Source organism: Musca autumnalis, unplaced genomic scaffold, assembly GCF_047663935.1.
Source record: "Musca autumnalis isolate F117 unplaced genomic scaffold, ASM4766393v1 scaffold_5, whole genome shotgun sequence".
Lineage (NCBI taxonomy): Eukaryota > Metazoa > Arthropoda > Insecta > Diptera > Muscidae > Musca > Musca autumnalis.
Window position 1 is genome coordinate 128,828,942 of NW_027412088.1, and position 72,089 is coordinate 128,901,030.

General features: G+C 34.0%; 1 protein-coding gene across 6 annotated transcripts; it reads left to right on the forward strand.

Annotated features, from left to right (window-relative positions):
- Positions 1-600: 600 nt before the first annotated feature.
- On the forward strand, positions 601-51,290 carry bdg (sodium-dependent transporter bedraggled). Of its 6 annotated transcripts, none has more exons than XM_073955487.1 (8): positions 601-1,183; positions 46,757-47,571; positions 47,639-48,876; positions 48,945-49,112; positions 49,205-49,484; positions 49,554-50,335; positions 50,402-50,646; positions 50,710-51,290. In XM_073955487.1, exons 2-8 carry the CDS (start codon positions 46,767-46,769, stop codon positions 51,245-51,247), a joined length of 4,056 nt encoding a protein of 1,351 aa, XP_073811588.1. In that variant the 5' UTR covers positions 601-1,183; positions 46,757-46,766; the 3' UTR covers positions 51,248-51,290. The 6 variants fall into 6 exon arrangements, with proteins under 6 accessions (XP_073811588.1, XP_073811593.1, XP_073811591.1 ...); XM_073955492.1 differs by having other exon boundaries at positions 618-956; positions 48,948-49,112; XM_073955490.1 differs by having other exon boundaries at positions 624-1,183; positions 48,948-49,112.
- Positions 51,291-72,089: the final 20,799 nt, after the last annotated feature.

Sequence of the window (72,089 nt, forward strand, 5' to 3'; positions counted from 1 at the left end):
AGATAGGAAAACTTTATTTTTAATTTTTTTTTTACTTTTACTGCTAAAGCAATACCTAGCGGACTGGAGATCGCGATTATAAGTTCAAATATTTCCTTTTTTGATATTTTTCATCATGTTGTCCTTTTTATATTTATTTTCGATTTTTTATTTTAACATGTGTCTGCATTTGTAGGTCAAATGAATTTTTCCAGTATTTAACATTATACCTATTTGTTCTTTATACATTCACATAGATTTTCTTCAGTTTCCAATATCGTTTGTTGACCGCTCAAATTTTCAAAATCAAAACTATTCTATACTACAAATTATGTTCTATTACAAATTATATTCTATTACAAATTATGTCCTGCATGTCGTGCATACTGTACGGGACGAAAAAGGATTTTTAATAATAAAAACCCGAATATACGGGCAGGCAAATATTACCTACATATATAAATTTATATGGGAGTTGATCCGAATTTTATTGTTGGATGGGAACAACATTACCGCACTTACCTTACCTGAGTAGAAATTGCCTTTAATTACGAATTTCCCACAATGTGGCAACGATTTTCCAAAGAGAAGTGATTTTAAAATCTCTCGAATTGTATCTATGAGTTTCGTCGTCGTTCTGTAGTAGTGTTAGTGATGTTTTCAACTTCAAAATAACGCATTCAGTGCTGCTCAATCGTTCAGTATTCATTAGTTAGCTGTTGCGGTCGGAGATCGAAAATTTTTAACGCGTGTATAGTTTATCGCAGAGTTTACATTCGCCGTCACACATATACTTCCACTTTTACATATTCGCGCACTTGGATAACGACGGTTGAATATCAATCCAACAAATTTAGATTGTTTAACAAATTCTAAGCATTATTATTTAAAAAAATTAATTGAATTGTCTGGAAATGGAGAATTTTTTGAAAGTAATAGTGTGTATGTGAAAATACATCCGCCTCTAACAAAGTGACGTACGTACGTATATGTATATTACGATAGATTAAAGAGTGATAAACCCAAAAAGATGCACCTCACACATGTAGACTAAAAGTGCATAAATACACATACTGCTATGAAAGTATGCAAAATTAAATTCGAACTTGTGTTTCGGGGTGCGGGTTTGGAGTGCCCCCTTTGTTTCAAGCGAAAGAAATCAATTTTATTTTTGTGAACATTGAGGCTCCACTGATTTCGAGAGGTAGGTGAAAATGATCTACATTGCTTGCCATTGCTCGGAAATCTTTTTATTATAGAAAAATACATATACACATTTTCTTTTATGTTGTATTTTGAAATAATTCATGTAGGTATATCGCTAAGAAATTCATAAGAGCCGTCAAATATTCTTTTACCCTACATATTAGGATATTAGGGTTGGGTATTCGAATGTGGCTATTGCCATGGATACGATCCATTGGTGTGTGTTCATTCGTAGCATGTATGTGTGTGCAACCAATTTGGTTTTTTAACGATACAGACGAACAAGCAAATAATGAAATCCAAAACAGATGAACGCCGTAGAAGTCGCTGACGACAAACCAGAAAGTCTTAAACCAACCTGCCTTCCATTCAGATTATATTTATTAACGGGTTGTTGTTGCTTTAAGTGTATTCGAATTTGCTCAGTCTAAAGAAATCGATATACATATGTATGTATATGATGATGTACATACAAGATAAATACTTTCCAGGGCAAATTTTTCAAAAATAATATTTCTGTATGCATTTTGGAACAGAGGCCAGTCAAATTTCGCCAGCATTGGATATACAACCGAAAATTGTGACCATTCACTCGTAATGGATATTGAACGCCTCTGTCATTGCCATGCAACTTGACTTAGTAAAACTGGTTTAACCACATCCATCAGAGAAAGATCTTTATTGTATCTTAAGTGTCAAAACTATGCTCACTTCAAGCTCTCAATTACTCATACAAAACATAGATTTATATACGCAGTTTGGAAAGAGTGTGTTTTTGGAACTGAGTTTCGTTGTTCAGCATGTGTATATACATAGTATGTGTATGTATGTTCCTTTACCTGTTTCAACCTTGTTATAAGGTGGCATGTGAGAGAGAATTGTGCTAACCATGAATCAATAACCAGCAATAACGAAGTAAGACCAGCTGATGTATTCTCTGGCTGTCAAAACATATTTTTAATCACAAATTCTATCAAGAATTTGTGTGTGCAAGGTCTTAAATTGATATTATTATCTGGTCTGTTTCAGAACTGCAAAAATCTACTAATTTTTACTTTTTTGTTCGATATCATAAAAGTGTACATTTTTGCAGGTTCTTGAACAGGCATAATATTTTGTTTAATTCTCTTGGTGGATTTCTAAGAAATAACTTTTGAATTTTTGCCCATTGTGACTCTACTAAATGAACCTTTGTGTTAACGGTACGGCGCACAGTGGTTCAAAATCATGTTTACCTGGTCAAGGCTCTGTATCTTTTTCATATTTTTTCATTAGAGATCAAATTCACTCCAGTAGTTGCGGAGGAATTCAAGGACAAAGTTAAAATTTTGAGGTTTTTTATATTTTCCATCAAAATATGAGTGTTTTTGAGTTTTTATATGTTCCAATCAAATAAAAAGGTCCATACGCCCACCTCTCTCTCTATCAAACTGACAAACCGCAAGGAAAATTGCCTAATATAAATATGAACAAGCGTCAAACACCAATAAACAAGCCATAAAAATACAAAAAATTTAAAACAATTTAAAAAAAAATAAATTTTAATTTGTTCAAAAATTAAAACAAATACTCTTGGGTTTTCATGAAACTCATATAAAACTTCATATATTTAAAAAATGTTGATTTATACAAATGCTGTAATTAATATGGGAAACAAGGGTATGAAAAACACAAATTTTTATCCATGTCATTTCAATAAATTTAAAAAGTGTTTAATAGTACGTTTATATATAACAAACCCACTGGGTTTTAAATGTCAATTCCTTTGTGTATACGTCAAATAAATCCTCATTAAGAAGGTTAACCCTGCAAAAGGCTATAATATAAACATGGCCTAACGGGCGGAACGAGTACAAAAGTATATATGGGCTGAAAGAGGACACTCTCAGGCATCATTCTATGAAAAAGTTTGTTTAATGATGTTCCTTAAAAGCTCTAGTTTACTAAAATTGGAATTTCACTAAAATTTAGTACCTTAGGAAAAATAAAAGAGCGCGCTACAGCAATTTATAAAACGGTTCTTAAAGGCAACAATCCTACTTACATAACAAAAAAAAAACAGTGAACACAATATTTGTTATAGTTTCCGATAAATGCTATTTTTTTCTCCAGAAATTTGCCGTATTTGGCCAAAATTCCAATATTTAATCTAATTTTTTGGGTTCCTTTGTTTCAATATGTTTAGTATCGAATAGAAATGAACAATCGGTGAAGACCAAAATTTTTTTCCGTGTGACCAGGAAAATCGTTTTCTAAACCACTGTGCGGCGAAGGTATTAGGTCATGGGTACATAAGAATCTTCGTTGCCTGGCTTTCTTGTCTTGTTTTATTTCTGGCATAATAAAAATAAAAGAATAAAGGTTGCCCTTTTTATTCTTTTATTTTATTTATAGCTACACGCAGAGAAAAAAAATATGATTGATCCAACAATATTCGAAGAGCAAAATATGTATTGTAAAGATATTGTTAAATTCCAAATGTAGTATTGTGATTCCTACAATTGGGTTTTGTTAAATCCAAAAATAGTTTTTGTCAACTGGACAATAGTTCCCTCTTTTCTTCGACAATTTTTCTCTTCTCTCGCTATTCGATGCCGTATTGAAAAAAACAATTATGGTGAATTTTGTTTGTATGATATGATGCCTTAATCTTTGTTTTTGTGTGTATGTATACTAGTGATGCACAAAACAATATATGTGACAATATATGAAACGAAATGAAATTTACGCTAGAGTACTGTTTTGTGCATCTCTAATGTATACCAACAATGAGACTCTTGTTTTTATTTGTTTCTGTTTTGTTTCATTCTTCTATCTTCATTGTGCTTTGAGGTTTGGTGTTATACCGGAGTTTGTTATGGTGTTTAATTATTCCTTATGTTGTGGTGGGTGCCTGTGGCTTTTTGTTTGTCTTTGTTGTCAGCCAATGCAGCAAACCATGTATTGTGTTCATCAATGATTTCAATATTATACGCGACATTTATATCCAAGTTATGTGAAAAGTGTATATGAGAAGTATATACACTCAAATAAAAAAAACGGTTGACAATACTTTTTGTAAACAAAATTAGATTATGATAGTTCCTACAATCGGTATTGTTAACGATTTTTACAATATTGCGGAAATTCGAAAGTTGTTTTTATTTTCTATGTTTGGAACAAAAGATGGTATTTTTGGATTTGGATTACAATGTTTGAACAAAACAAATACATTTTTGGAACCAAAACAGATATTTTTGTTCCAACAAAAGCGAAAAATATTTTTTCTCTGCGTGTAGGCGACGAAGATTCTTAAGGCCGAGTTATATAAGAAGCCTCGCCTGCTTGCCTTGCTTACTTCTGATAAAAGAATAAAGAAGAAAAGAGCAACCTAATTCGGAATTAGCTCGGCCGAGCCAATTTCGAACTAGGTTATCCTTTTTTCTTTATTCTTTTATTTTTGTTATGTCAGAGATGAAGCATCAAAGCAAGACAACCAGGCGAGGCAGCTTATGTACCCAACTCCTACCTGCCTGACACATATAATGTAGATAAGAACGAGTATACTCGATGTTTGTTTTTCGATTATCACAAATAATTGTTTACCTCAAACTTAAATTGAATTATCATACAAACCAAATTTTGAAATTTTAAGTGGACAAAAAAGGTTTCTTGTTGTATCTTCATTGAGCCATGCTGGAAAGAAAAAATTGTGTTTTAATCAAATGTTAAATCATTTCACAACTACATTTTTTGTAATTGAGCCTGACACATTGCAGGGGTTGCATGCAAAAACTATCGCGGAAGTGTCGAAGAAGTGTCGCATAGACTGTAATCGTTTTTGTAACGCGGATGTTGTCTTATTCGTGTCTACTGCGTGGGATGTCACTCCCGAGTGTTATCTTGGAAGTCAATCCAGCGTGACATCTTACTATAATATATATAATTGTTCCACAAACATCCCACAAGGGACAAGGGAGACTTCTCTCATATCAATGAGTGCACCCCGATTCATATTAGCTCAATGATATGGGACCTACAGTTTATCGCCGAGTCCGAACGGCGTGTCTAAGACACCACTTTTGTAGAGAAGTTTTACATGGCTGAAATTCTCAGGAAATGTCGCCACCATTACTGAGGGGTATTTTGCTACCGTTGAAAAGTATTTTGGTGTTGCCTGGCCGGGGAATCGAACCCACGATCTTATGTGTGCAAGGCGGGTGTGCATACCATTGCACCACGGTGGCACCCAAACATCTTACTATACTTCATATTATTTTCTTAGCTTCAAAAACTTGAACATTTTTAAATCCATATTCTTTTTTATCGTTAATATTTTTTATTTCCAACTACATACAATCGAACTTCGATTACCAGTAAATCGATTAACCGGAAACCACCATCATCGGTGAAAGAAAAACTGAGAAGTTTTTGTTTCTTTTTCATCGATTAACCGTGAAAATCTCTATAATCCGGTATTATAATTTATTCGACCAATTTTCTAAAAAGCATTTCTACCAAAATGCTCGAAAACCTTCTAGCCTAGGCAACTTGCAGTGTCGCCAGGTGTCATTTGACATTTTTTTGGAAAGTTTAATGGGTACTTTACACGGTATGTTTTTTACATATGAGTTGTCACTTCTCCAATACAAAATGTTTATGCAAAGTGACAGCTCATATGTAAAAAACATACCGTGTAAAGTACCCATAACAGTTTTTAGCCATGGTAAAACAAACCAGGTAAAGTAAACACTACAACAAATACAACTCAACATCAACCACATAGAAATTTGTTTTTGTTTGTAAACGTTAGTGTCAACGTACATGTAAACAAAATAAGGAAATGTCTATAAATTATTGGAATTTAAAAACTAATAATTTTTCACATTCGATTGAATATTTTGATAAACCTGAATGAAAACTCGTTAGATTTGAATGTTTCCATATCATTCCACTAAATCAGTGATGGCCAAAATCACACATTTGCAGATTATAACTAGCGCTAGTGTGAGTGGAAACGTAAACAGTGCGTTAACCGAACGATGTGTTTACAGTGTACGTGTGTGTCGTATGCCCGCGGGCATAGGAAAGTTGTTGTTGGTGGCCATCACTGCACTAAATGCATAATTTCTCGCAGAAAGAAAATTCTTGCAAAAATGTTTGAGGTCGCTGGTAATTCATTGAAAAAAGAGAAGCTGTTTCAATCGTTTGCTTTTGAAAACAAACACACATGTTTATTAGGGCTTTATTCTTTTCAAGTATAACAAAATTCCACATACATATATTTACAAATATAGTACCGCCTCTATAAGCGGTGTGTTAGTGTGCGGCATGTCGTTCGGACCTGGAGGAGGTTACATGTCAATGATATGAAGGAGTTTTTATGGGAAATAGTTTTTTTTTCTGATGAATAAATTTCTTCTTTAGATTTAATTTGATCGATGCACTCTTGCCGTGATTATCCACGTCGAAAGTTATGAAAAATTTCCGGACGAAAATATTCACAAGTAAATTCCATTTTTTGCAAGCTGATTTTTTCAAGTCACTGTAAACAACCCAACACATGGTCATATGTCAAACTGACCTGAGTACGATTAGGCTAAGAACTGTCAAACTTTCCAAAAAATTTCAAATGACACCTGGCGACATTGCAAGTTGCCTAGGCCAGAGGGTTTTTGAGTGACCATCGTATAGATTCACGTTTTGGTATAGCCCCCATAACGCGTCACTTTAAGGAGTTTTGAAGCTAATACTTCCATCTGACCACCGAATTGGTTGTAATTTCATATTTTGAGTTTCCAAAGGCCAAAAACATTTATACCAAAAATCACATTAAGGAGTTTTGTAGATATTAGTATCATTTGGCTTCCCAATTTGTTGTAATTTGGGGTTTTGTGTTTCCAGAGGCTAGCAAACATTTCAAGCAAAAATTGTTTATATCGGTTCACGTTTTTATATAGCCCCATAAAACGGTACCGCGGGATTTTTGGTATTTTCAAGGGTTTTGTCGCATTATCTAACAGGAAATTATTTTGATATAGCCCTCATCGAAAATACATCCCAATTTTCGGTATTTAGAAAGTTTTAGCCATATTATCTAACCGAAATTTTTGAAATTTGGTATTTAGTATTCGATATGGTAAAAAACATGAATACAGATAATTGTGGGTATAAATGCACACTTTAATGTGACATACATAAAAGAGGTACGCCCCATTTTTTAAATTTTGAAACTTTTAGCCCTATTATTCATTTTTATACCCTGTAGGGTATGTTAAAATCGTCATTCCGTTTGCAACACCATTAAATATTTGTCTGAGAATTCAAAAAGTATATATGTAAGTATATTCACAATTCTAAATTGATTAAACTATGTCCGTGCTTCTGAGAAATTAATAAAGTTTTGTGCAGCAATTTGCAGTAGTCCTACACGCAGAGAAAAAAATATGTTTGATCCAACAATATTCCAAGAGCAAAATATGTATTGTTAACATATTGTTGGATTCCTTATGTGGTACTGTGAATCCAACAATAATTTTTGTTAAATCCAAAAATAGTTTGTGTCAACTGAACAATATTTCTCTCTTTTCTTTGAACATTTTTTCTCTTCTCTCGCTATTCGATGCCGTGTTGAAAAAACAATTTTGGTGAGTTGTGGTGTTTGTATGGTGTTTGCTGCCTTTATCTTTGTTTTTGTGTGTATGTATACCAACAATGAGACTCTTGTTTTTATTTGTTTCTGTTTTGGTTTCATTCTTTTTCTTTTTTCATTCTCCTTTCCTTTTCATGTTTGTTATGGTGTTTAATTATTACTTATGTTGTGGTGGCTGCTTGTGGCTTTTTGTTTGTCTTTGTTGTCAGCTAAAGTACCAAACCATGTATTGCGTTCATCAATGCTCGTAATATTATACGCGATATTTATATCAAAGTTGTGCGGAAAGTGTATATGAGAAGTATATACACTCAAATCAAAAAATTTAGTATCTGGTTTTCATGGCTGACAATATGTTTTGTAAAAAATTTAGATTATGTTTGTTCCTACAATCGGTATTGTTAACGATTTTTACAATATTGCGGAAATTCGAAAGTTGTTTTTGTTTTCTATGTTCGGAACAAAAGATGGTATTTTTGGGTTTGGATTACAATGTTTGCACAAAACAAACACATTTTTGGAACCAAAATAGATATTTTTGTTCCAACAAAACCGAAAAATATTTTTTCTCTGCGTGTATGATGATTGGTATTGAAAATGGTTCTAAATGTTGGTACTGCCCACATATAACGGTACCACATTTACAAATTGAATTAGCTGTAATTTCACAGTGGTCAGAAAACTCCACGGAAAATGACATACATAGGTTCAAATGTTGATAGTATATAACAGTAAATCTCGATTTTTGGTATTTGGAGAATTTTAGATAATTTTTTTTCACAAAATAATAGCAGTAATTCGGCATTTAAGGTTCCAACAGGTCAGAAAACTTATTACAGCGAGTATCTTTGGTATTTTCCTCGCTGACTTAAGTAACAGACTTTCATTAAAAAGGCTTCAAAAATACTTCATATCTGCAAATTTGCAATAATGTCCGTAAAAATAGAAGTTATAAGACTCCACCTTTGTATTCTATCCATTCATTTATTTTCAATTAAACCACCAGCGAACGATCATAGCATATTGGTTGGATGTGTGGGATTCGCTAGAATTCACTTTTTCAATATAAACTCCTTAGGTCATGTTACTTCGATTAATTCAAGTAAATAAAAAACTTTCATAAATAATGACCTTCGCCCAATTAAGGATAATGCTTCAATTATATTGGAATAAATTTATTATGTCTTTACGGAGTAGATGGTCTTAATTTCTGATTCCATAGTGGAGTAGGGCTGTAGGCGTACTATGAAGTAGGGGTCACAGTAAAAAGATATCCATGGAAGTACATACTGGTAGTGTCTGTGATATGGTAGGGAGGGCATAAAAGACGTGCAACACCTAAACGTCCCGCTGCTTTATAGTATATCCAGTAAAGGAGAACAAAGTTGCTAAACGTTTGTATATTTTACCTGTTTTTCTGTATTGTAGGAAGTGTCGAGCACGTAAAACTTAAATAATATGGTGTAGCAGAAGAAGAGGCCTAGAAGCATAGAACCCTTCCGGCGAGCTATAAGGTCGGCTCATAGCGTGGTCCTGCTTCGAATTAAAGCCCTTAAGTCCATCCTCTTCACTAAATCTACGTTATGTGCCACATAGAATATTATTTTTGGATTTGGATTTTTTGGTGGTGTGGAAATAATCTAATTTGATTTGATAAACTGTATACACGCAGAGAAAAAAATATGTTTCATCCAACAATATTCCAAGAGCAAAATATATATTGTTAACATATTGTTTGATTCCTTATGTAGTATTGTCAATCCAACAATCGTTATTGTCACTAGAGTTGGGCAATCTCGTTCTTTTTGCGGTTCGATCTTTTCCGTTCCGTTCCGCAAAAGGAACTAGGTCGTTCAGTTAGTTCCATAGTTCCTTTTAGTACCAACCTTTATATGTATACCCACACTCTTACTCCTTCACTCAGTTCATATCGTTCGTGCTTCTTCTTCATCAAAACAAAAGAAAAATAATTTTTTTCGGCTTTCTTCATGGTAGATTATAAATATTTAAAACAAATTTACAATCGTTTTGCTAATTAAAAATACTTCAATTGCTTTTTTTAATTCGGCAAAGGTCAGTTTAGCAAGAAATGAAAAACGAAATGACACTATGAAATTTTTTATTCACTAATAATAGACAGGAAGAGAGAGACAACTGATGTTAAATGAACTGATGGAACTAACTGAAAGATAAGAGAAAAAAGAATGGGAGAAAAACGAACGAGGGAGCAAAAGGAACTAGCTGAACCACATAGTCGGACCTAGTACCGGTCGGTTCTTTTGTGGAGTAGTTCCTTTGAACTAGTTCGTTCCGGAACGACGCAACTCTAATTGTCACACTGTACTATATTATGTGTTCTTAATATAAATATGCATTGTCACTTTGACAATATAACATTTTGGACCAAACATGTAATTACGATAGTTTTGGCTAGAGGTAACAATATTTGTTGTTGCAATTCACAATAGTTTTGGTCCAAATCTATATAAATAAAAATCAAATGTCGTTCGTTGGTAATGGCATCAGTTGAGAACGGCTGGATCGATTTCAATAATTCTTTCGGTAAAACGTGCGCCATAATTTTGACCACGCCCACTTTTACGCCCATTTTTTTCAATTTTCAATTTTTGTCATTTCTACAAAAACTACTGAACCTATTTTTCTGAAATTGCCAGGGAATGTACAGGGATGGCCCCCGGTTAAAATAGGCTACAAATTTTGTTGAATTTCGGAAGGGGCGGGGTACTTCCCCTATACCGTATCTCTTTAAAACTGCTATATCTATATAAATAAAAATCAAATGTCGTTGGTTGGTAATGTCATCAGTTGAGAACGGCTGGACCGATTTCGATAATTTTTTCTGTAAAATGTGCGCCATAACCCGACTTTTCTATGCAGGGAAATTTTGACCACACCCACTTTTACGCCCACTTTTTTCAATTTCCAATTTTTCTCATTTCTACAAAAACTACTGTACCGATTTTCCTGAAATTGCCAGGGAATGCACAGGGATGGCCCCGGTTAAAATAGGCTACACATTTTGTTGAATTTCAGAAGGGGCGGGGTACTTCCCCTATACTCTATTTCTTTAAAAATGATATATCTATGGTGAAAATAGGCTATATATTTTTTTAATTTCGGAGAGGGCGGGCTACCTCCTCTATGCCCTATTTTTATAAAAACCCTATTTTATCACGCCCACTTTTTAAATACGTTACATACCCAAAACTACTGAACCGATTTTCCTGAAAATTTCAGAGAATGTACAAGGAGGACTCGTGGTTCAGATAGGCTATACATTGTGTTGAATTTCGGAGGGGTTTCATACCTCCACTATGTATGATTTAATAAAACCGCTATTTTAGCAAAAATGAAACGAGTGATTGAATTAATTCTTGCGAACAACCACCCTCTGAACCACCCCGTTCCGAACAACCCTGCTCCGAACCACCCCGCCACCTTCCACCCTGCTGCGGATTTCCACCCTCGGAACCAACCCGCATTGAACTTCCACCCTCGGATCCACCCCGCTTGGAATTTCCATCCTCCGAACCACACCCTCCCATCCACTCCGCTACGAACTTCTACATATCGAACCACTCTGCAACGAACCACCCTGCTCCGAACATCCACCCTTCGATTCTCCGACCCTAGGTATTCATTTTGGGACCTTAAGACCCGACCACGCCCGAGGGACTTATTTGTGGCTATAAGACCCGGCCACGCCCACTTTTTTAAGTGTGTTATATCTTTAAAACTTCTAAACCGATTTCCATGTAATTTTCAGATGATGTACAGGGATGGTCCTTGGTGGAAAAATGCTATATATAATGCGTCCTATTTTTTTAAATGCGCTATATATGTAAAATGTACAAACCATAAGACCCGACCACTCCTACTTTCTTAAATATGTTACAAATCAATGGAAATACCAGATGTTATGCATAGCGAAGTTTTGGTCTTATTGGAAAGCAAGTATTTAAATTAGAAGGCAATATATCGATAGCTATAGCTTCATCAGGTATATAAGATGTACATTATAAGAAGGTGGAAGGACGACACAGTTGGCCCTTAAGCCACTGAACATTCATGTGAATGAAGGGCACATATGCAATATTAAATATAACTTATCACCTGGAACGAATTTACAATGGCACATAATAATTTAAGTAGCAATTCACCTTTAAATTTCAGACAAACACTTCCAGATGAAATAAATGCATGCCTCAAGTCATCAGCTTTTTGGCGTTATGTTAAAATTACATATCGACACAAACAAATCTGAAGATTTTTTTATTTATAATCACTTGCAGATCTCGACTAATTAGAGATGCAATAAAAATACAATCGCTGACTTATGGTAAAATAAAATTGCTTCAAGGGCCAGCAACGTGGACCGGGTCGGCTAGTGGAAAATAAATATTGTTAGAACTTACAATTGTTTTGGTCATAAGTAACAATATTTATTGTTGCAATTCACAATAATTTTGGTCAAAATAGACAATAAATATTGTTAGAACTTACAATAGTTTTGGTCAGAAGTAACAATATTTATTGTTGTAATTCACAATAGTTTTGGTCAAAATGGACAATAAATATTGTTAGAACTTACAATAGTTTCGGCCAGAAGTAACAATATTTATTTTTGCAATTCACAATAGTTTTGGTCAGAAGCATGGTGAAATAATAAGGTGTTTCATGTCAAACGTCAAATTTTCTCACAATAATGCATTACTGTGAATTGTTTGTTTACATTTTGTATGTGATTTTATTCACAATAACGCATTTTACAACTGGTATGAAGATCAGCTATTTTTGGCGTTACACCTTATTATTCCACCATGGTCAGAAGTAACAATATTTACTGTTGCAATGCGAAATGGTTGGAATAAAAATTGTATACCTACCTTTTTAATGTGTTACTTTCATATTTAATTTAAGATTCGTCTCTTGATGTGCAAATAAAGCATGTTGGTCAACTATTCTTTGTGATTTTTTCGGTCAGGTTAATTGTGAATACAAGTCGTTAGTAGAATTTCAAGCTAAATTAAAAAAAGAAAATGTGTTAAAAATATCGCTTAGTAAAAGTAAAAAAAGGAGATACCTACTAATTAATTTTATGCCCAAAACAAAATCGGTTGAAGAAATGTATTGTTGCACCAAATTAGAGTATTCTTAGAGAGTATTCTTATTAAAAATTTCCACTTCAGCTGTCAGTGATTAGTTTTATATTTTCTTAACTAAATTTAAAAAGTCTGCAGCAAAACAATCCTTAACCCGCTAAATTAAAAAAAAAATAGCATCATGAAGTTAGTTAAAAACAGATACACAAAAACAGAAAAAAAGTATCAGCAATAGTCGTTTCTTTGGTTTTTATTGAACATGCATTTTAAAAATTATTAGACTGTTGCAACTCGCTCTTTATATTTTAAATTAAAATAGAATTCCGATAATTCGTTCACAAAAACACCAATTTAACAGCCTGTTTCTGTATGTCGAAAGAAGAATGTGTGCGAAAGAAACACGTCCAAACTCTTGTGTGTTTTTCAATTTTGTTTTTTGTTTTGAAGCAAAAGCAAAGGTAAAATTATTTCGAAAACTAAAGTTCGGGCGTGTTTCATTCGCACACATTCTTCTGTCGACATACATAAACTGGCTGTAAAAAAAAAATATTTCTATTTTCTGTTCGTATAATAAGTTTCAACCACCTTTTTTGTTTTTAGCTTTCCACAAAACACACACACATAACAACTTACATACGATAGTAGAAGAAGAGATTCAAAAGAGGTGCTGTCAAACAACAAAAAAATAGTATTGGTCAAAATGGACAATAAATATTGTTAGAATTCATAAGAGTTTTTGTCAGAAGTAACAATATTTATTGTTAGAATTTATAATAGTTTTGGCCAAATGGATCATAAATATTGTTAGAATTTAGAACAGTTGAGGTAAAATTAACTATATTTACAATAGTTGTGGTCAAAACTACAAACGCGTGTTGTAAACATTATTCAGTATAAAAAGAATCCAAAAGGGTTCGACGTTTTCAAGAAAGTTTAATATATTGTGTCAAAGATGTATGAAATATCGGAATTCTTCTTTAATATCTCCTTGCAACGCCAATTCTGCTTCAACCACCACTTTTGTATTTAGCGCTTCGCAAAAACACATGATATAACCAAAAACAAAAAACTACATTGCATTTTAAAAGTAGATAACGCCATAAAAAAGAAAACACCGACAGTTTTAAAATAATAAAGAATTCAATAGATTTAATAATGTATGACACTTTTATTATTAGATTTTTTGCATTTTTGTCTTGGATTTTGTTTTTATAAGTTTAAAATCACTAATGTTTTACCTTTTTGATCCACTTTCTTTGACTGTCAAACAAAATTAAACACGTGCAATGGTATAACTGTTTATATCAACAAAACAGATATATCATATATAAAACAGATATATGATATAAATGTGGGAATGAGTGTAACAGTTTTGATATTGTTTGGGTTGTGTATACTCACAATAACATAACTGCTATGCCTAAATACGTCCGTATTCCCAGGGCGTGTGTGGTGAAAAAAGTGGAACACATGTATTCTTATGAGAACTTTTTTTTCTTTTATTACAAATGAGTTCAAGACTCATCAAGTAATATTACTATATTTACATGAATATTTAGCATATTTTGACATTTGTGGTGAGTAAATAATTCAATAATTATACTCTAAAGAATAAACGGTATATCTGGGCTAAATCCATTGGCCGTGTTCTTCTTAATCTTCTGATATTTCCTTCCACGTGTTCATTATAGATATTCCTCATGTCATTATTTTTATGATAGCGAATTTTTGTGGCATATGTCTGAGCTTGCTTAGGGGTAGTTTACACTATATGTAAATGTCATATGACACGAAATAAAAACATTCCATATCTACCCACGCAGGCAATGTGGAGACGTAATTTTATTACATTTTTGCTGGTGTGGACGCACAAAGTAAATGGCGTAAGGAAAATCCCCAATATTGCACATACTAGCGACTATATAATGATGGAAAATTTCATGTCATGCGACATTTACATATAGTGTAAACTACCCCTTACTTATTTCCTCTGTGACCAACTTTACACCAAGATCTCTGTGGAGATCACTATTGCGTATATACCAAGGAGCTTTTACAATAGATCGCAATATTTGCGATTATGAGAACTACCGAAATATGTCGAGCGTATACTTTTTATACCCTACACCACTATGTGGGGAGGGTATTATAAGTTGGTTTTGGCCAAAAAGTTTGTAACGCATCGAAGTAATGGTCGTAGACCCATACTTATATATATCAAAATGAATGTCTCGACGAGCTGAGTCGATCTGGCTATGTGTGTCCGTCCGTCAGTCCGTCCGTCCGTCCGTCTGTCCGTCTGTCCATCTAAACCTTGTAATCACGCTACAGGCCGCAATTTTGATCGGATCGTCACGAAATTTTGGATGTTGATGGGGGTCCCGGAGGGGAAGAAGCCTATTGATTTTGGTGATGGTCAGATAATATTTAGGGGTCGGAAAGGGCAAAAAACGTAGGTGGATAAAAAGACAACGTTTTTTTCCAAAGCCAATATCTCAGCTTCTATATGGGGTATACCAAAAGCAAAACCTGACAATGAAAGCAGAAAATATCACCTTTCTAATGATGTAAAGTAGGTGCTCGTAGGAGATCAAACAACGAAGATATCGCAATAGTAGCAAATAAAACCCCAATTTTAATTTTTGCGGTTTTAATTATATTGACAAATATCACAGCTTTGGTTAAAAAATTTCCAAATGCAAAGCCTGACTATAAAAGTAGAAGATCCCGTCTTTACAATGATGCAAACTAGGTCGGCGTAGGTAACCAAATAACGGAGATATCGCAATAGTCGGTAATACATCCCATTTTTCTATTTTTTTGGAAATCACGCTACAGGTCGCAATATTGATCGGATCGTCACGAAAATTTCAGGGTTAATGGGGGTCTCACAGATGAAGAAGCATATTGATTTTGGTGATGGTCGGATAATATTTATGGGTCGGAATGAGCAAACACTTATTTGGAGAAAAGTCAACATTTTATTTCAAAGCCAATATCTCTGTTTCTTTAAGAGGTATACCAAAAGCAGAACCTGGCCATGAAAGTAGAAAATATCACCTTTACAACGGTGTAAAGTAGGTTGTCATAGGTGGTCAAATAGCAAAGATATGGAAATAGTCAATAATGCATCCAATTTTCAGATTTTTTTGTAATCACGCTACAGGTCGCAATTTTGATCGGATGGTCAGGAAATTTTGGGGGTTAATGGGGGTCCCAAAAAGAAAGAAGCCTATTGATTTTGATGATGGTCGGATAATATTCAGGGCTCGGAATGGGCAAACACTTATTTTGAGAAAGGTCAACGTTTTATTTCAAAGCCAATATCTCTGTTTCTTTAACCCATATCGTACCGAGAAAAATTTTTTATTTATTTTTTTAAAAACAAAGCACTTTTTAGGGTAATTAGGACCCACTGATGTCAAAAATCAACTCAAAAAAATTTTCCGATTTTTCGTTTTCCCGGAAAGTGGTGTTCGAAATTTCGAACACTGGCACTTAAGCTATATGTTTAGAAGTAAAATAAAATTGATTTATTTTCCGTTTTATTAATTTATTTCACAATTTTTGTATGAAAATATGGTTGAAGATTGGTATTGAGACTTCTTTGGACCTACAATACTTTTCCCCGAAATGTGTCAGCACTGGTCCACGTTTTGGATTGCCCCCCATAGAACGGTACCGCCCGATTTTCGGGAGATCTTAAGGATTTAGCTGCATTATCCTACAGAAATAACCGTAAATTTATACATATTTAATCTTTTTTGAGGTTACTTAACTTTCCTCCAGAAATTTGTCAGCATAGGTCAACGTTTTATATAGCCTCCGTTGAATTGTACCTAACGATTTTAGGGTATTTCAGGCTTTTAGCCGCACTATCCTTTAGAAATGGCTGAAATTTAGTATTTAGTCTTATATGGTGCTATAATAACTTTTCCCCGCAATTTGTCAGTAAATTTTCACGTTTTGATATACCCATCGATATGTAGGTTAAGTACCAGCGTTCGAAATTTCGAACAGTCAACTTTGCACATCTGTAAAGTCGCGCTTGCGCATGTAAATCAAGTTCTCTATATTTTGTGAAACGGCTACATATATTGGCAATAATTCCCCATGATTACTTTGTTAATTTCATTTTTTTATAATTTTTAAAAATTAATTTAAAAAGGATCCAAAAATATAGGTTTTAAAAATCTACCCTTAAAATCGAGGGGGAGGTGGGGTTTTCAAGGGAACAATTTTTTTTTATTTGCTGACAGATTAGACTTTATACATATACCAAAACTTGTTTAAAATTTAAACTTTTTCATCCATAAATATTTTTTTGAAAAAAGGTGATTTTACTGTTCGAAAAATCAAACACCAAGTACGAAATGGGTTAAGAGGTATATCAAAAGCAAAACCTGGCAAGAAAAGTAGAAAATATCACCTTTACAACGATGTAAAGTAGGTTGTCGTATATAGTCGGTAATGCATCCCATTTTCCCGCTACAGGTCGCAATTTTAATCGGATCGTCACGAATTTTTTGGGAGTTGATGCGGGTCCCACATAGGAAGAAGCCTATTGATTTTGGTGATAGCCGGATAATATTTAGGGGTCGGAATGGGGAAAAACTCATTTTGAGACAAATTAAAAGTTTTATTCTTTGTGAATATATTGGCTTCTAGTAGGGGTATTCCAACGACAAAGCCTGTCAATGGAAGAAAAAAATATTACTTTTACATTGGTGTAAAGCAGGTTGGCGAAGGTGGTCAAACAAGGGAGATACCACAATAGTCGGTAATGCATCCAATTCTTCCATTTTTTTGCAATCAAGCTACAGGTCGTAATTTTGATCGGATGGTCACGAAATTTTGGTTGCTTATGGGGGTCCCAGAGACAAAGAGGCATATTATTTTTGGTGGTAGTCGGTTTATATTCCCTAAAAGAAATGTTTACCAGTGAAAAGCTTATGCACAGGGGTAGTGGTGTAGGGTATCACATGGTCGGCCCCGTCCCGACTATAGCCTTTGCTCACTTGTTGTAAGTTAAAAATTTTCAACTTTGACAGAACGTACGATATGTTATTGTATGTATGTATGTGTGTGATTTGTATTTTGAAAACAAAAGCCCAACAAAACATGAAATACAATTTATTGCAAAGGAAAAATGTTTGTTTTACGAATGAAAACGATTAATAAATAAAGAGCGTTGTTGTGGTAGGTAGGTGAATATATTTTGTACGTCACGACTTAAATTAGGTATAGCTGCAACTGTTAGAAAAAGTTCTGTGTTGTATATGAACGATTGAGAACTTTATTTGTTTTTTCGTTCTCAAGTATCTGTTGTACAACAGATATTTTTCAAATACTACAGATACCAACAGATACTATAGGTGTAACAGGCTTGTGTGAATAACTTCTAAGGGAAATTTCATAAAAAATACATTTTTAAACATTTTTATTATTTAGGGGATAAATAAATATTAAAGACATGAACTGTTACAACTGAACGCACCAATTTGAATGTTTTTCTGGGTTCAGTGAGTGGAATGTACGAGGGCTACTAGAAAAGTTACCAACCTAATAATGAAAACGCGAATATTTATCAAAAATAGTTTTATTATATTCCAAATATTTATCACAAATAGTTTTGTTACATTGAAGCACTTTTTGTGGTTATTTGAAAACTAGATTTAAGATACCTTTAAACCAATTTATTTCCCGCAGGGATATGTTACATTTTTAAATTGGTGTGGTGCTGATTAAAGAGAGAGGGAGATAGAGAGAGCAACATATTTGCTTTCCTATGGTTAGTTTAAACAAATACTTACATATTATATATCAGCAAAAATGTCTAAAATCGTCTTTTCCATTTCAAAAAAATCCAAAAAAAATTTTGATACTACATCTATAATTTTTGGTACATAGATTAAGAAAAAAATCGTCATTCCAAATCTGTTTTCGTTACCAACTTTGATTGTTGCGCGCAAAAGATATGACCGTTTTAATTATGCTAATTAGAAAAAATTCTAAACAAATCGCGGCTTAATATAGTAAGCTGTTATATCCAATTGTCGTTAACTGAATTCGCACCCTTTGAGAATATGCAAAAAAAATTCAAAAAGTTTCAATGGATTCGCGAAAAATTAAATTTGTTAAATAATTTCACGTATTTACAAACATATTTTTGAAACAATAGCGCTTATACTTTCAAAAAAATATATAAAAAAAATTATAGCAGCATCCAGACATTGTGAGGAATAAAATGAAACCTAAGTCGTGAAGTTTGGAGCTATAGTATTCGTGTTATTTGCAAAAATACAATGAAAATGTGACGAAAAAAATAAAAATTATGTTATTCTAATTTTATTTTTTTATGGTTTTATAGGAAATGTTGAAGAAAAAATGATTGAGTTCTTCGTCATTTTCGTCCAAATTTCACGCAATAATGAAGATATTCCGTTGCAACAACTTTTTCACTTATAGTTTTCCTATTGGCGAATATTTTTAGAACATTATATTAAATCACAAGGAATTCCAATTGTGGCATAACATTAAAACAATGTAATATTGAATATTACAACATTTGAAACGCATATAAACCGCGTAATAGTGAAAATGACATGATGCGCATCCGATTTTCCAAAACAGCGAATCAATCCCTCTTATTTGATATACACTTTGTGAAATTCCATTTGACGACCACGATGTAGCATCAGTTGCATGTTAGGGTGCAAAAAACAGTAAAATGCCCATAATTTCCACGAAGTACATTTGCATTTTATGCGCATCCGATTTCAATGATCACCATTAAAAAATACATCATCTTATGTCATTTCAATGCGATCCATCAAGAACCGTGGATGTAGCATCGCACTCAGTTTTTAGAAAAAATCTAGTATATCTCCAGATTCGCGAACGTTTTTCAATATTTGTTTTCGCACATTTTAAATATGCGTTTCGCTCTATTTATCTAAGTAGGAATCACACATCTAAAACGCGTCTAAATACACGATATTTTCAAAAATATTTTTTGCATATTTTCGAAATTTGAGGGGTATCATATCCGCCGATCTAGTGGATGGATTTAGACGCGCAAAGGCTTGTTAGATTCAGAACGTAAAAAAACTAAATTCACGCGGGTTTCCACTGAAATCGAAAGGCATTTGTAAGTTTTGAATCCAAAAACCTGGTTTTTTAAAAAAAAATTACGCACAAAAATTTCGACTTTAAGCTGAGATTGTTGTGAACCTTTGAAGGCTACACGCCCTAGTTATACATCAAAAAATGCGTAATCGCAAGTACTACAATCTCATAATCAGTTTTTAAACGAGTACAGTTGCGCGTTCCGATTAGAGCAAAAATTCAAAAAACCCAATTTTTCAGTCTTCAAAATGTCAGCATCCGTTTGAGATTGATACGGTGGTTGTATTAAAAAATCATACATTAGAAACTTCATCTCAGAAGTGTATTCTTTAACTTCTTCTTTGAACATTATACTCTACATTGTATTGTAAAGCCACTAATTGAAAATTGACTTAAAAAAACTCGTTTCCTTCAACGATTTTTTTCTATTTTTTTACATTAATATGACCACAGCTTCCGCTCAAATTATAATTTTAAGAAATCCATCGGTGAATCGTGCTAAAACAGTTTATTTTACCTAAATGCGTTCAAAAGTTATGGTATATTACAACAATTCGCGAGATACAATACCCCATACCTCAGTTTCAACAGAAGTAAATTTTCTACAAAAAGGCCGATATGTATACAACATCCTGGAAGGGAGAAGGCATACTTCTTCCATATCAATGAGTGCACAGCGATTCATACTGGCACAATGGTATGGGACCTACTTTTATCGCCGAGTCCGAAAGGAGTATCTTACGACACAACTTGTAAATAAGTTTTCATGGAAGGGATAAGGGATACTTCTACCATATCAAGTCCGAGCTCGAATGGAGTATCTTGCGACACAACTTGTTAATAAGTTTTCATGGCTGAAATAATCAGGCCACCACCGCCGAAAATTTTGGTGTTCTGGTCGGGGATTGACCTTAAGAGAATAATACCTTCAAAAACCCTTAAAACGACGCGTCACTCTGTAAGGTAGGGGTTGTTCCAAGCTGAATGGACCTACAATACATTTACCGAAGTATTATCCGCCTACATACTTCGGATATTAAAGTCATTTCCACAGAAGTACAGTCATGGGTTAACATATACACTTTATATTATCTTAAATTATTATTGCGAGGAGTTAAAAACAGAATGACAAACATAATATACCCTCCATTACAAATTAAACGATTGTGTTATTCATAATGGTTTTCATAATACAGAATTTGCTATTGGTCCATGGAATGATTCTGAAGAAATTCACATTTTTGATTTGATTTGTAGTACTCAGTCCAGTAGCACCAGGTCTAACCAGACTTTGTATCCTGACTTTCGGGTCAAATAAGTTATAGGTGCTTTATAAGTGCAAATCATTATTATGTGACTTTAGGAACGCGATATATTATAGAGAATTTTACGGTCGTTGTCTATTGATTTAGTCGCTTTTTGGTAAGGCTCACAGTCTTTGAGATATATAAAAAAACCAAAAATATGAATAAGTTTTTTTGCACGCATGGGATCGACAGAGATTTTTAGTACCTCATTTGTAATGACAAATTCTACATATTCACCAAAATTCAGCTCTGTAGGAATTTTTCTATTTCAATTCCTATTCTGTTTGGGCTACATACAATAAGTACTTATTGTATCACACCAATATCCATTTATATCAGTTTGTACAAACCATAAATATATACAAATATGTTCCTTTTTTTCTGTCCATACCAACTCATATCATACCTGTTTGAAAAAGTATCAGTATCAACTGGTAACTGAAACTACATTTTGTTTAAAACAAAAACTAATTAGGGACATAGAATGCACAAACACAAATAACTTCACCGGCTGCCACACATAAACTAAACTAAAGAGAGAAAATACTCAACAAGTTAACGGGAGAGAGTATGGTCAAAAATATGTATTTTTGAACTAATAATAGAAATTTTCAATCAAAAATTGTGTATCTACTGAACAAAAACAAAATAACAATACGTATTTAAAACTACAACAAAAGCCAATTTTTTAAATGACAATATTTTTTGTAAAAATTCTAGATTATTATAGTTCCTACCAATCGGTATTGTTAATGATTTTTACAATATTGCGGAATTTTGAAAGTTGTTTTTGTTTTTTTATTTTTGGAGCAAAAGATTGTATTTTTGGATTTGCAATACAATGCTTGAACAAAACAAATAAAATGTTGGAACAAAAATTGATATTTTTGTTCCAACAAAAGCGAAAAATATTTTTTTTCTGCGTGTATGCGGAAAAATGCAAAATTTTGTCAACAATTGCTTTTCCAGAAAATGGAAATGGCAAAAATTGCACGTTTCTACTCAGCCAAATTTGTATAGGAAAAAAATAGGAGATGATAGCGCCATTTATTTTTAAGGAGAATTGCACGTTTTTATAAGCACAGAGGCCCATTTCTACCACAAAATGAGAAAAAGAGACCTAGATAGGTAGTATTACCTCGCAAGTTCTGCAATACAACCATTATTGTGATTTGAGTTTATTTGTATTTCAAATTACTATAATTTATTTTACTTTATATCCTGTTTTTGTAACTAATTTTTGTTTGTTCGTCTATATACAAAATAATTTTGGCATCTTCATAGAAGCGTTCCATATATAGTTAAGAATAGCTGATGACCTTAGCTGCTAATGCTATAATTGTATTCCATATTTATTATATATTCAATATATGATAAATTCAATAAATAAATAAATAGTTAAGAATTCCTCACTTATAAATCAGCGCTCTACTTTTGCGCTAAGGCAAGTAACGAAAACAAGGCTTTAATAGTCAGTTGGGCTTACTGTCCGACCTTTGTAGGACACTTATATTTTTGTTTTATGTTAAATTTCATTTTTGAAATTGTGAGATATAGGTGGTTTCTAGGGGTTTCCCGTATGCTCTTTTTGAATTCGGCTTTTCGTATCGGCTCTAGTTTCCGAGAAGCTTAAGTTTTTTTTCACTGTTGAAAATAAGAACTGTTTTAAATTGATTGAGGCAAATATGGGAAATTGTTTCTATCACTTTGTTCCATATGTTATACAATATTTTACATTTGTGTCATAAGTTTGGATATGGAACAAAAAGACAAAAATTCTAATTTAAAAGAAAAACTCTAAAACTTGGATATTCGAACAGATATTCCTCTAAATGTTGTGCAAGGTTTTTCAATACAGTTTTATTAATAATTCAAGTTAAAAATATAATTTTTTTCAGTTAGCAGTTGTGACATGGATATTAAAATGCGATTATCTCAAAATGGGCAAATGGCGCATGGAACACTTAAGTATGGCACCGATGATATGTAATTGAAACAATATGATTAGACAACAAGAGAAAACATGAACTGGTCTTACTGTGTCATCTTGTTATTGCACCATTGTGTCATGTATCTACATTTGATCGTTTTGTCAAACCTGTGTGAAAATTTACATGGAAGTGAACAAAATATCAATATTTTAAAATTTCTTTAAATGAAGGTTAATTATGTTAGAATACGCCGAAGCAAAATTCACAAACAAGAAAATAAAATGATATATGAATGTATGTACATATGTATAGAGCCATTTTATACATTTTCTTTTAAATTTCAATTTTTAATTGCTCTGTTCCAGAACCTACAAGAGTCTACTATTTTCGAAATTTTGCCTATCTATATATATATAAAAATGGTGTAAAAAATGTATAGTAATTCATAAAATGAGAACGGCTAGGCCGATTTCTGTAAAATTTTTTGTCAGTTATTCGTATTTTCGAGGAGAAGGTCTTTACGGAAGAAAATTTTGGAAAATCCCTCTGGAAAAGTAGGAAAATTGGAAAAATCGAAAATTGAGTTTTTGTATGAAATTTTATTCCTTAATAGCGAGACGAAGTTCGCCGGGTCCGCTAGTTTATAATATAAATTTGTCAAAGATATTCAATTCGTGCATGTTATGGAACAAAGCAAATCTAAATATCTACCTAAAAAGCCAGATGATCGGACTTAACCACCTCTGAAACGTAGCACAATGGTTGAATGTGTCGAACTTGGGTAGACTTCTAGTTTTTCAATGTACCTCTTAGGTCATAACAGATAAACTCCAAAGAGAAATAATTAAAAATATCAAACAATTTTAATGAAAATGTTCATAGTCTGACAAAAGACTTATATTATTTAGCGATTGTTGGTTGATTTGAATTTACTGTTACGTTTACGTTACGATTTTTTTGTAGGCGATTTTAGCGAACTTTTAAAAATGTATTTATCATACAAATTTCTTCATACCCTCCACTACGAACTGCATTGAAGTGAATAGGAACAATTAGTATCCTTTCGTTTATTAAAGTACTAAGCTCTTCCTCTTATTCCTTGTAGGAGTAGTATATTTTAACTGATAACACTCCCTTTTAAAGAGCTCATATGTAGCGTCATCGTTGTTCTTTCGAAAACATGGACCAAAATTTACAATTTTTCGGATGGAACTTTTGTAGCCTTTGGCAACGCCCAGTACTAAATTACAGCAATATCTGTTCGAAACTTTGACAAAAAAACTCGAAATATATAAAATGGGGAAATACCGGTTTGACTAAAACTCCGATATATGGATAAATTTTGCGAGTAAGTTTTCTAACACAAAATTCCAATTAACATGCTGTTTATATTATAGCTTTTTACCGGGTTAACCTTCTTTATTAGGATTTATGCGTATGTGTCAAACGCAATGGAAGTGACATTTGAAACCCATTGGGTTTGTTAAATCCGGTCATATATAAACGTACCATAACAACCAAGTAGAAAAATGTGACTAAGATTTTCATAAAATCTTATATGGGGCACGCATATATGGGGGCTGTACCAAAACGTGGACCTATACTGTCTGATTTTTTGAATGTAAAAATGTTTTGACCCTTTATCTAAATAACAAATTTCCGGTTGAATAATGAGTCTAAAACTTTTAAAATACCGAAAATCGGTGGTTACCGTTCTATGGGAGCTATATGAAAACGTTGACCCATTGTATAACAAGAAGGTCTGACAGAGCTCCTAGCTGAGTACAATTTTTTTTCTAATTGTAACCGACTTTTGTCAATTCGAAGTTGGTACTTGTGTGTGCATGTGTATTGTTTTGAAATATGTGAAAAATATTCAAAATAAACTCAAAATGCATAAGAAGCATCGCCTGCTTGCCTTGCTTGGGTCTGATAAAACAATAAAGAAGGCCAACTTTCGAACTAGGTTGCTCTTTTCTTTTTTATTCATTTATCAGAAGCAAGCAAGACAAGCATGCGAGGCTTCTTACGTACCAAGGTCTTTACAGATCCTTTGTAGAAGATATGTATCAAACATAATTTGAAAATAAAGTTTTAACCATGTTCGGAGGTAAATGTGAAATAAAATCTTAATGTTTAATTCATTTTCGGGTCTTTTTAATTGATTTTATAAAATGATGGGAAATATCAAACAAACAAAAGCAACTTGTTGGATATGCCTTTATAACAATTCAGACAGGAAGCGGGCATACGTGTAGGGTTGATTTTCTATAGTTTTTTCGAACCGGCTCTACCTTTCTTATTGTACCATGCGTGCGCCTACACCGACAAATTTCTGGTGGAAAGTTTTATACCCTCAACGAAGACCAAGTACCAAATTTCAGCCATTTCGGTGTGATAATGAGGCTAATGTCTTCAAATTCCGAATATCGGGAGGTACCGTTCTGTGGGGGCTATAATATCATAACGTGAACCGATATTGCTCATTTTCAATACCTAACATCCTAGGAGTAATAAAACTTCTGTACCAAATTCCAAGGCTCTATCTTAAAATTTGCGAGCTGTATCTTCATTTCAACAGACAGACGGATGGACATGGTTATATCGACTTAGAATTTTATGCTGATCAAGAATATATATACTTTATAGGGTCTCCGAGGAATGTACCAAATTCCAAGGCTCTATCTTAAAAATTGCGAGCTGTATCTTGATTTCAACAGAGAGACGGATGGACATGGTTATATCGACTTAGAATTTTATGCTGATCAATAATATATATACTTTATAGGGTCTCGGAGGAATATTTCGATTTGTTACAAACGGAATGACAAATTTAATTATACCTTCTATTATAAAAACATTTAGAATCTTACAGGTTCTGTATCAGTGGTGGTGTAACCCCCAGTTGTTCGGGTAACTAGGGAATAACTAGCAATTTTGCTGGCTACTGGTAAACACCCCTAGTTACCACCCAATCTACTCGCAATGTTATAGACTGGTGAATTTAACACGGGGATGTCATAGGAAGGGGTCTATTGTCTCCTCACTGCATTACCAGTAACCACCCAATTCGATAGTCGTGTGAACGCAATTGTCTCTTCATTGTATTACCAGTAACCAGTCAATTCGATAGTCTTCGGAAAGCCACTTGTCCCTTCATTGCATTACCAGTAACCAGTCAATTCGGTAGTCAGAAATTATAGCCAAAATTACTAGTAGATAAATGGGTAAATGCATATATGTATGCATTAGCCACACTTTATTTTATTGCATGGGGTGCAAAAATTTTACAAATGACAATATAATCTTGTATACTTATGGATATGACAGTTCCATCTTGATCCTTGATATTGGAACTAGTGCGTTACTACTTGATACAGCGACTTATGTTTATTTGGTCCTTGGATCATGTGTCCTTCAGATCATTCAAAAGTTCCTGAAATAAAATGTATACAAGTTTAATGAAATGACGCGATAATGTATTCCGTCAAGATAGATATTAATACTTACCACAGATATATTATAAATATTCTTCTTAAATTGTTCATCCTTCCTATGATTTAGCTCGTAACACGTTCTTTTTTGGCATCTTAAATTTTTGCACAACAAACGCATCAAAATACGTTGTTTTTAATTATGAATAAACAATATGACAAAACATTTTTATATTTTGTATAAAAAACAGAAATACTGTTGAAAAGAGATTACAAGAGAGAAACATTGTCGATTACACTATAAATCGGTAGTCTATAAAATAGTCAATATATTACATACCGCATTACCTGTAACTAGTGAATTGACATGATAGGCAGGAAAGCCCATTTCCAGTGGCAAAAGCAGGTTATAGTCTATTTTGTGTGTATTTTTTGTTGTAAAGTAACTAGGATCAATGAGTAACTAGTTACATAACTATGCCAAAGTAGACAATTGCTATTTATTGAACAACTGGGTCATTTTTTGGTTACCGACAAATACATACACACGGTACGGTAATACATATTAAAATTATTACAACTTCGGTAATTAATGGTAATTTAGCAACCAAAATGAACTTATCGCTATGTTCTACCGATAGCAAATGTGTTGTCAGCTTTAATATTACTTGTCATTCATAATTTTGCGTTCTAATTTTACCGATTTTTGTCGGTAACCAAAAAATGCGTTATAGAATTACACTACAGATCAATCTTACATTTTGCTTCCACAGCACGTCTTTTGATTGAATGCTTTTAAATACATACTTAGGAATGTATTTTTAATCACTTTAAACATGCAATAAGAATTCAAGCCACTGCAAAATATCCCAAAATAAATAAAATGCATTTATTATATTGTGACATAACATTATTGTTCACATATTTTTAACTGATGGTCTGTTCCATTACTTTTAAAAATGGTAAAAGTGGAGAAATTAGTAAAAGTTGTGAACTGCTCTCATATCAATTGTATTTGTTTTGAAGTAACTGAACATTTTTCGAGTAAAAAGTAGTACAACTTTATTTTCTGAAATAGAGCACTGAATCCATATACAAATTTCATTCCTGATACTCCTCCTATGGGTCAATAGCAAAAATAAAGTGGGATATGCATTTTGTCCAGACTTTACTATTTGATGGTTTTTCTATCTTAACTCGTATAGTGCAAGCGCCCAAAAACATTTTTCAACTTTCAAGACTGTTTATAAATGTAAATTTAGCAATTTTTCGATATACAATGCCATAATGCATTTTACATGACCTAGGCCAAGAACAAATTTATGATGAATTGGGAATGATTAAAGAAAAAGTGTCTGGTGAAATATAATAAACTCGCTGTCTCGCAACTCGTACATCAGAAACTGAATAGTTTTATATTAATAATAGTTTGCACCATAAATAAGGAAGTATATTACAATTGTAATTCCGTTTGCAATACGTTCGATAAAGCAAAGTCATAAAGTATTGGGACAAACATACATATCTCATATATTTCTTATAATGTATCTACTACACTGTGCTACAGTGAAAATTTGCAGGGGTTCTGATGCATAAATTCGGTATTGTGGGAGTCCATGGAAGACGAAAATACCTTTGGTTTCTTTGGGTCACTTCGTTTTTTGATTTTATAACGGTAAATGTAGTGAAAAACGGGGTTTCTTGGATTTTCAACTTAAAACGGACATAACTTCTTTTTTCCACAACGGACATATACAGCTTATTTTTTATATAAAAGGTGAGAATCATGTCTTTCAAAAAAAACCATAATTTTTAAAAATCGTGTAACAAATGGTTGAGTTATAGTGATTTAAGTGTGACAAAAACGCATTAAAAAACAGGAAAATGGTTTTCCTGGTGCTCTAGGCTGCGTGGAAGACACCAAACGGCGTAATTATTTAATTTAACAAGGAGGAAATTTAGTTAGCTTTACAAAATGGGGAAAGCCAATGAAATCGGTTGAAAAATGAGTGAGTTATGCCATCTTTAGTGTGTTAACTTGTTGGGTTTTCCTTTATAAAAGATAATCGATTTTCCCGGATAATGGAGGCAATGTTTTTATGAGTTTTTCAACATAATTTCAAGTAAAAATGCCATAATATTCTATAATAATAAAATCCTGCAATTCTTATTATATTTGTTAAGGTAATCCACCAAATTTTAGAAACATACATAATGTTATCACCATCAGAACTATCTCAATTGATTTTGTCCCACGGTTTTTGTAATACCATAAGTACACAAATTGTGTAATACAGCAGAATTTCCAGTTTTCTTTTGTTTACTTAATCCACATAATTGGAAACCGTGCATTTACTCCCGGATAATGACGTTTATAACGAAAAATAGAGGAAATGGAAAAAAGACCAACATTTCTTTCCTATCCCGGATAATGGAGGTTCCCGGATAATCGTTTCACGGATAATCGAGGTTCAACTGTATTATGGTGACAAAGTCAACACTTTTAGTCCGGTCAAAATAGACATGCGTATAAGGGGGAAATAGCAAAAATTCCCACAAAGCTGAATTTTGGTGGAGAGCTAGGGTTGGCCATTAGAAGCAACGTCCTAAAAGTCCCCATCGATCCCATGTGTGCAAAACAAGTTATTCGGGGTCAAAGGTCATTTTTGGAGGCATTATTCAGTTTTTTTAGTTTTTCTCAAAAACGGTAATACTTAGCAAAAGCCCGCTAAAGTAAAAGTTGTAGATTCAATAATTGTCTACAAGATTGGTCTTTATGATTCTTAAAAAAGACTTACCATTTTCGAGATATCTCGATCTAAAGGTCAAATAAAAAATTAGCCGCGTAAGTACATTATGAGGCGAACCGGTTAAAGTAACGACACTACGTGTTAGATACTTCCGTAAGCTTTCAAACGATATCCACTTTGCAGTAATCGGTTCAGTAGAACCGGGTCTAACCAGGTTTTTAAATTTGCCCTTCGGGTCTAATAACCGGCGAACCGGATCCGCAACCGTTGAAAATTATACATTTCCGTAATCGCAACAAACCTTACCTTCGGACAAAACTTGAAAAAAATCGGAGAGTTTTCGTTGGGGTCGTTCCCGTAGGGCTTTCGATTATACATGTGGGTTAAATGAGCTATTTTTGCATAAAATGACTCTAACATTGAATAACTCTACTAAACACACTCCGATTTTGTTGGAATTTTTTTTAGAAGATAGCTATAATTTCGCTCTTCAAGAAAATATATATTTTTTGGGGGGACAGACCCGATTACTTCGCTTATTTTAGCCGGTTCGTCTGAATATGTGCACATTTCCCTTATAAGTGCATAAAAATCATGTGTTTTTTAGAACAGCTATATCTCAAGAATTTATAAGGGTCAAACTTGTAGATAATTTTTCTGTCTACAATATTTACTTTAGTCACTTTCTGATTCGATCAACCGTTTTCAAAAAATAAATCCGAAAACCTAAAAACCCTTAAATTTTGACCTTTGACCCCGAATAATTTTTTTTGCACACATGGGATCGATGGGGACTTTTAGGACGTTGCTTCTAATGGCAAACCCTAGCTCTCCACCAAAATTCAGCCTTGTGGGAATTTTTGCTATTTCAATGTCTATTTGGACCGGACTATTTGTCAACAATTGATACTTTTACCTTAATAAGAAGAAGCATTGTTTATATTGAAAACTGATAGCCCAACAAAGCATCTTCTTATATTTTCTTAATTGTTTGGCGTAAAATAATTTTGGCGGTTCGTTAAAAAGTGTTTTCATCAATACCCAGCAAAATTTGACGGAAGGGGTTGTTTGCGATGACGTGATTTCATGTCATCTTTTGCATTGGTTCAAAGGAAGTCGTGAAAGATCCGATCTTTTCATTAGGATGTGAACCACTGCAAAGGAAGTCGTGAAAGATCCGATCTTTTCATCGGCATTTGTACCCATTCCATCGATCCAATAGAGATGATGTTTGTGTTTTTATTTACACACCTGTTTATTTTCATTTTGGTATGTTCCAGTTCTGCAAAAATCTACTAATTTTTACTATTTTTTCCGATAACATAAAGGAAAAATTGTTATCGTAGTAAAAATAAGTAGATTCTTGCAGTTTCTGGTACAGACTAAAGTTGTTAGAACTGTCGTCGTGATGTTGTCTTACATTTCCTGCATATCAAACAACTAAAACTTCTAAACAATTGGTATTATATGAAGTCCCAACCATCGAGCTAAAAATAGAATCGGACTGCACACATTGCTATTTTAAAAGTTCCCTTGTCTTTTCTAAATCTGACATATGTAGAATGAATCAATCAAATCTCGCTTCTTGGAATTTGAAAAAAAGTCCGAAACGAAAAGGAACAAGAATCTGAAAATAAAGAAAAAACTACTTTTGGAAAGAAACAATTAAAAATAAATTAATTAAGCATAAATGGTATTTTCCATAAAAAAAGTCTCTCCTCCCCGTTCGTTAAATTTTGTTCTTAGAGATCCCTAAAGCAAGCCGGGTTGTAGATCCCTACATATTTCCGTCACTAAACAAAATAGTATAAATTACCAAAATGCTGTTATAAAATAACAAAATTATAAAATAAAAGTAATTTACGAAATAAAAATACTTAAAGGAGTGCATTTGGAATCCATGTTGGAATCTGAACTGGTGATGGGAAGATAATTGAAAAAACCTTTTGTAAGATGAAAGAATATCAGTTGCGGAGAACGGAGGAAGTAATCTTTTGCGTTGCAGCGGTGGTGATTACATTGCAATTTTGGATGTAAACTTTTGAAAAACTAAACTGATAAATTAATTGTAGTTATTTCATGAATTCGTTTGAATTAATAAAGGGTTTTGTTTTTCATGAAAACCATATTTCAATACAGCATTTCCATTTTCCAAACAATATGAAAATTTCATGCCAAGGGGTTGGTGAAAATGACATGCCAAAGCATTGGTTAAAATGACATGTCAAAAAATGGGTGAAAATGACGTGTCAAAGCATTGGTGAAAATGACATGTCAAATCATTGGTGGAAATGACATGCCAAAGCATTGGTGGAAATGACATGTCAACGCATTGGTAAAAATGACATGCTTAGGATCCAGAAAAGAACGTCATCTTTTGGGGTCCACGCTCATATAAAATTCATCGATGAAGATGCTAAAAAGATGACATGCTAGATCACTTGCACCCATGATTGAATGTCATCTTTGGCATCGAACATTTTGCTGGGTAGTTACCCAGCAAAATTTTACGGAAGGGGTTCTTTGCGATGACGTGATTTCATGTCATCTTTTGCATTGGTTCAAAGGAAGTCGTGAAAGATCCGATCTTTTCATTAGGATTTGAACCAATGCAAAGGAAGTCGTGAAAGATCCGATCTTTTCATCAGCATTTGTACCCATTCCATCGATCCAATAGAGATGATGTTTGTGTTTTTATTTACACACCTGTTTATTTTCATTTTGGTATGTTCCAGTACTGCAAAAATCTACTAATTTTTTCTATTTTTTCCGATAACATAAAGGAAAGATTGTTATCGTAGTAAAAATAAGTAGATTCTTGCAGTTTCTGGAACAGACCAAAGTTGTTAGAACTGTCGTCGTGATGTTGTCTTACATTTCCTGCATATCAAACAACTAAAACTTCTAAACAATTGGTATTATATGAAGTCCCAACCATCGAGCTAAAAATAGAATCGGACTGCACACATTGCTATTTTAAAAGTTCCCTTGTCTGTTCTAAATCTTACATAGAATGAAATCAATCAAATCTCGCTTCTTGGAATTTGAAAAAAAAGTCCGAAACGAAAAGGAACAAGAATCTGAAAATAAAGAAGAAACTACTTTTGGAATGAAACAATTAAAAAAAAATTAATTAAGCATAAATGGTATTTTCCATAAAAAGTCTCTCCTCCCCGTTCGTTACATTTTGTTCTTAGAGATCCCTAAAGCAAGCCGGGTTGTAGATCCCTACATATTTCCGTCACTAAACAAAATAGTATAAATTACCAAAATGTTGTTATAAAATAACAAAACTATAAAATAAAAGTAATTTACGAAATGAAAATACTTAAAGGAGTGCATTTGGAGTCCATGTTGAAATCTGAACTGGTGATGGGAAGATACTTGAAAAAACCTTTTGTAAGATGAAATAATATCAGTTGCGGAGAACGGAGGAAGTAATCTTTTAAAAAATAATTGTAGCTGTTTCATGAATTCGTTTGAATTAATAAAGAGTTTTGTTTTTCATGAAAACCATATTTCAATACAGCATTTCCATTTTCCAAACAAGACATGAAAATTTCATGCCAAGGGGTGACATGCCAAAGCATTGGTTAAAATGACATGTCAAAGCATGGGTGAAAATGACGTGTCAAAGCATTGGTGAAAATGACATGTCAAATCATTGGTGGAAATGACATGCCAAAGCATTGGTGGAAATGACATGTCAACGCATTGGTTAAAATGACATGCTTAGGATCCAGAAAAGAACGTCATCTTTTGGGGTCCACGCTCATATAAAATTCATCGATGAAGATGCTAAAAAGATGACATGCTAGATCACTTGCACCCATGATTGAATGTCATCTTTGGCATCGAACATTTTGCTGGGTAGTTAAGGCGCACTGAGCATGCTATTGTTTTATAAGGAGGCGATACAGTTAGTGCATTGTCTCAATTTTAACTTCTATATCTCAAAAACGATAAGATCTACGAAAATATCATAATGGTCAATCTTGTGGAGAATTTTCACAGCTACAACATTTTCTTTCGGCACATTTACATAGGACTCGCGGCTTCCAAGCAAAATCGTGAGACCGTAAAGAACCCCTAAAAATGTGAACTTAAATCGCGATTTATTTGAAAGTCCCTCAGGCGATATTTTTTGTTTCTTGATATTTGTCTTCTATGAGCATTGTAGTTTCAGAAGCACCTTCCATTTAAAATTAGTTAAGGCGCACCGTGAAATGTAATGTGTAAGCAAATTAAAGGACATTTTGTTTATTAATGCTTATTTATGTATATATGTTTATTCTTTTCAATTCCTTGATGTTATATCAATATTCAGCGAATCGCCTGATAAAACATTAAGTGCAGCAGAAGAAGAAATATTTTAAGCAGATAAATCACACCATTCCTTATGGTCAAGAAAATAAAAAGGCGATGATATTTCTGACAATGAAAACAATTTTTTTATTATTGGTTAGACAGCCTTGAAAACATTGGCTTTATTTACTAATTTTGTGCTTATGTGGAATCTTGGGCTAAGCCCTTTATAAAGATCAGAGTACGTAAAAATACTTTAAATAACATTTCCAATCGTTTCGTTTCGTATTTTCCATAGGAACAATACAAAACGAAACATAACCCTCGTTGGCCGAGCTCGCTGTTTAGTTTTGTTTTGTTTATATTCGTGAGTGCGAACAAAACGAAAAGCGAAAAGTACTCAACTCCACAAGAGCAGATAGAAAACGGAATAGTACTAAACACATGTGAATAAATCAAAAACGTTTGGTGGTTGATAAAATTCACTGTGGTATGCTGATGCTATCTTATAGGGTTGTTAAGCAATCACATGTGTGTGTGTCTGAGTGTGTCATTGACAATACGCACGGCAAACGTTTCCCAAAAATACTTCTTGTTTCGGTGGTGAATGAAACGACTCGGCAAAGCATAACCGAAGTTACATTTCCGCAATCGTACGGTTTCCATCTTTTTACATTGAAAAGTTTGTGTTTTTGTTTTGGTTGTGAGAATGAAACGATTCAGAGAAGCTGAAAAGTTTGTGGCTTTGTGTGATTGGTACGGGAATCGTTTTGTTTGTTTCCGTTCATTGATAAAGATAAAAAGACTGTAATACGCAATTTGTACTTTTTTAGTATTTTCATAATTATATGCTTTTCTTTAATAAAATATGCTGTTTAAACAAAAGTATAAGTTCATCGTCTTATTAATCACACTATATAGCTTTTTAATCTATAAAAATTTCCAAATAGGCCAAAAAACTTAATAGTGAAAAATTTGGTACCAATGTCTCCATATGACCATTTATGTACTATTGACTCACTACCTTCAATGTCTCTATTGACTCACTACTTCCAATGTCTCTACTCACTTTTTACCTCCAATGTCTATACTGACTCACTACCAGTGTTTGAATTTGCTACCAGCACAGCACTGAAATCACTAAAAATATGCTATTGCTATGCTGTGTTGTTTTTAAAAACAAAATCGAAAACTGTTGCTGTGCTATACTGCGAACATAAAAGTAGCACAGCACATGGTCTATGCTGTGCTTCTGAAATCTTCACAGCACATAGCATAGCATAGTCATCCAAAATAAAAACGAAAACTGTTGCTGTGCTATGCTGCGAACATAAAAGTAGCACAGCACATGGTCTACGCTGTGCTTCTGAAATCTGCGAAGCACAGAGCATAGCATAGTCGTCAAAAACGAATGCTATTGCTATGCTGTGCTGCAGACATTTTAACAGCATAGTAAACAGCCGCAGTCAGGAAAACAAAAACGAAAACTATTGCTGTACTGTGCTATGAACAAAATCAACAGCATAGCATCAAACATAACCCAGAAAAATGTTTGATGGCAAAGAAGTATGTATTTGAAATATAACAGAATTTGCTATTGAGCTGTGAATCCATGACTAATTGCACATTTCGATATTTTTAACACACTACTATTATTTTGACCGCAACTATTGATCGGTTCCAGAACCCGCAACAGTCTACTATTTTTGAAATGTTGACACTTTTCCTTTATAAAGCGAATTTCGAGTTTCTAAATGCATGTTATTGACACTTGTATATCACAAATGTTGTCAAATATTTCATATTCCATTTCAAAAAAAATGTTAAATTTTTTTTCGCGCTACATCAAAGATTTTTGGTACATAGGTTAAGAAACAAATTCCCAGTACGAATCCGCTCGCGAGCCAGTTTTTTGTTGATGCGGACAAAAATTATGGCGGTTTTATTTTCGTTTTTAAAAAAAAAATTATTATAAAAGCGCTAATTATTTTACCGCGAGCAATTGCTACTAAAAAGTTATGTGGAAGTGGCTTGAGTTAGTAGATTGCATAATATTTATTAAATGTTACTCAGTACTCGCGAAATGTATAATAAATTGATAAATTATTGAATGTAAGTCAACTTTTTTCAAAATAAAGTTCCATTTACCCGCTGTAAAATTACGAAAAAATTCGTATGGAAGCAAAACTTCACGGCGAATCAAATGAGACTAAAATCATACAGATTGGTATTATAGTTTCGACGTCACAGCCAAAATAAACACATATTTTGGTTAAAAAAAATAATTTTTTGTTTGAAACAATATTTTTTCACATTCATTATGTAGTACAAAATTTTGGAAACATCTATAGGAATGCTTCCTTCATTTTGCTTAAATCTCCCACTAAAATATACGGATTTTGCTTTATAGACATTCATATAAAAGCTTTCCTATTGAGGAAGATAATTGGGTTGCTGAGTATATATCTCAAGGCTTCTGAAATGGAAATAGAGGTCACATAACCCATTTTAATTTATATGCATTTGAAACTACGTGTAAATCGCGTAATTATCATAATCATTTTGTCCGCATGTGATTTTCATCTACAGCAAGACCATATCTTTTAATTTCTATATATTTTTCGAAATTTAATTTGGAGGCTAAGATGTAGCATCAGCTGCATCTTAGCACTAAAAAACATATAAAATATCGCTAACTTGCGCAAATTGAATACAATTTTTGTCCGCATCCGATTTCAATATCCACCATGAAACTCTACATCGATATATATCTATTTCAAGGCGATCAATCAAGAACCGTGGATGTAGCATCCCACACTATTTTTTGGGATAAAATGAAGGTAGCTCCTTTATCATTGAAGTTTTCAAATCTCTGTTTCCGCTAAAACGAAGATGCTGTACTAGTTGTTTCATTGCAGTGGCAACGAACCGCAGAAAACGCGATAAAATACGCGGTATTTTCAAAAACATTTTTAGGTGATTTTTCTACTTTGGAATTTCTCGTAACTCGCGTTTTTGTAGATGGATTTTCACGGGGAATGATTTATTGGATCCGGAACGTAAAAAACTCAAATGTGCAATCAAGTACGAGGAATTCGAATGACAATTGTAAAAATTAGGCCCGAAAAATATGATTTTTAGAAAAATGTTCGCACAAAATTTCCGTATTTGGATGCAGATTTCTATGAAGCTGTGTAGACTACATTCACGACACATATATCAAATAACTCAGAATCGCGAGTTCTACAATCCTATATGCGATTTTTTGAAAAACCTGTTTGCGGAATGAATTTAGAAGAAAATGTCAAAAAACACTGTAAATATGGCTTCAAAATGTCAGCATCATTTAATGGTAGAAGCAGATCAAATTTTGAAAAGTAATACATTAGGGAGATGATCCTTATTTAGTTTGCTTCTACTTTTACTTTGACAGGAAAATCGGGAAAAGTTTGGTTTATTCACAAATCAAGAGAAAACAAAAAAAGACACGTTGGCTTCAACCCATTTTTACCTATTTTTTAACATAAATATAGCCACAGCTTCCGTGCAAATTATATTTTAAGGCCAATATTTTTTGCCACGTCCAAAAACATTTCATTTTATCCAAAAATATTTAATTTGTATAATATACAATCACAAGTCGCGGGTTCTCAAAGGGTAAACCTTGGCTTCAGTTATGTTAAATTTTCAAAAATCTTGGTGATATATATATAATTGTTCCACAACATCCCATAGTGACAAGGGAGACTTCTCTCATATCAATGAGTGCACCCCGATTCATATTAGTTCAATGATATGGGACCTACAGTTTATCGCCGAGTCCGAACAGCGTGTCTAAGACACCACTTTTGTAGAGAAGTTTTACATGGCTGAAATACTCAGGAAATGTCGCCAACATTACTGAGGGGTATTTTGCCACCGTTGAAAAGTGTTTTGATGTTGCCTGGCCAGGGAATCGAAACCACGATCTTATGTGTGCAAGGCGGGTGTGCATACCATTGCACCACGGTGGCACCCACTTGTACCTTTTTTAATATATGTACTAGAGTGGTTTTAAAAATCGATATCGGATTTTTTATGCGGCACCCTCCTAAAACTTTTAGTTTTGTTAAAAATTAAGATTGTCAGAGTTTGAGCTCAATCGGAGTATGTTAACACGTGCCACTGGGGCCTCAAAGTCTCCATGGACCTTTATATAGCCAAAATTAAAATCTAACCCGATTTTCAAAAATGTTTGTGGGATTACTTGTTTAGCAACTTGTAAACTGTTTTCATCGATTGGACAATAAATGTGATCTGTAAAGTGATTTTGTGAAAATTCGCCAATAAAAATTAATATTAAAATTGGTCCCCATTTTATAGGACCAAAGGCGAATTTTCACAAAATCACTCTATAGACCACATTTATTATCCAATCGATAAAAAAAGTACCATGTATGTACCTTGTAAGCAATAAACAACACTGAACAACTCATAGGGCCATTATTATAAGTTTTCTTTTACTATTGGATGTATTTGAAAACGCAAAATAAACGAATTTGAAGACATTAAAAATATAATTTTCACATTTTAAGTTAATGCCAAGAAAGTTCTCCTTGAAATTGAATGATCCCTTTTAATATTATTTTAACCGGAACGCTAAAAAATCTGATCGAAAAATCCAAACTATAACCAAAGAAGGCTTTATAATAATGGGGGTTAGTGAGTATGCTGGGTTAACATTAATTATGCTATGCTATGTAGAAATGTTTACAGCATAGCAGAGCACAGCAATCGTTTTTCGATTTCATGACTATGCTATGTGCTATGCTACTTTTATTTTCGCAGCATAGCATAGCACAGCAACAGTTTTCGTTTTTGTTTTTGAAAACAGCACAGCATAGCAATAGCATTCGTTTTTGATTTTGATCACTATGCTATGCTATGTGCTGTGAAGATTTCAGAAGCACAGCATAGACCTTGTGCTATGCTACGGTTATGTTAGCAGCATAGCACAGCAACAGTTTTCGATTTTGTTTTTGAAAACAGCACAGCATAGCAATAGCACTCGTTTTTATTTTTGATGCTGTGGCTATGTGCTATGCTGCGTCACTTTCACAGCACCAGCATAGACCTTGTGCTATGCTGTGAAAAACTAGTAACAAATTCAAACACTGCTCACTACCTCCAATGTCAACACATGGTTCCTCAGCTACTACTGACTTACTACTGACATACTAGTTCCAATGTCAGTACTGACTTTCGAATGACATGTTCATACAAAATGTCTATAGGAAATTACGTGAGTTGTCTACCGTTTTGTCAGTAGTACTGTTGACAATGTCAGTAGTAAGTCAGTATAGATTCACTATTGACATTTCCTACAGGGCATAATCACGCTAGAAGTCGCAGTTAAATTTTAACATTGACAAAACTGACCATTGACCATTATGGGGAAAATATTAAAATTTATTTTTTTGTCCAAATTTTTAAATTCTGAGAGCATATTCCGACAAATTACGATAAACTATGCAAATATCAATTAACAAACAATAACATGACGTGTCGCAATCATATAAAATAAATTCTGTGGAAAACAGTGCCAAGAGAAAGTGGAGTGGGGTATCACATGATCGGCCCCGTCCGACTGTAGCCCTCTCTTACTTGTTTTACAAATACATAAGACATCCGAACATTAGGGTTATGACATTTTTACATCTTGTATCCATTTATAATATTTTGATGGGTTTTTACCTAAGATTACATAAAATCTTCGATAAAAAACCTCCTGCACAAAATGATTTTAAAATTTTTATTTTTCAGCTCTTTGGACAACTTTTTGAAGTCACTGTTAGTTAACAAGATCTAGAGCAACGCGACATAACCAATATATAATTTTATATCATATATAACTTTATTTCATATATCATATAAATTAATAGTGGTTTGTGTGATCTCTTTCAATATTTAAATAAAATAAAAAGTGTTATAATTGATTTTTGAAAAACCTTCCTTTTTGAGAAAATCATTTAAACACTTTTATTTTATTTAATATTGAAAGATATCACACACAAACCACTATTAATTTATATGATATATGAAATAAAGTTATATATGATATAAAATTATATATTGGTTATGTCGCGTTGCTCTAGATCTTGTTAACTAACAGTGACTTCAAAAAGTTGTCACAGAGCTGAAAAATAAAAATTTTAAAATCATTTTGTGCAGGAGGTTTTTTATCGAAGATTTTATGTAATCTTAGGTAAAAACCCATCAAAATATTATAAATGGATACAAGATGTAAAAATGTCATAACCCTAATGTTCGGATGTCTTATGTATTTGTAAAACAAGTAAGAGAGGGCTACAGTCGGACGGGGCCGATCATGTGATACCCCACTCCACTTTCTCTTGGCACTGTTTTCCACAGAATTTATTTTATATGATTGCGACACGTCATGTTATTGTTTGTTAATTGATATTTGCATAGTTTATCGTAATTTGTCGGAATATGCTCTCAGAATTTAAAAATTTTGACAAAAAAATAAATTTTAATATTTTCCCCATAATGGTCAATGGTCAGTTTTGTCAATGTTAAAATTTAACTGCGACTTCTAGCGTGATTATGCCCTGTAGGAAATGTCAATAGTGAATCTATACTGACTTACTACTGACATTGTCAACAGTACTACTGACAAAACGGTAGACAACTCACGTAATTTCCTATAGACATTTTGTATGAACATGTCATTCGAAAGTCAGTACTGACATTGGAACTAGTATGTCAGTAGTAAGTCAGTAGTTGCTGAGGAACCATGTGTTGACATTGGAGGTAGTGAGCAGTGTTTGAATTTGTTACTAGTTTTTCACAGCATAGCACAAGGTCTATGCTGGTGCTGTGAAAGTGACGCAGCATAGCACATAGCCACAGCATCAAAAATAAAAACGAGTGCTATTGCTATGCTGTGCTGTTTTCAAAAACAAAATCGAAAACTGTTGCTGTGCTATGCTGCTAACATAAACGTAGCATAGCACAAGGTCTATGCTGTGCTTCTGAAATCTTCACAGCACATAGCATAGCATAGTGATCAAAATCAAAAACGAATGCTATTGCTATGCTGTGCTGTTTTCAAAAACAAAAACGAAAACTGTTGCTGTGCTATGCTATGCTGCGAAAATAAAAGTAGCATAGCACATAGCATAGTCATGAAATCGAAAAACGATTGCTGTGCTCTGCTATGCTGTAAACATTTCTACATAGCATAGCATAATTAATGTTAACCCAGCATACTCACTAACCCCCATTATTATAAAGCCTTCTTTGGTTATAGTTTGGATTTTTCGATCAGATTTTTTAGCGTTCCGGTTAAAATAATATTAAAAGGGATCATTCAATTTCAAGGAGAACTTTCTTGGCATTAACTTAAAATGTGAAAATTATATTTTTAATGTCTTCAAATTCGTTTATTTTGCGTTTTCAAATACATCCAATAGTAAAAGAAAACTTATAATAATGGCCCTATGAGTTGTTCAGTGTTGTTTATTGCTTACAAGGTACATACATGGTACTTTTTTTATCGATTGGATAATAAATGTGGTCTATAGAGTGATTTTGTGAAAATTCGCCTTTGGTCCTATAAAATGGGGACCAATTTTAATATTAATTTGTATTGGCGAATTTTCACAAAATCACTTTACAGATCACATTTATTGTCCAATCGATGAAAACAGTTTACAAGTTGCTAAACAAGTAATCCCACAAACATTTTTGAAAATCGGGTTAGATTTTAATTTTGGCTATATAAAGGTCCATGGAGACTTTGAGGCCCCAGTGGCACGTGTTAACATACTCCGATTGAGCTCAAACTCTGACAATCTTAATTTTTAACAAAACTAAAAGTTTTAGGAGGGTGCCGCATAAAAAATCCGATATCGATTTTTAAAACCACTCTAGTACATATATTAAAAAAGGTACAAGTGGGTGCCACCGTGGTGCAATGGTATGCACACCCGCCTTGCACACATAAGGTCGTGGTTTCGATTCCCTGGCCAGGCAACATCAAAACACTTTTCAACGGTGGCAAAATACCCCTCAGTAATGTTGGCGACATTTCCTGAGTATTTCAGCCATGTAAAACTTCTCTACAAAAGTGGTGTCTTAGACACGCTGTTCGGACTCGGCGATAAACTGTAGGTCCCATATCATTGAACTAATATGAATCGGGATGCACTCATTGATATGAGAGAAGTCTCCCTTGTCCCTATGGGATGTTGTGGAACAATTATATATATCACCAATATTTTTGAAAATTTAACATAACTGAAGCCAAGGTTTACCCTTTGAGAACCCGCGACTTGTGATTGTATATTATACAAATTAAATATTTTTGGATAAAATGAAATGTTTTTGGACGTGGCAAAAAATATTGGCCTTAAAATATAATTTGCACGGAAGCTGTGGCTATATTTATGTTAAAAAATAGGTAAAAATGGGTTGAAGCCAACGTGTCTTTTTTTGTTTTCTCTTGATTTGTGAATAAACCAAACTTTTCCCGATTTTCCTGTCAAAGTAAAAGTAGAAGCAAACTAAATAAGGATCATCTCCCTAATGTATTACTCTTCAAAATTTGATCTGCTTCTACCATTAAATGATGCTGACATTTTGAAGCCATATTTACAGTGTTTTTTGACATTTTCTTCTAAATTCATTCCGCAAACAGGTTTTTCAAAAAATCGCATATAGGATTGTAGAACTCGCGATTCTGAGTTATTTGATATATGTGTCGTGAATGTAGTCTACACAGCTTCATAGAAATCTGCATCCAAATACGGAAATTTTGTGCGAACATTTTTCTAAAAATCATATTTTTCGGGCCTAATTTTTACAATTGTCATTCGAATTCCTCGTACTTGATTGCACATTTGAGTTTTTTACGTTCCGGATCCAATAAATCATTCCCCGTGAAAATCCATCTACAAAAACGCGAGTTACGAGAAATTCCAAAGTAGAAAAATCACCTAAAAATGTTTTTGAAAATACCGCGTATTTTATCGCGTTTTCTGCGGTTCGTTGCCACTGCAATGAAACAACTAGTACAGCATCTTCGTTTTAGCGGAAACAGAGATTTGAAAACTTCAATGATAAAGGAGCTACCTTCATTTTATCCCAAAAAATAGTGTGGGATGCTACATCCACGGTTCTTGATTGATCGCCTTGAAATAGATATATATCGATGTAGAGTTTCATGGTGGATATTGAAATCGGATGCGGACAAAAATTGTATTCAATTTGCGCAAGTTAGCGATATTTTATATGTTTTTTAGTGCTAAGATGCAGCTGATGCTACATCTTAGCCTCCAAATTAAATTTCGAAAAATATATAGAAATTAAAAGATATGGTCTTGCTGTAGATGAAAATCACATGCGGACAAAATGATTATGATAATTACGCGATTTACACGTAGTTTCAAATGCATATAAATTAAAATGGGTTATGTGACCTCTATTTCCATTTCAGAAGCCTTGAGATATATACTCAGCAACCCAATTATCTTCCTCAATAGGAAAGCTTTTATATGAATGTCTATAAAGCAAAATCCGTATATTTTAGTGGGAGATTTAAGCAAAATGAAGGAAGCATTCCTATAGATGTTTCCAAAATTTTGTACTACATAATGAATGTGAAAAAATATTGTTTCAAACAAAAAATTATTTTTTTTAACCAAAATATGTGTTTATTTTGGCTGTGACGTCGAAACTATAATACCAATCTGTATGATTTTAGTCTCATTTGATTCGCCGTGAAGTTTTGCTTCCATACGAAATTAATAGTGGTTTGTGTGATCTCTTTCAATATTTAAATAAAATAAAAAAGTGTTATAATTGATTTTTGAAAAATCTTCCTTTTTGAGAAAATCATTTAAACACTTTTATTTTATTTAATATTGAAAGATATCACACACAAACCACTATTAATTTATATGATAAAAGAAATAAGGTTTTTTTGTGTTTACCGATTTTTGTCGGTAAAATGAGTTACAGAATTCCACTACTGGTCTCGGTTTTTCTCCATCAGCTCTTGTTTTCGAGATATAGCTCAAAATCGTTTTTTACGATTTTTACCTAGAATTTCGTTATTCTCGGGTACAAATAAATATTTTTGTGGTTTTTCGACACGAATATATGTAGATGTTGTACGCTCGAAACAAAAAGTTTCTGCAATAATAATGGTGTATATACATATATCAAAAAATATAGAAAACATACAACTGACTTTGTAAAAACTGTGCATTTTGAGCACTTTAAGCAGTAATTACGTAATTAAGTCGTAGAATCTTCATATTGCATACCGGGTATGCTTAGGGTGTGAGCGATCAAGTCCAGTATACTAATATATAATATAAAGTTCATACACGCAGAAAAATTTATGTTAGAAATATGTTTGGATCCAAACAAATATATGTTTGGGACCGGTTGCAAACAAATATATGTTTGCAACATTTTGTAACATATCTCAATTTGATATGTTTGGGTAAAACATATTTTTTATGTTAGAACATTTTTTTCATGGGTGGAGAGAGGATGTTTGTCAACGAGAGTAATAACAGTGCTCTCGCGGCTGTGGAATGCTGTTTTATAAAAAGAGTTGTGTGTATTGTATAATAGAAGACGTAGAAGCGAAGGGGGCTTTGGTGGCGTGTATGCGACAAACTCGTGTGTTTCTTGTTTTGTTGTTGTTAACCAACGTGTTGTTAACCAACGCAGGCGAAAAAGAAAAGAAGAAATGATATGAATTATATTTTTTTCTTTCTTCAGTGTTTTAGTTGCCTTTGTAGATTCAAGACGGTAAAGTGAGTGAATAAATCAGTGTTTTGTGTTTTCTTAAAGAAATTGTGCTTTTTAGTAAATTAAATGCTCAATACATTTTATAATTGAATAGGAAAGTTGAATGGAATTATTTTATTGGACAAGGAAGAAATCGCATTTAATATTGGTAATTACATACATACTTATGTATATTTGAAATATGGCATATCCATATTTATTTATTACATTACATAATCATTTGATTCTAGATGCCGATTCCCCGCTGATGATTTCAACTATGAGGACAATTTGTTTTATTTCACAACTAAGGAGAAGCGTTCAACTACGTTTCTATATATTTTTCCTTTTTTAAAGTGTGACTATTTACAAATTATTTCAATCACTTTTTCTTTTATTAAAGTGTGTTATGTATTTCTTTGGAATTTTGTATGTACCTATGTGTTTGTTGTTCTTTTGCCTTTCAATAAAAAAAAAACCAGAACATTTGTGTGTATACTATAGAGATAGCCAGTGAGTTCTTACTGAGAGCAAGAGAGCACACATTTTAAAGTGTTTTACATTGAATTTTACGCTACCTTGCTCTCAGTAAGCGCCCACTGGTGCATGTGTTTGTTTTTTTGTGCCTTTTGGGTTTGTATTTTTTTGCACCCAAACATATAAAATGTTTGCACCCAAACATAAATATCTTTGCACCCAAACATATATATGTTTGCACACAAACATATATATCTTTGCACCCAAACATAAATAGCTTTGCACCCAAACATATATATGTTTGCACCCAAACATATATTTGTTTGCAGACCCAAACATATATTATGTTTGGGACTGTTGCAAACATATACATGTTTGCTGCAAAATATGTTTGGGACATATGTTAGAGAGGCCGTTTTTTTGCGTGTAGCGACCATGATTCGGCTATAACCTAAAAATCGTCATGAAGGTTGCTAACGAAAAGTTGCTTATGTGGTAATGACATCACTGGTAAATGATATCTCTTTAGCAGTCTTCATGACGATTTTTAGGTTATAGCCGAATCATGGGCTCTATGAACTTTATATTACATATTTATATACTGGACTATATAGTAGACACCCTATGCATACCCTGTATGAAATATGAAGATACCACGACTTCCCCCGATGACGTAATTACTGCTTAAATTGCTCAAAACACGCAATTTTTACAAGGTCCGTTGTATGTCTTCTATATTTTTTGATATAAAATCACCGTAATATTTGTATCGAGCGTACAACATCTCCTTGATATATTCGTGTCTAAAACCCCACAAAAAATATTATTTTATATCTGAGAATAACGAAATTCTAAATACAAATCGTAAAAAACGATTTTGAGCTATATCTTAAAAATAAGAGCTGATTGGGAATCAGCGAGAGTAGATTCGAAAATAACTCGCCGTTTTTAGTTAGAAACACAAAAAAATCGGATGAAACAAAATTCGTGTTGACCAGTGTAATCATATTTAAGTCATTAGTAGGCAAAAGATCAATCATTCAAGGTTCAAGGTGATAACCCTAAAGCACATTTTAAATCCGATATATGTTATGAATATGTTATGCTGGTTTGTACGCCCAGCTAAAATTCTGATCTGTTAGTCATTCACTACTTACCAAGTAATGAGTACGATGGCACAGAGCGTGTGTGTCCGACTACAAATCCAGGGTTGTGTGTTCAACGCTCACCGTCGGCACGCGAGTTTTTTTTGTTAACAATATACAAAACAGGTAGTTGGTGGTGCACATGTAAGCGTTTAAATAACCATTAAATTTCGTACGCGGGACGCAGTGTGTAGTGTGCTCGGCTAATCAGAAGTTCACATGATCAAATCTAGCAGAGAGCAAAATAAAATAAAAATATATAAACAAATTCCACCTCAACTTCTAGTGGCCATAGAATAACCACTTATTATAGTGGTTATAGAATAACTAGTCATTCAATGGGACATGCTCTTGTTAAAATAATGGGTTAGTAGGGGGTTTTGTAAGTAGTTAAGACTACCAAACTCATTATTTGGTAATGATTTTTTTGCTGGGCGGCGCCATAAATTCAGCCACGCCAGATCTATATTTAGGCCTTTATTTTTTTGTATAATCAAATGTGATTTAACAACGATTTTTTGATTATTTTTCCAGTTTTTCCAGAATGAGTTCTAAAATTTGCCCTTCAAATGATCGCCACATTGCTGCAAATCAACATGCTATTGGTCAAAGATCATATTCAACATTATCGATGGACGACGCTAGCAATAATAATAATTTAACAACTCAATTTCATTCAAATCAGTATCTGGATTCATCATCAGCTCTTAGCTATTGTACAGGCAGAAGGAAAAGAAAGCGAACAACTGAAAACTCTCCAGGTTCCAATAAAAGTGATGTTGTTCGAAATTCTTTCAGCGCTTCACCCTCCGATAATTTGTCAAGAGAATCCATTCAAAAGTCCTGCGAATATGTTGATGACTTAAGCGATAATGATCTAATCGAAGTTCAAAATACACCAGGGCATTTTCAAAAACGTACTTCAACTATTAGAAGATCCTTTTTAGATAGTAACTTATTTAATAGACGGAAAAAATCGGAAGAAAGTCCGCTCTACCTTGAGGACTATCAAACATGTGAAAACACAGTATTTCACAACGATGAAGCGTATGACGCCCTACGAGAGCTCGATGCCGTTCTCGATATACACGATGCCTCTCTTGTCGAATCGTATTGTTCCGCTAGTCAGACAGAATCCGAATCCGAGCAAGGCAACATAGAAGATTGTTTACTTGATTTGGACGACTATCTCAATAAAATGGACGAAGGCGTTTCACATGAAAACAGTGCGGAAACAAATACGGACCGTTACAAAGAGACTTCGAAGAAAAGCAGAACGTTGTCTGATTTCCACCGAGGCAGCAATATTAGAAAAACCATTGGGTATGGCCCTGAACCAAGTTCAACAGGTACGAAAACTATTTTGGGGTTTTTTATATATGAATAAAAATCATTTCTAAATCAATTTTGTTTCAGCTTCAATTATGAAAATATCGAAACAATCACTACCATATGCAACTTTAAGAAGAAGTAATCGGAATTCGTTTAATGTGGTATCGGACAGAACAAAGTACAACAGTCAAGAGAATCCACCTGAGATTTGTGGAGTTGGTGAACTAGAAACGCACAATATTGAAACTCTAGAGAGAAATGTTTTCGGTAATGCAAATAGAGTTTATGCGTCCCAACCCATCCATTATCCATCCCAGGAAAATTGTTCTACCGCGGAATCTTCGAATATGGCTCAAATTTTAACCGAAGAACAAATACTCCAAAATTTAATTGAGCAAAACCACAGGGAAGATTCAGAGTGCAGACCTCGCCAATATGGCAGACGAGCAGAACGAAATTCGCAAGCTTCCATGCCCGAATGCAATGTAGGTGGACATTTCTCCTTCATGACATCCAATGATTCTAGACCAATGAGTGCTCCAGCAACTGCTTCAACAGAATTAAATTCTTCACAACAATTATTACAAAATTCCACAGCATATGTTGGATCCGATGGCAGTACTGGACGTTCAACTCGTACAACAAGCCCAGAAACTATCGCCTCCAGTTCCGACTCCAGTGAATCTTCAACCACATCACATAATATAATACAATCGAATCTCGTTGTGAACGAGGATAATGCACAGCAGAGCTCAAACTCAACTCAAGATTCGGAAAATGTTGAAACGACTCAGAAGCCAGGCTTCAACACATATTGGCCACACAATTATAGTCGAACTTTGGCCCTAATATCGTGTACATTAGGTCTATTCAATGTATGCCGCTTCGCAGTTTTGACAATAAATTACGGACCTAATTTTCTTATCCAGTTTCTATTGCTTTCTATAATTTTTGGAATTCCATTCTTGTGGCTGCAGATGTGTTTGGGAGCCAAAATAAAAGCAGGACCGGTGTCCATGTGGAAAATCAGTCCTATTTGTAGTGGCATTGGTATTTCACTTGTACTTGTGCAATATTTCATAACAATATACTCATCGGTGGTTGTAGTGTGGCTATTGGTTTATTTGAGCGATACATTTCTGTACCAATCATCATATAGATGGGCTGAAACTACTCACATCCTAATACCTAGGAATTATTCCAATAACTACTTCAATCTAACTGAAAGTATTCCTGATTATTTTAATATAAATGTTCTTCAAAGACTGCAGATTTTTAAAATAGTTGATAATTCTGGCATTCGAGTGCATATCAGTGATCGTGTAAGTATATATGATGAGGCGTTTTGTATTGGCGTAACTTTTAATCTCATGGTCCTATGATATTTAAGCAGCTGGCGTTCTATTTGGCTATATTATGGGCAACAGTATTTTTAATTCTATGCAAGGGACTGAGGTCGTTTGGAAAGGTGATTTTCATAGTAGGAATGCTTCCTCTCCTTGCTATGGCGGTAGTCACGGGAAAGCTGCTATATGTCGTAGATTTAGTAAAATTGCAGGTACGTAATATTGAGGTTTTTGTCTCAAAAAATGGAACACAACCAAAAGTAAATATACAATGCAAAATTATTAATCTTATTTTTTAACTCAGAATGTATTCAGCTCTTCCGAGTTGGATGACTTCCTCATCAATTCGAAAACATGGGCTGCTGCCGCCCAGGAAACATTTCTGACGTGGGGCCTACTTGGAGCTTCTGTTATTTCAATATCCAGTCGAACACATAAATCTCAGTCCAAAAAGACTCTGCGAAGAGATGCGATCCTTGTCGTTTTGATGACACTTATTGGCCTTTGTTTATCGGCGTTAATGGGATTGTCTTGTAACCAAATATTGCATCAATCGGGATATGTATATGTTCCAGGTTCCTATGGTATGTATCACGTAAAAATAATTAGGAAATAAATGTTCTTACTGTGATTATTCAATTCAACTATTTCAGAGAAACCCGGCACATATTCATCGATTTATTCCTTAAAATCCTCCCCTCGTTCTGATATTATATCGTATCCGACAAAGCTGGTACCACACTATTCCAGTTTGCTCGGGGAAGCGTATAGACGCCACACTGATCTGAAGGTTTCAAGTGGTTATCAGGTGCTTCGTTTTGTTACCGAATTATTTCCTGCCGTGCTAGTTATTGCGGGGCATGATATATCATGGATTTGGGGATCTGTCGTGTTTACTATGCTTTTAGTTTTTGGAATTGCCCAGCTGTGTGTCATGTGGAAGCCCATATCAAGTGCATTAGGCAATTCTACTAGCGCTGTATTACTGAGTTGCGTTACCGGTCTCTTGTTAAGTATACCATTTGCTACTGAAGTCGGAATTACATTGTTACATTACATGGACAGTCTGCTAGGTGGGTCCTGGTTTATTCCAATATTGTGGGCAGCTGAGATTTTTGGGGTTTTTTTGATCAGAGGTCGACCATATAATGGAGACGACCTCGTAAATGATTTAAAAATGTCTGGTTCTATGTCCGCATTCTTGGCCCTATCGTGGAATGTGCTATTACCGATCAGTCTCATCACACTGGCAGTAATTGAATACAAAATATCTTTATCAAGTCAATTGTACTACTGGCGTGGACGATCGTACTACAACTACTGGACAAGGAAGGTTGGAGCTTTAACCCAAATTGGTTTTTTGCTCCTTGTGCCAATAACCGCTATCATACAGATATACCGTTATCTCACTTCTGGACCACCCGATATTTTAGATGTAAGCGAAATGACATATGAAAATAACGTTAAATGATATACTAATTTTAATCGGTTGATTTTATAGAGAATCCAAATGCTTTACCGACCTCTAGAAGGCACATCCGCAACACGACTGGTAAATATAAATCAGAGGGATAACTTAGAAACCCGATACAGGCCAGGTAGAAATTCAAGCAGTGCTGAAAATGGCATTAGCAATCTACACGACGATGCTCCACCAAAATATACACCACCACCATCATATACAACAGCAACCGGGGCGAGATTTGCCAAAATTTTGCGCCAAAGCATAAGACGGAGTGTTAGAAGGTACATTATCACTTCAGTCTGCCATGTAGATCTTATAATATTATTTAAATTTTATATTTGCAGATTGCTTGGAGATGCAGGACGGACGAGGCCAAATTTATCCATTCAAATAGAACAGAATGATGAGAATGCATCTTTTCCTCCAGATTATTCATCAGTTTTATCTAATCCGTCGGGTACGAATGAAGGTGCACCCAGTATAAGCGAAGCAATTGAGATTGGAAACCGACCACCAGCAAATTTGCTATATGGCCGAAGTTTATCATTAGGCCGTAAGCATATGTTGCAAAAGCATCGTTTGGCTCAAAAAACTAACTCAACTAGACCTTCCTCGGCGCCTCGTGAAGTCTTCGCTGATAACGAATACCGCAGGGATTCAACTCGAAGATTAAGAACGTATACTGCCGAAGATGTCATAACAGTTCTTAGGTCATCAACCAGAGTGCGAAACGATACATCACACGCTACACATCCACTAAACCAAATGGTATTTCGTTCCATTGAAAATTTGGTTCTCAATGCAGAGCCACCAGGTCTTAGCTCGTCAGTTGTGTCTCAGCAATTAGATGGGAATGAATATAATAATACATCTGTGATTTAATTTACTTGTAAGCGATAATAATAATAAATATGCTTCAAACGTACATACATATGGATCTTATTTTTGAAAATTAACATTATGTTGAAACTGAGGTATGGGGTATTGTAACTCGCGAACAATTGTACTATACCATAATTTTTTAACGCATTTCTGTAAAATCAACAGTTTTAACACGATTCACCGAGGGATTTTTTAATATAATAATTTGAGCGGTAGCTGTGGTCGTATTAATGTAAAAAAAGGAAAAATACGTTAAAAGAAACTAGTTTTTTATATTAAATTCCAATTAGTGGCTTTTCAATACAATGTAGAGCTTAATGCTCCAAGATGAACTTAAAGAATACACATAAGAGATGAAGTTCCTAATGTATGATTTTTTAAAAATATATCCACTACATAAGCCTCTATGGGATGCTGACATTTTGAAGACTGAACAACGTTATATGGGGCTATAAGAAAACGTGGGCCTATGTCCATAATTTTTGCTGGAGAAGTTTCTTGGTCACTGTGAACCCTAAAGGTCAAATTATAGCTAACTTGGTCTTAAAATGTGACTAAAAACTGAAATATCTGAAATCGGGCGGTACTGTTATATGGGGGCTATACCAAAACGTGGACCGATATAGCTTATCTTCGAACTTGATCTAAGTTCAGGCCAAAAACACATTTGTACAAAAATTCAGCACTATAGCTCGACTCGTTCGCAATCCCACGGCAGCGGGTTCTATCGTACCGGATTGACCCGAAACCACAGTGTTTCGGCCAGCGGCTGCCAACCCAGCATCAAACATATGATTGTACGTAGGTGTCCATGGTGCTACAATAACAACAACAACTCGTTCGGAAGATAGCGTGAGTACTACAGACGGGCGGACATAGCTAAAGCGACCTAGAATTTTGCGCTGATCAAGAATATGGGATCGCAAATGATTATTTCGATGAGTTACAAACGGAATGACAAACTTAATATACCCTCAATATTATGGTGGAGGGTATAAAAATGGGGTTTTTTGAAATTTGTCTCTATTTTTGATGCGCAACTGGAATTTTCTAAAAGTTTAGTATGTGATTGTAGTACTTGCGATTACGCATTTCTTCATCTATAGCTCGAGAGTGTACCCTTCACAGGATCCGAGCAATCCACTCTCAAAGTGCAAATTTTTGTGCGTAAATTTTTCAAAAAACCTATTTTTTGGTTAAATTTTTTGTATTTTTTAATAGTGATCACTGAAATCGGATGCGCATAAAATGTAAACGCACTTCCTGGAAATTATGGCCATTTTACTGTTTTTTGCACCCTAATATGCAACTGATGCTACATCGTGGTCGCCAAATAGAATTTCACAAAGTGTATATCAAATTAAAGGGATTCATTCGCTGTGTTGGAAAATCGGATGGGCATGATGTCATTTCCAATATTAAGCAGATTATATGCGTTTCAAGTGTTGTCATATTCAATATAGCTTTATTTTAATTTAATGTCATGATTGGAATACCTTGTGATTTAATATTATAATCTAAAAATGCTCAACAATGGGAATACTATAAAGCAAAAATTGGTTGCAACCGAGTATCTTCCTTATTGCACGAAATTTTGACCAAAAAGAGAAAAAACTCGAAATATTTTTTCTTCAACTTTTCTTCTTTAGCAAAATAAAAATAATATAATAATTTTTGCTATTAACATGAATATTATAGCTCGGACCTTCACTATATAGGCTCAACTTTATTTCTCACAATCTCTGGATGCTGTTTTAATATTTTTATATAGACTCTATAAGCATAGGCGCTACTATTTCACAAAATATGTTTGCAAATATGTACGTAAAATTTTGTAATTAATTTGATTTTTCGCGAATCCATTTAGACATTTCGGGTTTACTTTTGCATCATCGCAAAGAGTACGAATTCAGTTAACGGTAATGACTAGACATCGGATTTTGCATATTTGCATATTTTTTAATAATAAAGATACGAAGATTCTGATTGGACCAAAATTCGTTTCAGAGAAATCTAAGTTCACTGACAGGGTCATATTTTGTATTTTTTTTGCATATTTTTCATATACACAAAATATGCAAAAAATGCAAAAAAATATACAAAAAATATGCAAAATATGCAAACAGTTTTGGCCGAAAATCGTCATAAAAGTCGTAAAATTGACTATTAATGTTGGAAAAAATCGTAAAAAAAAACTTCAAAGTGTCCTAAATTAAGATTGTTGGCAGTTTAACGTCGCTTTTTAGCAGATTATTATGCTATTGAGACAGTGTGGATATAAAAATATGGTTATATGTATATTGTAATACCATTTTTTTATTATTAACCTATTAAAAAATATAAAATTTGTTAAATTGTCAAGCATTTTATGTAAAATTCAATATATTCTTTGTCTTAATTTGTTGCATTAGTCTGGTTTTAACTCAAAGGGAAAACATAGATGACGGATTTTTTTATGCGGCACTCCCATAAAGTGTTTAGTTTGGTTAGATTTTAAGATTGTTAAAGTTTGAGCACAATTGGAATATGTTAACACATGCCACTGGGGCCTTGTAATTATGACAATCTCGATTTTTTTGCTATTTGACGAATTCAACGACCCATATCTATGAAACGGTTAAAACTATTTGCCCGTGTTATGCATTAAATTAAATGACATAATATTCTTAAAATTTCTTGCCGAACAACAAGATACGCAATTAGTACTGAATTCAAGATAATAAAGCCAATGTCCTGAAAACGCCTTAGGGTGAAAAAGGAGTCTATTGTGAAAAAAAACCTTTTTACAGTGTTTTATTTAACTTGCTTTGGTGTCTGTTTACTTCAAATCTAGTAACTTATTTTCCACACAGTTGTAGTTGACCAATCGAACTAAAACGTTGCACACTTTTCAGACTTGTATGACAATATATGAATATGAAACCAAAACCAATATGGATCCATTTTTTCTTAGAGCCCCCATATAGCGGTACCACCCGATTTAAAGTATTTTAAGGATTCTGTTTTAATTTTTAGGCCGAATTGGCTATAACTTGGCATTTGAGGTTCCCAACGGTACAGAAACTTCCTCACCAAAAATGTTGTACTCAGGTCAAGGTTTTGGTATAGCCCCTATATAACGGTATAACACGATTTCAGGTATTTTAAAGTTTTTATTTACATTTTCGGCCTAAATTGAGTTTAATTTTGTTATGAGGTCAAAAAAATTAAATGCTGAAAAGTTAAAAATAAAAAATAGTTGAAAAATAAGTTACAGTGTTTTATTTATAAATGCACTTAAAACAAGAAAATAATTTTTAATGATTAAATCTTTCAAATAAAACACTTGCATTTGAATTAAAAATTGTGGCAATATTAAACGGCAATCGTTTTATTTGAGAGAATCCATCATTAAAAATTATTTTCTAGTTTTAAGTGCTTTTATAAATAAAACATTGTAACTTAATTTTTTAATTATTTTTTATTTTTTATATCTTTTGTTTTATTGATTTGGCTCGAGGTCAGGGAAAAAATTAAAACAATGTTTTGTTTTGATTTTTATATTTTTATGTTTGCCAATATTTCCATCATATTCTATGATCATCATCAGGGCATTTTCACTTTTAAAAAAGAAAACAACAGAAAATTTATATAAATATATAGCAAAAAACATTTTTCACATGTGAATAATTACATTGTTATTTCTTTCTTAGCACCACATATGTCTTGCTCTTGTTTGAGTTCAGAAATCAACTAACTTTTTTGGTGTTTTTCAATTGTGCTCCTGTATATTTGCGCACAGTGTTCGGTATCTGTTTTATAGTTTATACGTTTTTCTGCAGGAATGTTAATGATATGTAACATTTCCAACATATATCTCCGTCTGTAGTTATTTTCCTGCGCTAAGATTTGTACTTGTTTGAGGTTAGGCGTATGTCCGGTTTTGGAACAATGAGCTGCTAAAGCAGTCTTTTGTTCCAAGGGTTTATTGTTGTTTTTCTGGTCGGATTTGTGACCACTCATCCTAGTTTTGAGTTTGCTTTTTGTAGTGCCAACATATACCTTTTGGCATATGTTGGACTTGTCACCATTACAACTGATCTTATACACAACGTTTGATTTGTCGTCTAGGGGTATTTTTGATTTTGTCCTGCTGAAGAACGCATTGTTTGTATTACAGCTCTTTAAGGCTAATTGGTATTGGTCTGTATTATATAGATTTGATTTTGAAAAACGTTCGGAAAAACCAGGAACGTATGTAGATCTTTTATATGTTTTTTCTAATCTTGTTTCTGTATTTCTACTTTTGCTGACCTTCGTATATTTAATCAGTTCATTTATAGTTTTTATGGGGAAATCATTCATCATCAATATTCTTCTGACCTCTTTTGTATTTTTGGAATGAAACTTCTTGTCACTGATTTGAAACACTCTTCTTATAAAATTCGTTGCGGTATTGATTTTGATACGTCGAGGATGTTTGGAGTAATAATTGATGATACGTCCGGACGAAATAGGTTTTTGATACCAGTCTAAAAATAGAGAATTTCCCTGTCTATGTATTACTGAATCAAGGTATGGTAAGTGATTGTCAGATTCACATTCCATTGTAAACTTTAACTGATTGTTGTATGCGTTTAATGCTTTGAGCGTGTTTTCTATTTGGTCGTTTTTTACGATACAAAATATGTCGTCGACATATTTTGTCAATAATCGTGGTTTTATGAGTAAATTTTTCATTGTTTCGTATGTTTTTTATTTTTTCCCATATTATCAATTTTTGGGAATGAAAGCAAATGTATTTTACATTTTGTTCATATTTAAATTTATTTAAGGGACTGACATAATGTGATTTTGGAGCCATCTGGGTAAAGATGACTACTTGGTGATGAACTCGACTCCTTGCTCTGCTATGTCGTTCACAACTTTCGAGTTGTTTACCATCTTTTACCCTTCCTGGTAATTGATCAAGTTGCAGGATCTTTTTCAAGAAATTCGGAGTTAATGCTTAATCTCTTGAACAACAAGTAAGTATCCCCTGTAATTACGTCTGGTAGACTTTTTCTGGGAATTTCGGCAGTTGTTCTTTTGTTATTTTGGTTTTTTTCCATCTTCTTCTGCTTGCTTTGTTAAGATTTTTGTCGCATTTGCCAATTTACGGTGGTTTGAACTATCAGATCAAACAATCAAGTTCAGGACTAAGATACCACAGATGATTTATCATTTTGTTATTTCCTTTATCTGATATTTGTTTCGTGTTTCAATAAATCTTCAATGCGGCTTAGGTCTTATTTTGGACCTAAAAAATATTTCTGAATTTCGTTTTCACTATTTTTTGTATTAAACTCAATCTATTGTCTCTAATCCTTTTCAACCTCTTGATTATGTTTACCAAATACATCCTATATTATATCTATATAAACATTATCTTGTTCATTATACGTTTTGTAAAATCAATAACCCACACTCTCATTTATAACACTGAGTTGTTGTCGTTTAATACAAAATAAATAAACAAAATAAAAAAACCTTCTGGACGAGTCAAATCAGGCTGGAAAGTTAAAAACACAAAGTGCTTCTACGACCTCTTGTTCTTGGGAAGTTAGCTGAGAAGTAGTTTTAAAACATTCTCGCCTACATCGAACTTGCATTTGTCAATCGCAGAAAGAAATCGCGTGAATATGTTTGGTTGATGTCCGGACGTGCTGCCAAACTTGCAGTCAAAAATCCCTCTCAGCAATACTTCTAATAAGTCTTTACGCAGGTACAGAAGCTCTCGACCTAACATCTGCTCAAACTGGTAAGACCCCATTTTCCTAGGCATTCGTACACTGCTTGGTCTTATTTCTCCCCTGAGCTACTGTCAGTTTCAGGAACGCCCGGGAGTTGTTCTTTACCCCCATACCAGATGATACCAGAACAGCAACCCGTTCTTTCTGCTCTGTTTTGGGAATACCAGGTAATAGTTGTCCATGCCAGTGCACGCAAATAGACTTGTTTTGGGGTATCTTAACCCTTCCTTGAAGTTCTTGCAAGTATTTTTCACAGTTTATTCTCCGGAATAAACGGATAAAGCTTCTAAAGATCCTCTTCGAGAGCTTCTACTGTAGATAAAATGATAAAACAAGACCTCGACCTCATAGAAAATCTATTGAAATACGAAAACATAGACAGACAAACAAGTATCAGAAAAGGGAAATAACAAAATGATAAATCACCTGTGGTATCTTAGTCCTGAAATTGTTGGCTTGGCATTGTTTGATCCGACAGTGCAAAACACCGTAAAAAGTCAAATGGCGACTAAAATCTTAACAAAGCGAAGACGGAAACTTCTCCGGAAATATTCGACCCAAACTTACAAAAGAACAACTGTTCGAAATTCCTAAAAAAGGTCACATTAACTCCAAATCGAGCTCACCAGAGATTACAACCAATTAATTACAAAGGACGAACAACTAAAACAATGCGTTCTCCAAGTTGTCGGCTGTACCCCGATAGGCTCCATTTTCGCCCTAAGGCGTACGTAGTCACGTTAATCGGGACACTGGCTTTCTATCTCGAATTCAGTAATACTTACGCATTTTGTTTTTGAACATAAAATGAACAGAATGGCTTTTAATTTAGTGCATAATACGGGCAAATAGCTTTAACCGTTCCACAGATATGGGTCGCCGAGAGAGACGAGATTTTCATAACTTCGAGGCCCCAGGAGCACGTGTTAACTTATTCCAATTGTGCTCAATTGCTCAATCTTAATCTTAAATCTATCTAAAATCTAATCTAAGTAAACAGTTAATTCGGCACCCCCGCCTAAAAAAATCCGAAATGGATTTCTTCCCTTTGAGTTAAAACTAGCCTAAAGCTACAAATTAAGACAAAGAAAATTTTGAATTTACATAAAATGATTCATATTTTATCAAATTTTATATTTTTGCATAGTTTAGCAATAAAAAATAGTATTACAATACCATATACCCTACACCACACTGTGGTAAGAGGTATCAATAACATAATAATCTGCAAAAAAATCCACTTTAAATGGCCAATAGTCTTAATTTAGGACACTTTAAAGTTTTTTTTGATCATTTTTTCCAACTTTAATTGTAAATTTTATGACTTTTATGACGATTTTCGCCCAAAAACTGTTTGCATATTTTTTGCATATTCTGCATATTTTTTGCCGCGATTTTTTGGAATTTTTTCTAAACATTCAAATTAAAACGATCATTCTTTTTCGCGCAACAATCAATGCTGATTACAAAAACACATTTGGAACGACGTTTTTTTCTTAGTTCATGTACCAAAAATTATTGATGTAGCATCAATAATTTTTTTAAAATGGAAAACTCAGTTTTACAAATTTTTGCCCATATCTATATAAACTGTCGCTCACTTGAATAGAACCCCCCTGCAAAACTTTTTTCAACCCCCTTTTTTCCGAAATATACAAGAATACAGATAGATTGTATTAGAATATCGATGCATATTCACTCTATATTGAAAACGAAGTACTTTCAGTAATATTCAGTAAAAGTATAGCTCTCCTGATTAAGGATACACCCGTATATCCAGCTTTGGCAAGGATTCTTTAAATAATCAGGCGTAATGCTTAACAAAGTTTGTTTTTTTTTCTTTCAACAAGTTTATTTTTGGGAGCGTACTGTCTCCTTTAGTCGTATATTTTACGCATAAATCATTCCCATACATTTAAGAGAATATTTCCCACTGTAGAATATGACGGCCCCTCAAGGATATCCGCATTTCTTTTCAAAAATTTAAGTTTTGATGACTTGAAGTGTACAAAAGTTTATAAAATCGTGATGAAATTGCCACTCGGGATATCCGAGTGCTTCTCACTACTGGAAATGCCTGTTTTAGAACTCCTTTGTAAATTGTCGTGCGCATTTAGCGTGAAAGAAATTGGCTCATTACACCTGATTATTTAAAGAATCCTTGCCAAAGCAGGATATATGGGTGTATCCTTAATCAGGAGGGATACTCTTTTACTGAATATTACTGAAAGTACTTCGTTTTCAATATAGAGTGAATATGCATCGATATACTAATACAATCTTTCTGTATTCCCAAGTTTTGAAGGGGGCTTCTATTCAAGTGAGCGGCAGTGTATAAAAAAGAGCTTAGTGATGACTAGACAGCGGAATTTTATGCAACCCCTATTTTTGGTCCGATTCATGACAGATTTTGGGACTGGGCATATTTTTGGCTTCTGATTGCATTACAATCGAAACATATGACATATGCAAAATGCATAAATTTTTGCATATGCAAAATTTATGCATTTTACATATTTTCGTATGCAACAAATATTTCAATAATATGTACAAAAAAGTTTGTATGTAAAATTTTTCTGTTTAAAATTCTCTTCAGACAAGTCAATAAAATAGAGAAATGTATAACCACAGCCACAACCCTCAAAATACCGAAAATCGGGAAGTATCGTTCTATGGGGGCTATATGAAGGCTTGAACCTAAACCGACAAATTTTAGGTCGAAAGTTTTTTACCCCCAAGGAAGACTTAATACCAAATTTCAGCCATTTCGGAGGGATATTGAGGGCACAATCTTCAAAATACCAGAAATCCGGAGGTACCGTTCTAAGGGGGGCTATATGAAGACGTGGACCTATACCGACAAATTTCAGGTGGAAAGTGTTATACCCACAACGAAGACAAAATTCTAAATTTCAGTAATTTCGGTGGGATATTGAGGCCACAACCTTCAAAATACCGAAAATCGGGAGGTACCATTCTATGGAGGCTATATGAAGACGTTGACCTATACCGATAAATTTCAGGTGGAAAGTTTTATATCCCCAACGAAGACTTAATACCAAATTTCAGCCATTTCGGAGGGATATTGAGGGCACAATCTTCAAAATACCAGAAATCCGGAGGAACCGTTCTATGGGGACTATATGAAGACGTGGACCTATACCGAAAAATTTCAGGTGGAAAGTTTTATACCCACAACGAAGACAAAATGCCAAATTTATTCATTTCGGTGGGATATTGAGGCTACAACCTTCTAAGTACCGAAAATTGGGAGGTACCATTCTATGGGGGCTATATGAAGACGTGGACCTACGCCCACAAATTTCAGGTGGAATGTTTTATACCCCCAACGAAGACTAAATACCAATTTTCAGTCATTTCGGTGGGACATTGAGGCTACTACTTTTAAAATACCGAATACCGGTAGGTACAGTTCTATTGGGGGTAAATGAAGACGTGGACCTATGCGGACAGATTTCAGTTGTAAAGTTGCATACCCCTGACGAAGACTTACCGGATATTTCTACAATAAAACCGATTTTTGATTTATATGTATACCATTAAAAAGCTTATAGAATTGTCAATCAAATGAAATTAATTCGCTTATTCGCCATAACCCAGAAATTTGACCTATGACATAACTGTCCTTCCGGGTTCGTAATATAATCTTCGTCGATTGTCATCGCCAAAAGGAATTTTTCGCCACCCAGCCGTTGATCTCCATATTTGCGCGTACTGATATTATTGATATTATTCCTTAAAAACGGTTTAAGAAAACGGTTTTTAAACCCTCCACCATAAGATGGGGGTATATTAAGTTTGTCATTCCGTTTGTAACTACTCGAAATAATCATTGTAGACCCCACAAACTGTATATATTCTTGATCAGCGTGCAATTCTACATCGATATAGCCATGTCCGTCCGTCTGTGGAAATCACTCTAGCGTCCGAACGGATTGAAGTAGGTAGATGAAATTTTGGTAGAATCTATTATATGTACGTAGGACTTTTGGTATTAAAAGCGGGCTGTGTAGGTCCACGTTTTTGTATACCCCCCATACAAAGTGACGCGTCGTCGTTTTAAGGAATTTTTAAGATATTTGTTCCATTTTACCACCGAATTGGTTGTAATTTGGTATTTTGTGTCTCCAGAGACCTAAAAAAACATTTCTCCCAAAGTTTGTTTATATATGTCCACATTTTGGTATAGCCCCCATATAACGCCCCATATAGTATAGTACGCGTCACTTTAAGATATTTTGAATGTATTAGTCCCATTTGACCTCAGAATCGGTTGTAACTTTGTGTTTTGTGTTTCCAGAGGCTAAGAAACATTTCTACCATAACATGTTTATATAGGCCCACGTTTTGATATAGCCCCCATACGACCATATCTCCCGATTTTCGGTATTTTGAAGGTTTTAGCCTCATTATTACACCGAAATGGCTGAAATTTGGTATTTAGTCTTCTTTGGGGTTATAAAACTTTCCCCAAGAAATTTGTAGGTATAGGTCCACGCCTTCATATAGCCCCCATAGAACGGTTCTTCCGGATTTTCGGTATTTTGAAGGTTGTGGCCACATTAATCCACCGAAATGGCTGAAATTTGGTATTTGGTCTTCATTTAGGGTATTAAACGTTCCATATAAAATTTGTTATCGGTCTACGCCTTTATATAGCCCCCCCATAGAATGATACCTCCTGATTTTCGGTGGTTTGAAGGTAGTGGCCTCAATATCCCACCGAAATGACTGATATTTGTTAGTTAGTCTTAGTTAAGAATATACAACTTTCCACCTAAAATTTGTCGGTATAGTTCCACGCCTTAGTATAGCCCCCATAGAATGGTAATTCCCGATTTTCGGCATTTTGAAGGTTGTGACCTTAATATCCCACCGAAATTACTGAAATTTGGTAGTTAGCCTCTGTTATATACCGAATTTTCGGTATTTTGAAAGTTGTGGCCCCATTAATCCACCGAAATGGCTGAAATTTGGTATTTGGTCTTCATTTGGGGTATTAAACATTCCATATAAAATTTGTTATAGGTCTACGCCTTTATGTAGCCCCCATAGAACGATACCTCCAGATTTTCGGTATTTTGAAGGTTGTGACCTTAATATCCCACCGAAATTACTGAAATTTGGTAGTTAGTCTCTGTTGGGGTATACAACTTTCGAGGTGAAATTTGTCGGTAAAGGTCTATGTCTTCATATAGCCCCCATAGAACGGTATCTCCCGATTTTCGGTATTTTGAAGGTCGTGTCCTCAATATTCCACCGAAATTTGTGAAATTTGGTATTCAGTGTTAGCTGGGGGTGCAAAATTTTCCACCTTAAATTGCCGGTATAGGTCCATGTCTACATGTAGCCCCCATATAACGACACCTCCCGATTTTCGGTATGTTGAAGGTTGCTGCTCAAAATCCCATCGAAATGACTGACATTTGGTAGTTAGTCTTCGTTCCCCACCGAAATAGCTGATATTTGGTATTAAGTTTTTGATAGGAGTATGAAACATTCCACCCGAAATGTGCCGGTATATGTAGACGTCCTCAAATAGCCCCCACAGGACCGTACCTCCCGATTTATGGTATTTTGAAAGTTGTGGCCTAAATATTCCACCGATATGACTGAAATTTAGTATTTAAACTGACATGGGTGTATAAAATTTTGCAGAAGAGAATTATCAGTATAAGCCCTTTTCTGCAAATAACCCCCATAGAAGCGTACTTCCCTATTTTCGGTATTTTAAAGGTTGTGCCTGTCATCAATATCTTATCGAAACGGATGAAATTTGATATTTAGTCTCCGTGGGTGGTATAAAACTTTCCACCTGAAATTTTCCGGTATTGTTCCATGTTATTATACAGCCGCCAAAGAAAGGTCTCTCCCAATTTTCGGTATTTTGAAAGTTTTAGCCACATTATTCAACGGGAATAAGTGAAATTCGGTATTTAGTCTTCGCTGAAGTTACAAAACTTTCCTCCAGAAATTTGTGCTCCCGATGCAAAGTGGTCCCACTTGTATGGGAAGGTGCGACAAAAATATTTATAATCGTCGGATCAATCTGATTTTTTCAGTATATGCTTAAAATAAGTACAAAATACTTTAGCCAAAAAATCATCAATATGGATCCAGTTTTTCCTATAGCCCCCATGTAGCAGTACCACCCGATTTCAGGTATTTTGAAGCTTTTATCTACATTTTCGGCCGTAAATGACTGTACTTTGGTATTTGTGGTTCCCAATGGTCAAAATCCTTCTGCGCCAAAAAAAGTGGTCTTAGGTCCAGGTTTCGGTATAGCTCTCATATTACGATACCTCCCGATTTCAGATATTTTGAAGATTTTATCAACATTTTCGGCCCGAATTGGTTGTAATTTGCCATTTGGAGTTCTCAATGATCAAGAACCTTCTGCGCCAAAAATTGTGGTCTTAGGTCCAGGTTTCGGTATAGGCCTCATATTACGGTACCTCCCGATTTCAGGTATTTTGAAGATTTTATCAACATTTTCGACCCGAATTGGTTGTAATTTGCCATTTGGAGTTTTCAAGGATCAAAAACCTTGTATGGGAAGGTGCGACAAAAATATTTATAATCGTCGGATCAATCTGATTTTTTCAGTATATGCTTAAAATAAGTACAAAATACTTTAGCCAAAAAATCATCAATATGGATCCAGTTTTTCCTATAGCCCCCATGTAGCAGTACCACCCGATTTCAGGTATTTTGAAGCTTTTATCTACATTTTCGGCCGTAAATGACTGTACTTTGGTATTTGTGGTTCCCAATGGTCAAAATCCTTCTGCGCCAAAAAAAGTGGTCTTAGGTCCAGGTTTCGGTATAGCTCTCATATTACGATACCTCCCGATTTCAGATATTTTGAAGATTTTATCAACATTTTCGGCCCGAATTGGTTGTAATTTGCCATTTGGAGTTCTCAATGATCAAGAACCTTCTGCGCCAAAAATTGTGGTCTTAGGTCCAGGTTTCGGTATAGGCCTCATATTACGGTACCTCCCGATTTCAGGTATTTTGAAGATTTTATCAACATTTTCGACCCGAATTGGTTGTAATTTGCCATTTGGAGTTTTCAAGGATCAAAAACCTTGTATGGGAAGGTGCGACAAAAATATTTATAATCGTCGGATCAATCTGATTTTTTCAGTATATGCTTAAAATAAGTACAAAATACTTTAGCCAAAAAATCATCAATATGGATCCAGTTTTTCCTATAGCCCCCATGTAGCAGTACCACCCGATTTCAGGTATTTTGAAGCTTTTATCTACATTTTCGGCCGTAAATGACTGTACTTTGGTATTTGTGGTTCCCAATGGTCAAAATCCTTCTGCGCCAAAAAAAGTGGTCTTAGGTCCAGGTTTCGGTATAGCTCTCATATTACGATACCTCCCGATTTCAGATATTTTGAAGATTTTATCAACATTTTCGGCCCGAATTGGTTGTAATTTGCCATTTGGAGTTCTCAATGATCAAGAACCTTCTGCGCCAAAAATTGTGGTCTTAGGTCCAGGTTTCGGTATAGGCCTCATATTACGGTACCTCCCGATTTCAGGTATTTTGAAGATTTTATCAACATTTTCGACCCGAATTGGTTGTAATTTGCCATTTGGAGTTTTCAAGGATCAAAAACCTTCTGCGCCAAAAATTGTGGTCTTAGGTCCAGGTTTCGGTATAGCCCTCATATTACGGTACCTCCCTATTTCAGTTATTTTGAGGTTTTATCTACATTTTCGGTTCGAATTGGTTGTAATTTGTTATTTGGAGTTCTTAGTTGTCAAAAAACGTCTCTGACTGGTATCGTGGACAGAAAAGGAAACAAATTATTCCATTTGAGCTCAGAATATTTCATGGTAGGGGATATAATAAAGTTCGGTGCGACCGAACTTTACATTTTTACTTGTTTTTCATATTATATGTAGCATCATACATATATCAAAAATATGCAAATGTAAAAAAAAATACACTCATAAGTAGATCCCAAAACAAAAATGTCTAAATCTGTAAAGAAAAAACCAAAACAAGCAATTAAAACACAAAACAAAGAAGAAACTGAGAATATTATTAAAACTTTGCTAGTTGCCGTTCTAGAACAAAACAAGTAAGAAAAGCGTTAAGTTCGGCCGGGCCGAACTTTTTATACCCTCCACCACGAATTGTATTGAAGTGAATAGGAACAATTAGTTTAATTTCGTTTATGAAAGTACTAAACCCTTCCTTTTTTGCAGAAGTAGTACATATATCTCAACTGATAATTCTCCCTTCAAAACAGCTTATGTGGGGCGTCATTTTTCTTCTTTCTAAAACATGGACAAATATTTACAAGTTTCCGAATTGAGCGAAATACATAAAATTGGGCAATACCGACATCGCACACTGGCCCCAACCTGCGACAAAAGTCGAAAAATCGATATCAGCAAATCACTGCGACAATTCAGCAAATTGTCTCTAAACATATCATATTTCAATATTCCAGCACTGTTTTTGTAATTTATAACGGTATGTAACAAAACAAAACAGAAGAAGTTGACATTTACGTATGATCTCTTAAAAACGTCTGTAAGGCTGTGACTTCTTACAAGGCAAGTAACTTAAAATTGAAAGGATAAAATTATTTTTCGAAATGGAAATTTTAGTACAAGATTTTCTAATTACTTTTACATAAACATTTGTACACATAAATCGCATAAAATGTACTGGAAATCACATTTTTTATAATACTTTTTTGTGAAGTTTTTTTCCAAGTCCTAAAAATTGAAGTTAAGTTTTACTAACTTCGCCATCCTTCGCCACTCTCCAAATTTTTTGAAGAATGTTCGAAATAGTGTCAAGTGTACCAAAATTTTGGTTCCAGCTGCATATATTTGCATTTCCGTGTGTGACATTAAAAATACTGACGATACCTCTGGTCGTTTCAATTAATGTGCCGTATTACTGTATTCTCAGTTTCTTCTTTGTTTTGTGTTTTAATTGCTTGTTTTGGTTTTTTCTTTACAGATTTAGACATTTTTGTTTTGGGATCTACTTATGAGTGTATTTTTTTTTTTTACATTTGCATATTAATTTCATTTGATTGAGAATTTTATAAGCTTTTTAATAGTATACATATAAGATAAACCGGTTTCTTAAAACCCGTTCAAAAATCTTTTTAATGTCGAAATATCCGGTTGAAAAATTGAGATTACCGGATCTATCCTCCAATAATACCACAAGGGCTATTTGTGGTAAATATTTCAGAAGCTCCCCAGTTGTCTACATAAGCAATGCCAATGGGTATGGCTACATAACAATAAATAGTTTATTTCTGAACCAAAACCGATTAAATATCAAAAAGGACAATGAAAACGGGACAATATTGATTTGATGCCAATGAGAACCGTACATAAGATCTTGCGAGCAACATTTTTGTGGAATATTTGGATGCTGAAAAATTTCATCTTATGGTAATTTTACTACGGTTCAAGAAATAAAAGATCAAAAAGACATGAAAATAATTGAGTTACAAGGATGAAATGAAAACAGAGATATAAAGCTCTTTTCTCAGGCATTATATGGGGAAAATCAAAAAGTTCATCACGCGATATCTCAGAAACTTGACCTTGGGTTCTTAATATACTCACCAAGGGCTTTCATCTCCATAAGGAATTTTTCACCCCCCCAAAAATTATGCTGCACAGTGTAAGCAAGGACCTCTACTCATGTTTGGGTTAGAGTTGATGCAAAAACCAAATCATTAGGACAGAAATACACCGGCCGTTATGAAATCTTTAAAAGAAATCCGAAATATTTCCAAGTCAAGATAAACGGCAAATTGCAAAACGTTTCCATAAACAGACTTAACCCTTTGATCCCGCATTTTTTCCGTAGGGATAAAAATATTTTTCTTATTTATTATGATTAGTAGTCGCAAATATAAGTATCTTGCGAAAAAATCTTAAAATTTCCTCGTTGGGCCATTGTGGTTTTAACAAGTGAGCCAAGGCTATAGTCGGGTCGGGCCGACTATGTGATACCCTACCCCTGTGCATAAGTTTTTGACTGGTAAAATTCAAAATATTAAAATTGGAATAGCTTAGCGTCTTTGCTCTGAATGTCTTTATTAATGCAGGTCAATTTTGTTGAAACGCATTTAAGTACATCGTCAGTACAACTCAACTAAAAAAATGGAAAAGTGGGATGTACGACAACCATCAAAATTTCGTGAGGATCCGATTAAAATTCCGACCTGTAGTGTGATTGCACAAAAAATGGTCAAAGGGATGCATTGCCGACTATTGCGATATTGCTATTGGTATACCCCTTATAGAAGCTGAGATATTCGCTTTTGACCCCTAAATACTATCCGACCATCACCAAAATCAAAAGGCTTCTTCCCCTCCGGTACCCCCATCAACACCCAAAATTTGGTGACGATCCGATTAGGACAAGGGATGCATTGCCGACTATTGCGATATTGCTATTGGTATACCCCTTATAGAAGCTGAGATATTCGCTTTTGACCCCTAAATACTATCCGACCATCACCAAAATCAAAAGGCTTCTTCCCCTCCGGGACCCCCATCAACACCCAAAATTTGGTGACGATCCGATTAAAGCGCGATTACAAAGTTTAGATGGACATACGGACGTTCGGACACACATAGCCAGATCGACTCAGCTCGTCGAGACATCCATTTTGGTATATATAAGTATGGGTCTACGACCAGTATTTCGATGCGTTACAAACTTTAATACCCTCCTTATAATACCCTCCCCACATAGTGGAAATGGAAAAGTGGGATGTACGCCAACAATCAATAGGCTTCTTTCTCTGTGAGACCTCCATCAACCTCCCAAATTTCGTGAGGATCCGATCAAAATTCCGTCCTGTAGTGTGATTGCACAAAAAATGGAAAAAGGGATGTATTACCGCCTATTGCGATATCTCTGTTGTGTGACCACCTATGACAACCTACTTCACATCGTTGTAAAGGTGATATTTTCTACTTTCCTTGCCAGGTTTTGCTTTCGATATACCTCTTACAGAAGAGAGATATTCTCTTTGAAATAAAACGTTGGCCTTTTCTCCAAATAAGTTTTTTCACATTCCGACCCCTGAATAATATACGACCATTACCAAAATCAATAAATGTTTTCCTCTGTGGGACCCCCATTAATGCCCAAAATTTCGTGACGATCCAATTAAAATTGCGACGTGTAGCGTGATTACAAAAAAATTAAAAGATGGGATGTATTACCGACTATTGCGATAACTCCGTTATTTGGCCACCTACGCCAACCTGCTTTACATCATTTCTACTTTCATAGTCAGACTTAGTTTTCGGAAGGTCCCCAACCAAAGCTGTGATATTCGTCATTATTATTAAAATCGCAAAAATGAAAAGTTGGGCTCCATTAGCGGATATTGCGATATTTACGACAACCTACGTTACATCGTTGCAAAGGTGATATTTTCTACTTTCGTTAGTAGGTTTTGCTTTTCATATACCCCTTATAGAAGAGGAGACATTCGCTTTGAAATAAAATGTTGACTTTTTCTCCAAATAAGTTTTTTGCCCATTCCGACCACTGAATATTATCCGACCATCACCAAAATCAATAGGCTTTTTCTCCTCCGGGACCTTCATCAACAACCAAAATTTGGTGACGATCGGATTAAAATTGCGGCCTGTAGCGTGATTACAAGATTTAGATGGACAGACGGACGGACGGACGAACACACATAGCCAGATCGACTCAGCTCGTCGCAACATTCGTATGGGTCTACGACCATTATTTCGATGCGTTACAAACTTTTTGACCAACTTATAATACCCTCCCCACATAGTGGTGTAGGGTATAAAAATTAACAAAGTTTGTTTCTTAAGTCTTTGTATTATCGTTATATTTTTTATTATTCATGATGTGGAAAAGCATAAACTGATGAGGTTGTTTAATTCTAGAGGAGAATTGATGAAAATGGAATTGAAAATTGGTCTATATTTATGATATATAGTTCACGAATTAGCCAATTTTGATGTATATGGTGGTGTTCATATAATTTGAAATGCTCATATCGACATTTTTCCAAGCCCGAATGTCCCAATGACCCTTTGTATTTCATTGAATACTACTAACCAGCATTTTCGACTACCACTATTGTTACCACTTTATTGCCACAATGGCGCAATGTTGCCCACAGGCAACTTTCAAATTTGAAAAAGTTATAACTACTGGTTGGAACTGTAAATTGTATGTTTGTTTTTTTTATTAGATCAACATCTCTGTAAGATTTTTCAAAAAATGTTGGCTGCAATTATTCAATTCGTTTGACATTTAACGGTATTTTATAAAATCACTAAAATATTCCATGTCCAAATATTTACTCGACTACTTATACTACTTTTACTTAAACAAGCATAACTTCGCTAAACTAGCTATTTATTTAAAATTAATTTCCATGTTTTTATTCTTCTGAAATCAACCTACTGACACACACTTCGTATATATAAATATCTCAAACGGTGTGGGAAATGCGCATATACAAACAAGCAAAATTGTCCACAGGCAACATCGGGCCACAAAGGGTTAAGGCAGTATTTACTGAATAAGATCTATAATTTTTAAACTTATTTTGATTTGCTGTATTTATAAACTTAGTTTAAATTCAGGGGGAGTGTTGTAGGGGTTTTCCCACACTTACTTTGAAAAATTAAATTTTTATTTTTAATTGAAACTAAGAAGCCTTAGACTTTTGCTTATGGATATTTAGAATTTTGTATACATACATTTTTCATCGACGACGTTTGTCTTTCAAATAAACAATTTTAAATAGTTTTTAATAAATTGTGTTTTACTACACGGACCGTCATACGGATGAACGGACTAAATCGACTTAGAATTTTATGCTGATAAAGAAAATATATACTGTGTTGGGTCTAAAATGATTATTTCGATGAGTTACAAACGGAATGACAAACGTAATATGCCCCCACCTTATGGTGCAAGGTATAAAAATATCCTAATCCTTAAATTTTACGTCAACTAAAACTAAAGGCAGATGGGCGCAGTTATTTTTTCACAAAATAATAGTACACATTAGGTATGTTCGTTTACTCAACAATTTGTACAAATTTGTAAAAGTCCAGTAACTTCTTGTAATCGACTAAGGTCTTTTGCATTGTACTGTAGAGTAAACGAACAACATCCAGTAAAAATTCGTACAAATTTTGAGTAAACGAACACACATATTAATACCTTTCACCACATACATATAATATCCTAGATATACCCCGATACCAAAGTTATACTCCAGAAAACACATGGACAACAAAGCAAAATACGCCAAAAAAACATCACATTTAAACTCAAAAATAAATTTGCCACACATAACATTTTTATTATTTGTTAATGCTATCTTATTTTACATTGCCATAGAAGAGTTTTCCATTTTTAAAAAATATAAAAATTGTGAAATGTTCTGTTTGACGCCTAAAATGCTTTCACAATTTATGATGAATGCATTCATTGTGACATGTCAGAAAATGATGCATAAGAAAATATGTCACCACTGCCAGATCGCTATGTCGTTATGTGATGTTACCAGATTTATTCATTCTATTATTTTAAATGATTCAGAGTATTGGCAATAGAAACCGTTATTAATTTTTTCAAATTGTACACTTCAAAAATTGACTTTTTGCCTAAAAAATCTGTCATTGGCCCCATCGTGCAATGCTTCGAAACTTACAATTATACTGAAGTTAGGCTTTGCCATCGAGCTTTGATTTTTCAAATGCAATGTTGTTGTTTGCAGGGATGATCTTTTTCCCCATTCAAATTGCATGGCTTCCACGACAAACGCTTGTTAGCACAGGCTTCGGAAGTTTTAAGTTTGGCTTTGAACGCTAACTCGTCACGATAACATTTTTCATGTTTTCGAGGACATGTTGTCGAGAAGCCACTCCACAGCCGATATGTCCGAAGAGCTGCCTAAACAAACAGCGAAACTACGTCACATAATTTGGTGATTGAGTGGGTTCGAAACTTCGGCTTTCCTTTTTCACTTGCAAAAAATATTCGATCATAAAGCTCAACTCCAACGAGAAATTAATTAAAAATAAAGTGTTTTGTTTGTCATTAAAATATATTTTCCATACAAGACATGCAAATTCCATGCCAAAGGGTTGGTGAAAACTTCAAACTTGCTCACCACACTTAGATTGTTTCTGATTAATTTGCATTCTCTAATCGAGATGGGCGGGGGTTCCCTGTCGATGTACTTCTTGAGGTGGTTCATCGATCGACGATAATCACATCCTTTCCATCCTCAGTAGCATAATGGGTACTTTACACGATATGTTATTTTACATATGTGTTGTCACTTTGCGTATACATTTTGTATATAAAAAGTGACAACCCATATGTAAAAACATATCGTGTAAAGTACCCATAATAGAGCTCATTGCTTGTGTGAATTATCTATGCATTACAAAAGGCAGTAAATATTTTTGGACGGATAATAAATACAATATTAACAATGGTGTTCATCATTATTAATGGAACTTAAAGAAAAAAAAAACAAAATTTGAATAAAAAGAACTCAAGTGTATTTTTACACTTTTAAAAATTAGTAAAATATTATAAGAAAACGTCTTTACAAAGTGAATTACAAACATCTCTTAAGAACCATTGTCTAACGCGATGGAGCTCATACTTGAATTTATTCCAATCTATCAATAATAACTTAAAAACACCAGTGATTCTACAAAAATATTTGAAAAATGTGGCATAATGAGGAACAACATTCTAGGTGTTAGTTATGTTACTATCAATTATGTACATATATTTAACGGTCAAAAACCTTAAACAATTTGGGTATAACAGCCTTGAAAAAATATTCAGTATTTCAATAATTTTGAAGAAAAATAATTCCCCTTTATCTATACAAGAAAACATCCAGAAGGACTTTTTAAATTAATAAAATTAAAGAATATATAAAAATTTAAATAAATAAATATATACAGTATGCAAAGCTCATATTCGTACACCCCTTAAAATTATTAAAATC

What these genes read in the sequence shown, in the direction of transcription:
- bdg (XM_073955487.1), top strand. Translation starts at nt 46,767, where the DNA reads ATGAGTTCTAAAATTTGCCCTTCAAATGATCGCCACATTGCTGCAAAT. An exon ending in GACCACCCGATATTTTAGAT is followed by an intron (nt 50,336 to 50,401) that starts GTAAGCGAAATG and finishes TTGATTTTATAG; the next exon opens with AGAATCCAAATGCTTTACCG. An exon ending in ATAAGACGGAGTGTTAGAAG is followed by an intron (nt 50,647 to 50,709) that starts GTACATTATCAC and finishes TTATATTTGCAG; the next exon opens with ATTGCTTGGAGATGCAGGAC.